Raw genomic sequence first — 71,914 nt, forward strand, 5'->3', positions numbered from 1 at the left:
GAATGATTGCGAATGATTGAGATACACATTTAGTGACTGAGACAAAGGTAGATGGCGTTTAGGTGTGTTTGTGTGCGCGAAGAGCAGCAACGAATAAGTGTGTGAGTTTGAGTTTATAAAGATTATGTGTGTTTGTGTGGCGAGGGTTTGTACCACAAATTCCAGGTGTATAGACACACCACCTCGCTGTATCCACATGCTTGGGGGCAATGACAAGTTTATTGTCTTCCACCAGACACCAGGCAACCGACAACTCGTCACACCATGTTGGTCAGCTCGTGAAATCTCTATTATAATTTAGTGTTTATAGTCCCTGCGTGTGAAGGTCTGTAAATAATAATAACAACAAATAATTAATTTTTAAAGCACATTTTCCCAAAGTTACAGTAAGCTCAGTGCGATATATATAAACATAAGATATTCAACTACAAAAATGCATAAAGCACATTGGTACACAGACCAAGCATGTCAGTAGAGAAGTACAGACATACTAACAGCCATGAGTGTGTCAGAGACCTAGACCAAGTACTACAGGACTGAACACGTGCGAGGGCGAAAGGGTGTGAATGATGGACGTTTCCGGAATGCGTGTCAGTTAGATATTTAAAAATAAAAAAAAGAAAACAAAGAGAGGTGTGATTGGAGAGAGAGTAAAGGGTGAGAGGAGGTAAGGTGATCAGACGTTTTGGGAGCGAAAGCGGGATGCGCGCCGATGATGGTGTCGTCACCGACAAACAACGCCGAAAAAGAAGGTGGTGGTGGTGGTGGGGAACATTTCCTCTGACTCTTCCAAGTAGTGAGGCTTTCAACGGCAGATCTGTCCATGCTACTACAGTATTCCATTTTAAAAAAGAAAAACGGTTTTTTAAAATTTAAATACAGAAGGCCGCTGGAGACAATGATTTATCGCGCATGAACAGTCGAGAGCAGGGGTGGGCAATTAATTTTCCCAAGGGGCCGCATGAGAAACTGGGAGGGTTTTAGAGGGCCGGACTAATATAGTTAACTCAGTTTTACCCAATACTGTATATATAGTACATATACTGGCGGGCTCCAATTGTCTCATTATTGTAAAGCTTTAAAGTTTATTTCTTGCTGTAGTCACTCATTTCTCTGTCTTTCTCTTTCTTATTTATTGATAATCAGATTTGTTAAACAAATAACTTGTGTGGAGGTGATCTCAATGCGCTGAGCACAAACAAATAAACAGCAATTAACCATAAAACAATCAAACAAATGTTGGTGTAAAGTTTATACCAGTCTCTTTGATAACGTTTTCAAAGGTCCACCTGAATTAAAATGTTGTTCAGTTTACTTAGTTAAGCTATTAAAATAATACTCAAGCTAATAACATGACCATTTTAACTATGTGCACAGACGCCACACTAAACAACTCATTCAAGGTGGCAGAGAAACTAAACAAAGGGACGTAAGACATAAAAAAGGTTTCGCTTGTTATCTCCCATTCTTCAGCGTTTTGTTTGTTACCTGATTAGTACTGAAAAAATTGTTTTCTCAAGATATATATAATCAGTCTTTAAAAGAAGATAGAAGAAATCAATGTTTACTCCCTTACTGAATTTTTTATATTTTAATCGGTCTGTTTTTGTTTTCTTTAGCAAGACAACCCCTATTCTACGGAGACGGTGCTCGCTATGTATACATATGTAACCTACTTGTAGTTAAACATCGTCTCGGTTGTTTTGGGCCCTCGTTTGTTTTACCTTTACCTGTCATCAGTTTTAGGCCTTGAGTTATTTTGCCTGTCACAATAAGCTTTATGCAGCCCTTCATAGTGTTTAAAAGTTGCTGAGTTAGCGCCAGAACAAGTTCATGGCTGGCAATGAGTGAAGAGGAGGGTTCCTCTGAACGTGGACTGTCAAGGTCGCTGACCTCACGCTTCCGAAGTTTTTCCCTTCACTGAGACCTTTACACACACACACAAAAAAATCTGCGTCCTGGAGTCCGTGGCGCCAGAACACCACACAGTTGATGATGTTAGACGGCAGGCCGACAGCGACTACGACAGGCTTGACGACACAGCTCAAGATGAAGGCCGCCAACAAGTAGTCTCTGTGAGAGAGTAGGTCGTTTGGATTGTCCCATGGTAGAAGGCTAGTCTTGACTTGACTTGTGTTGGTCATGGTCAGGACTACTGTCCTGAAAAAGATGGAAGTCTTGGTAGGACAAGTCAGTGCGAGACAGAGAGACAGCCGGCTAATGACTGCAGTTCTCTACTCATGGACTGACCCCACCTAACCACTCACTGGACCAAACTCAAACTCAGAACAATGGCGCTCGCAATGTGTTCCGTGCAATGTTATGCTCTTTCTCCGCGAGCTACACTGGCTGACAGTTCATACTCCTATTTGCAATAAATGTGGACACTTTTAATGAATTTGTTTAGAAAAACATCTTATTTTAGTTTTGACTGCGGAAATGAGAAATAAATAAAGTTAAGTATTGATACATTAGTGTGTCGTTTGAAAGTTGCAAAGCGTCTTACAGACAAATAGAAATCAGCATTTACCTGATATTATTCTCGCCATGTACAACAGTCTGCCATCATCGCACACTTGGTCATCCTTTTATAGCAGTTTGTTTCATGCATTCCTTTCATCTCTGTTCTTCTTCACAAGTTTTTAGTATCACACACACTCATGCACGCATAATCATAAGAGCAGATATGTACCCACCCACCTACATACCCCACACAAAACACAAAACATTCAGTCACCCACATACTTTTATTTATGTTTACAGGGAGTTAGGGAGGAATACTCCACCAAGATTACATGTTCTTCAGTTATGAGGCCCGGATAAATATACAAAGTACGGACACTGAACGACTCTTGTCTAAATTTACATTTGCGAAAGTTCATCGTTTTCAAAACATACAAACACACAGACGATGGCTGCTAAAATAAAAACAAAGTATGGCGAGAAACGTGTCGCAGCAATTTAACGATCGTTATAACAATCCTCTACAAAATCTCTATCGTAAATATCTTGTGCCCTTCGCGATGAAAATGATAAGTTTATTTCATCGCCTTTATTGAACATCGGATTCGATGGATTTTTTCCCTTCATAAATATACACGCCATCGAGAAAAAAAAAGAGTATATGTAATAGATATCTTTTTACCAAGTTTTTATTTGCTGATAATCAAATAAGTTTTTTGAACTGTCACAACTTGTTTTCTCTAGTTTTTAGTTTCTTGATAATTAAATATTCTTAAGACCTTTACAGCATGTAGCTTGTGTTTGACTCAAGGGTATGATTATTGTTTCTAGCAGCCCTCTCTGAAATCACTCTAGGATGAATCTTTAATGTGTAAATACCCACTCGCAGGTTATCTCTAGTCTTCATGGTGCTGTGTTGTTTTTTTCTGTTTAAGTTTTCTTATCAAGCGTCTTTATTTGACAGTGCAGGTGTATTCAAGCTTGAAAGTTCCATTCACTTGGATGAATGTGAGTGTGGAGGTGCATACCACACATCGCAGGTTTCTGTTGAATTATGAACTCTTGTCTTCGTTGTCTGCAAGGAGAATGAGAACCCAGTGGTTACAGTCCCTCTGCTAGAACCGGAAGGTGTATGCACTGTGGAGATGAAAGACACGAGTACATATTTACCACAGTCACATTTGAGAGTGTGTGGCCTGTGAAGAAATCATTACAATTATCGGACAATTAAAGACTAACAAAATTACTGTGGTAGTTTTCTTTATGTATCACACAAAGCTGCCTTTTTCTCAGAAATTCTAAAAACCATCATTAAATAATTTTTTAAAAGTTTGTATATGTTAATATAGGACAATTAGCATAAGTAAAATGATTAATGCATTAAAGTACAATGTTGGCTTCCTAAGTGACAAGAGAGGGTATGTAATATACTTTGTTCTTAGTCTTAACCACAGGTCGTGAGCAATTAGTGCATCCTAGCAATGCTTCTTTCTGTTTCATTGTTTCTAGTCCAAGCAGAGGATGTGATGTGTCCAGACTTTGATGTGGTTCAGAAGCTCGTGTGGACGGAGAAAGACAAAGAGTTAGTGTTCTCTTACAAAGATAGGTAAGTGTAAAAATCCATTTTAATAGGTTTGTTGTTTTCCTGTGCTTTTTCTTTTACAAATATATATCAAATGTTTGTGCAGAAATTTTGAGAGTTTTGAAACAAGAAACCTTTTTCCAGACCTGGAAAATAAAGTTTTGAATTTAGACATTTGCCATAAAGTCTGGAAAAGGTGTGGAATTTCGGTAAGACAATGCGATTTTATAAATCAGTATTAGCAATTCCAACGAATTAAAAAAATGTTCAATCTGTCATTTTTTCAACTTTTTTTTTATCAAAATGAGGGGCAAATTGTCGGACTGTTGGCACATAACCATACAATGCTCAAACGCGCCTATTAACCTTAACGAACGCCAACCAAACTCCAAAATTAATTTTTAAAGGTTTTCAAAGTACATGCTTTATTCTGCATGAACCATTTTCTTTTCTTTTTTTCAATCCGAACAAATATTTTTACACTACCGACAAATGAATTATAGAAAACCCTTTTAAAGTTGCATGGGGAAAAAATAAATAGAAGAATAGGGTAAATAGCACGGATATCATAATCTGGCAAAACAAACACAGTGTACACACACACGATGATAATTATATCTAAAGTAGTATTACCATTCTCGCTTATTATCGTGAAAATCAATGTTGAAATGGGGCAACCGACCGCATCTCTAACGGTGCAATGATGCTAATTCCGAACAGAAACAAAAATCGATTCGATACTTTAAGGGGAGAGAATTAATAATCCCTGAATGCTTCTATGCTTATTATAGGTTATCTCTTCTTGCACGGTGTGCAGTATTCAAACCATATAGAACAGTTTCATACATATGTAAGCGGAAAACATAAGCTATGGTAGATGGTTCACATCGTACATAATTATTTATGTAATTATATTTGCAGTGTCCTGAGTAGAAGCAGTAGCAGACGAATTATTGCCCAGTGGAGTGCTGTCCCTTAGTTGACATGGTGGAAGCCATGATTTCACGCTTCTGTAGTGACTGCGGCAATGTCGGTTTAGAAAAGGGACAAGCATGGGGAGTGTCAGCTAAACAACCGCACCAGCGTCTGAGGGCTCAGTGAAAATAGGGGTTGGCACAGTACGGGTAGGATAGAGTTATATACACTGACATGAGACTCCATCGAGGGTCCACATCACCGCACAGGTGGTGTTCTACCTGATGGATGTGCAGTGACTAGTGCAATGGCTGAGAGCAGATCGTAGAAATGGGGAAACCATAGACACCTCCGGCAGCCTGTAATGAGGGGAGAGAAGAATTGCCGCTTTTACGACTGAATGCGCCCACCCCGGGTGGCATGAGTGGTGCCGCCAAGTTTCTTCCAAATCCACGGGACTACAGGTAACATTGCAGCACCTAGTCGCCACCACTTTAAACTGTGTCTGTGAGCATTTGTGCTTTCGTCTCAGTTTCTTTTGCATCCGTTAACAAAATTGTCTTAAGGTATCGGAAAAGCGTGCGAGAGTTCGTAAGGATATTTCCGTAATTAAAGATGTTACAATGTAGAGAAACAACTGGATAATAGGTGTGCTGTGGTTGTCACTAATTGTGATCCCCCTCCACCTGACATTACCGAGTATGGTGGTCACGTTTGACTTGTGTTGTTGCTGACCAAGGCCAGACATCTAGGCCTGTTCTAGGGCATACTACTATGTGTGGTGCGGCTTATTGTTTAGTGACATTGACAGCAATGCCGAAGCTTCTCTGAGAGAAATCCGGAGGTTATGTTGTGTGTGTGGGTTAAAAACGCTTGAAGCTTGTTCTCAGATAAACAATGGAAACTGAATCTTTGCTTGACACTCATTGGACTCACGAACGGTTTCATATGAAAACTTCGGATAATAGGTAAAGCCTTATTGAGATGGTCATAATCTGTTGCGTTGGCTGAAACCGGAAATTAATTCCAAAAATGTAATACGAATACTTCAAAGGGCTGAAATCACAATCTGTAAATACTGTCATGAACGTGTATTCATAAAGTTCCTTTTGTGTTAATCGTTAGAGAGAGTAGTTTTATTTTACCGACAGCAAGAAATAAAAGGTTACAGTCTGTAAATCATTTTACTTTAAAGTTTTTGTGACAATCATCGAAACGTTTTCATCAGCATGCATCTTTTTATGTTGCTAGTGGATGTAGATGTCTGCAAAAATGTGAAGGAGGGTTTGAAATGTGTGGATTTTTTTTTTAACAATTAAGATACATCATTTTCTTAGTGGCTGTCTAAATGTTGAGTCGATAAAATTAAAATAGTCATTTTGAAAAGAAAACGTTGAAAATATAGTTAGAATATATATTATAAGCATTTACTTATTATTTAATTCCTTGGGAAATAAGTAACAGCCATGTAACGATATACAGAATAAAAAATATTCTGGAACAAAACAATCTAGCGGCTTCACGATTCTCAGTAAATCAGAAAAAACGAGGGAAAGCAAAGAAATTGACGATAAGATGTTTTTTTCGCTAGATAGCAAGTCAGTTACAATTTGAGATGATACTTTCGCCATCTGTGGTTGGCATTTTCACCACCTCGTCATCCCTTTCCTAAATTCACTCTGCTGTCGCACCACAGGAACTCTTGCTCGGGAGATTTTTCTAAATGTTGCTCAGTTCCTTACCAACAGCTCCTACCTCGTGTCTTCCTCCAAGCTTCCTTTGCAGCAACCACCGCACATGTTTGAAACATCTTTTCGAAAGCGCGTGGACCTGTTGAAGTACACGAAGAAGCCTACAGAACTATTGATATAAGGCAGGTGATAGACGGCAACAATGGATGTCCCATATAAATTATAGTATTGGCCCGCGAGAGAAAACTCTTGCACAGTCAAGGCGGCGAGGTAGAAGACGACCCAGGGTATGGTGGTCAGGATGTAGAAGCTGGACACCATCACCAACATCTTGGTCACAGCTGTGTGCTGACCTTGTCCTCCATCATTACAGGAACTCGTCGTCTTCCGCCATCTGACGGCGGCTCTCAGCTTGACCACAGTCAGGCCGGTGGACAAAGAAATAATAAAAAAGGTCGCTGTGGGTAGCACGCTCATCATCACAATGTTTTCAAAGACTGTGAAGAAAACTTGATTCTTCAGGTACAAGTCGGAGCTGACGACTCCCATCTTGGATGTGCTACTGTTACCGGCAGTTACTACAAACCGTGCGGGCATTGTGAAGAAAGCTACCTGGGAAAAACATCCAATAAAAACCATGACGACCGACATGTTGCGAGTGCTGATCAAAGAGGCCGCCTTCAAGGGAAACGTGACACACAGACAGCGTTCTACGGCTATCACCATGGTGATACATCCAGAAGCAGTGCGAAACCCCTGACTCACTCCGGAAAAGTACGCTTGAAAGTAAGCATAAAAACCATCGCAGGTGACGGGGTCAATTTTTTCTAGATAATAACTAATACTAAACAGTGCTGTCATAAAGATCAGACCGAGGTCCGCCACAGACAGCGCCAAGAGACAGACGTTCATGCGGTCCTGGAGTCCCTGGCGCCAGAACACCACACAGTTGATGATGTTAGACGGCAGGCCGACAGCCACGACGACAGGCTTGACGACACAGTTGAAGATGAGGACTGCCATCAGGTAGTCTTTGTGAGTGAGGAGGTCGTTTGGATTGTCCCACGGTAAAAAGTTAGTCTTGACTGCTTCATTACTTGTGTTGGTCATGGTCAGAACTTCTGACTGGAAAAAAACGCTAAATAAAGCGAGGATAAAATATTTATAATGGACATTTATTGTTGCTCTACGAGATGTACAGTAGTGTAGACTACTTCAAGTTCGCACCTTTATCAAACAGTCAGTGCGCGTGGCTTGCCGACTGGATCCAGTGATGTTCTGTGTTCAGTCAGCGTGGACTGAGCTCAGTGAAGGGTGCAGTACAGGGGCTGGGGGATGGTTACTCCGAACCAACAACTTAAACAGCTTCCTAGCGAAACAGCCGGCCTTGTATATATATATATGAGCTAGTATATGGAGAGAATAGTCTTGTATCAGCTGCTTAGTTCATTAATGCAGTTCTCAAAAGGTTTCTAAAGAATTTGTGAACACACCATTTAATACAGTTTACAGGACTGGTTCTAAAGCGAAGTTGTTTCCAAAGCTATTAAAGCTGGAAGTTTGTCAAAATTTTTCAGCAAACAAATCTCTTTTTAGTGATTGTAGAGATGAAAACTACAACATTAGTCATCTTCAGTAACTGCATTAACTGTAAGTGCCTCCTTTGAAAGTTGCAAAACAAAAGTTAATATTTACCTGATGATGTTCGCGTCGTATACAGAGGTACACTGGCCTCATCACACACCTTGTCAGACATTTATAGTAGCAAGAGCCAAGAGGTCGATCATGTTTCATTCATTTCTTTTGTCTCTATGGTCTTCTATTCGACCATCATCAGTATCACACACACACGCATTCACACACACACACACAGCCCAGAGGCGTAGAGCAGCATACACTCACCCACACACTTTTATTTACATGGGATGGAGGCGAATGAAGCATTAAAGCAGAATCTCCACAAAAGATAATTATCAGTCACACATATATGCAAAGCACAAACACTCAAAGCGAGCGACTAGCAGAACAAAATTATTTCCTCCCCTCAAACATACGCCCAGACAATAGTTTTTAAAGGTAAAACAAACAACGATGAAATGAACGCCAACAATTTCATAATCGTTAAAATAATTCTTTTCAACAGAAATTTCACTACAGTTATTAAAACACCGCCCTAACGATTCGGTATACAATATTATAAGTAATAAAAGTTTTCTTTTTCTTTGAAAAAATATGTTGCGAATCCTTCTAGCAAAGAAGAATCTAGACAAAATACCGACAGCACCCTCTTGCAAATCAGTTTCGTGCAGTTATTTTTTTAAGTTTGCTGATTGAAACGCTGGCATCGTGGATCTCAGGATCGTGCCATTCAGTTTCTGAGTACAGCGAGGGGTTAAGGGAGATGGTGGTTTATACCCAGCCAGCAACTACGGGTATATCATGGCCAGGCAGCCAGCCCTGTAAACAGATGTCACATGCAGATAAAGAACAGCGTGCCCAAAACGAGAGTTGAACCCAGGACAGCCAACCATCACAGTATTGGTGACAGGCGCTGTTAATTTATTTCTAAAAATAGATCTTTGTACTATTGCTCATGTAATAGCTTACCTTCTTCAAAAAGAATTTATGTACAATTTATTGCACAACAAACAATGATGACATTAAAACTATATCTTCTGCTGAAATACAAATTAACAGAATGATACAGAATGTTCCACAAGAATGGAAATATAATTTCAAAATTCAAACTTTAAGGACGATGATATTCTCTCACCTAATAAGAACTGTACACAAAGCAAAAGGTTTGCTTTACTAAAATTATATCTAAAGGAGTAGATAGGTGCTTCAAATGAAAAACATTTGAATTAAAGATGTTTTTATTAAAGATAAATCCCTGTTGTGATCAGTTTTCCTTTGCAGTAAAATAAAGCAAAAGGAGAGATTTGAAGAAAGTATAAATACATTTATGGAGTTTATATCACTCCCAAAAATCTTATTGTAGGCATACAATGTCAGAATCTCCATACAACATTGGAACATTATTCTGGAGGATATTAGACAACGTATTAGAAAAAAGTCTACCATACTACAAAGTTCTAAGTTTATGTGTTATCAAGAATAACATCACAAATGTCTGAAAGCAGCACTTTGCACAGTATCTCACGATTTTTTTTAATCGTTAGGGCATGTTTCTTTATTCCACACCTCTAAACTTCTCTGACTCCGAAAGTACATCCTCAGCTTTTTCCTCTTTCTCAGCATCAGCATCATTGCTGTTGTCATCATGTGATGAAGCACCATTGCAGACATCTTGTGCTGCGCTAGCAGCTTTGGCATTGAACCATGCAGTATTTTCTGATACAAAGATGACTGCAAGATTGTCATAGGGGCTGGGGTGTTCACTTGCATCTGCAAAAACACATACAGAGTGGTTAGTTGGTTTATTTAGTAGGAAAGTGCTTCAACCTTGCGGCGATTTCGCACTAGGGTGGTGGAGGAAACCAGAGTATCCGGAGACAACCCCCAACACCCAGACTGCATACAAGTGTTGCATACATAGAGTGTCCCGTGACGGGATCTGAACCCTGAGCCGCTCACTGCAGTGGTGACAAGCGAGTGGTTTAACCACTGCACTTCCAGATCACGTAAACTGCACTTGTACCCTAAAGTAACCCTGATTTAAAGGGTTATAGTGGTAACCTAATGGTTAGAAAAAAATTGTGCATCATCCAGTCCTTTACACTTGCTAAGCAATATAAACACACATGTACATACAGCAAAGATTACAACATACTGTCAAAAGGCTTTTCGTTTAAAAAGTCAGTCTGGTACTAAGATGAAAAAGAAAAGGATCAAAGGGCCAATGGAGGGAGAAATGAAGCTGATGCCAATAAAGTTTACTGAATCATACTCACAAGAGGAGCTCATCTCTTTGTAGGTGAAATAACTGGACAGGCTCGGCCATGCGCCCAATACTAAAGTATCAACTCCAGGTGTTAACCATGTGCCAGATAATGTTTTTAAATCTTTGGAACTTGAAAATGGCAGTATACCTCTACATTTTTTTCTGCAATTAACAAATGACTTTAAAAACTTTGCATTCTCGTATACCTCAGCAACTTATAAAAAACTGGCATAAAATTCTTTATTTGTTAATACATGTAGTTTATTTATAGTACTTAGCTTCCTTGTTGTTAACTTGTTATTTCAACAGAATTTTATTTAAAAATGATTAGCAGAAAATGTTTTTGGTTTTAAGGCTGTGTTCATGGTCAAATCAAGCTACCCTAAGGCTATGGATTAACTGTTGCTAGGCCAAGTAATAAACATTGGCTCATGCTCAGAAAGTCTTTTCAATGACTAAATCGTTAGAGACTAGTTTCACAGTCTGCAGAGCTGAGACATAATGAAATTTAATACCTAAATTCAGCGTATGGTGATGCATTGTTCTTTAAATATGTCTTCACTTCTTCTTCTGCAATGTTGTCTTTTCTCTGGAGAATAGTGAGTGAGAAAGACAAACGATCCTCTGCAGTAAAACAAACAAAAAAGGAATATTATTTTCCTGAAATGTATTATTCAAGTAATATGGTTAGAGGATTCTTGTAACATCATTTTCTTAGTTATAATTCAACACAAACATTTAGCATGCTACTATCTCCAGTCTTTTAAAATTGTGAAAGTTAATAACCATATTTTTTCCTTTCTTGTCCATACATTTGCCATCCCCTGTTCTGATCGCCAATAAGTGATTACTAGCCTGAGTATATTACATGAAATTGGACCATTGCATGGAGATGAGCTTAATGATGGTTTACATGCAAGTACATGTATGCACACAAGTCCATACATATATACAGAAAATAGGATGTAACAAAATAATATATGATAAATAAATAAAGGCATAAAACATGAGAAAAAGATGAAATAAAAGATCAGACTACCTGTAGGGTAATGCCACTTTCCAGGGGAAAGAACTGTGTCACAGTTGTTGAGCCAGGTAAGGTTTCTGCTAGCTAAACTGCTAAACCATTCCTCAGCTGTAGTCATTGCAGGGAATATAAGAACAGCTACTGCTGTCCTTTCAGGCCATACCCTGCTTGAAGATGCATGCTGTGTGATGACCTGATAAGGAAAGCTGACAAATCAACTGTGGAAAACTGCATATGAATTTTAAGAAGTTATAAAATGCAGAAGACAAGACAATAAGACACAACACTCCAAAAGTACTGTTCTCATTTATCATTGTGGTGTTGTCATTGAACTGTTAGTGTCTCCTGAACTGTGCTGAGTATTTTATTTAATCTACTCTCTTTTCCCCTACATTTTTAGAGCCACCATGACAAACAAGTAAAAACTGCTTTCAAACACCTTGGAGCAGTGATATGTGAACACTGACAGGCAGTATAAAATGCATCTCTGTTTTTGATAATGCAAAACAACATAAATATTACCTTCTACCCAAGTGGTTATACATTATGTATTACATACATTATATACATTATAGAGTAAGAGAAACCAAACAGCGCCCCTTTAACAGCTAAATCATCAAAAAATATCAACAGACCATTACTTTTTTAAAAACTAATGGAAAAAGCTTTAACTGAAATCTCGACAACATAAATGCATATGTGGATGCACGCAATCATGCCGGTGGTTTTTAGGTACAGAAAATCTGATGCCTGTAAGAACAAGACAACACTTTTCAGTGGACACACAAACATCAAAATGTCTAAATATACCTGTGGTGCTATGGCGACAACAGATGCATTATATTCTTCCAGGCAGTCATGTTCTTGCTGCAATAAGTTGCGGAAGTCTGCCAACAGCAGGTCAGGAAAACGCATCAAAAGAAATGCACAAGGGTCCATAGCTGGCTCTGGGAGAACAGGGCTGGCCTGGAGCAGAAGATATTAATGCTTCAGATGTGTGTGTGAAAGCATCAAAAGTATTACTAAAGATATGGTTACTGCAAATACGACAACTTATGTTGATAGTTTCTTGCCTTATAGTTTCATGATCCCCTTCAAATAACCACCACCATGGCAGTCCCAACGGAGGGAGGCTACTCAGCCAACGTTTGTTGGCTTTGCCATCAACTTCTAGCTTTATTGGCTGACCACGGACCACCTGATCCAAGATCTTCTTCTCTAGGAGGAGATAACTTAATAAAAATAATGGAAGTAGACAATTTGTACACAGCAGTCTATGAAAGCACCAGCACTTGAATGTCTCACTTGAATGTCTTCTTCTGGATAAGGAAGAATCTCCTCCCAGGACCATTCGTTAATCGCCTTCGGTCCAGCACCCAGCAGCACGTGGGCTAGGAGCACCGTTAGTCCCGTGACGTCAGCGCGGAGTACCCCCGCGTTACTCCAGACACCGACAAGGCCAGTGTGTACGGCCTTCGTGTGTATTTGTGTTAGTGGATTCTATCTGACTATGGCTACCTCACCTTCATAGGGCTAGCAGCTTGAGGGGTCCGAGCTTGTCCTTCTTGGTCCATCTTCAGCACATCCTCGTAAGTAGGAGGAGAAGCCAATGGCAAAGATGGGTTAAGCGGGTGTGCAGGTGCCATGGCTCCACCTGACACATGAATCTGCCCGTCTCTCTTGCTTTCCTTTGCTGCTTGCTGCTGTTTCTGTGGCTTGGTGCTTGGAGCTGCTGCTGCTGCTGCTGCTGCTTGTGGGAGTGTTGGAAGACCTAGGGAGCCCTCTGGGACGTAGGCACACATGGGTGTATATGGGAAGTTGACAAAGTTCTCGTGACTTTTTGTGCAAGGAGTTATTCCAAATTCACATCGCGTGTATGTTATGGTGTCTCGCGCATCCAGTTCTTTGAACAGAATTAAGAAGAGTTGTGTTTTAAAGATCTGTTCCTTTTATATTTACATAAACAAGGATGGTTATAGCCACGTGATTTTTTTTATTAACCTCGTATTCATCTCCAACAAGCATCTTTGTAGTTTTACATCAGTGTCAGGCTATAGACCACTGACACATTATTTACAAGTTCTAGTAGCTCTTAAATAAATATTAACTTCCATTAAAAATGTTAGCATGGTACCGAAGGCACTACTCTGTTGAGGGGCCTGCGTCGACTTTCTTCTTGGTATAGTACCAATGGCAATGGGAAGCCCCACATCCAGGTTGAAGCCCCAGGGTATTTGCACTGTCACCTAAAGAGTATACAAATTTTGTGAAAATTTTAAATACGGATAATTTTTAATGAATGGCATTCTAATGGTTGTTTTATTTACAACAAGCAAATGTTCTAATGCATCATTTGAACTAAAACTGAAAACATTTCAACGTATCTCAGACACTGCCTGATTGTTCACTGACTACTCTCGAATTACGAAAGACTGGAAGTAAATATTTCATTCAATTGACAAATGTATTTACAAATTATTCATTCTACTGGACTGCTTGTGACAGAAGTACTAACCTGCAGATGCCTTTACTAACACTAAAGCAGCCATTAAGAGAATGATGATAAAGTTTGAATAGACCTGCCTATCGTAAATAGCCTTAACTGTACATGTTAAACATATATTTATTGATTCTCAAGATGATTCCACAGATGAGTGGTTTCACTGTTTAGCTAAATGAGTGCTTTATCAAAGAAACAAGTTACTGATGATGTCTAAAGAATCACTGTAAATAAAGATTACCTTCACTACATTTGCAATTCAGGTAATGGATGAGACCTACCTTGATCATGTATGTAACACAGATGATGTGACAAGTGTTTTTGCGAGTAGAAGGAGGAACAGCAGGAATTTTGATTTGCAGAGCATCTAGTGTGATTGTCTGCCCCTAAAACAATTTCAGTTTCATAATTTTTTAAAACAGAGCAAAACTGTAAACACTAGCTAAAAATATTGATGCAGTAGCTAAAAATATACAGTTGCTTTAAAAAATTTATAACAGTAGCTAAAATAAAATTACCTGGAATAAAATCTCTGATATCAACCAGTTAAAGGCTTGTGACTCATGAACACAACAGAGTGAGGGGCTCAGATTTTGGTTGTTACATTGGCATAAACTAAGCTAGCACCTCCCTTCATCCTGGTGTTCTCTATTATATTTTGCACATGAGCGAGAGAGTGTGTGTGTGTGTGTGCGTGATTTGTAATGCATGTTTGTTTTGAAACATGAAGATTCAGTATGAAACAAAAAGAAATAAAATTAAACTAATGGTAATTATCTGGGCAGAACCTTTCCAACTGTCACTTCTGTTTCCATGGGTACAAGTCCAATGCTGGTTGTTTTTTGTTCATCATTGGCTTTGAAAGTAGTCTGCTGAACGAGGATAATGCTGATTTTCCCCAGGTCTTTAGTACTGTTATTTTTGGCCTCAACTGTAATAACAATTTATGTTTTATATTTTATATATGATAAACATTGGCATGGAGTCTTTAATAACTAAATGATGACTCAAAAGCTCTTATTGAATTCAATTTACAAGTTAAAATGTCATAACTGATTCCCACATTCTGTACAGAAATCTGCAGCAGCAATATTTTATTTGGTGGCCAGGACGAGTGGTGACTAAAATGTTTAAAGATTTTACAAAATAAGGTTATTTAGTCAGTTATAGCAAGCACATAAAAAATTCGTTTGAAAAAATAAAATTGTACTTGAGTTACTTTCTAAGAAAAAGGAGTGTACTATAAAATACTTACTGAAAAGACTAATGGCCTCCCCTGGACAGTACCCAAATTTGTCAGTCTTTGCTGTAAGACTGAGCTGCCAGCATTTCCTATGCCAAGATTCTTAGAGATCAATTTTTCTTTACTTTGTTTCATAGGAGCCTGTACAGAAACATAGCTTACCAATGAAACAACAACTGAAGAAGATAACCTTTCATAACAGAAATACTCAAGTCTTGTTCATTTAAATTCACGTTTAGTGTCTCTGCCTCAATTTATTCTACCTCAAAGAGAAAGGTGTAGTGTTGTATGGTTTGAAATTAATGTGGCCTGGTCATTAGCACTACTGATCAGCTCATGCCCAAATGGATTCTTTTTTAGTAAACTAAAGACATTTAATTTTTAAGCTGTTACAACAATAAATCCTGATCATTCAACGGTTGACACACTCTGTAATATTTGGTGTGGTATAGTCCTAGTTGCTGGCACGATGTAGCATTCAAACAACCAAGCCAGCTAATATCTTGACATAATTATTCAGTAGCAGCCTCCTATCAATGTTATACTGACCTGATAGACTGCTTCGTTGAGGTTGAGTTTACTGAGGACTGTGAACGCCTTGTACCACGTGTTGTTGAGAAATGGGAATGGCTTGTCCACCTCAACCTTTAACCACCAGCGCACTGCCCCATACTCGCCCTCAAATGACGAGGGCAGGTTACTTGCCAGGCAAACGAAAAGAAAACTTCCAACGGTGCACCCCGACGGTCAGTTGTACTGTTTCTTCTTTTCCTGAAACATGATCAAGAAAACTGGTGAAAAAAACTTGATGGACCAGAACGACTAAGTTATTCACAGCCTGCACCTTCTGTATTTGTGACAAAAACCAATTCTTTCTCTTTATCAAGTCCATGACATAAATATCCTCTTGCATCACGACATAGAGCTTGCATCTACCTTTATTCGCAGCTAGTGTGACCACGTGACCAAAGTACTTTTCGCTGCCTATGTTGTTCGAGTTCCAGTCTCGTGTAAATTCTCTGGACCACTTTGTCAGACTCTGGCCATAGCAGTAAATGCGAATACTTTTGGCTGTCACGGGCTCGAGGACATCGAGTACAACCACCCCGCTGACCAGCTCTCCCTCACGGTAAACTTCCTTCTGACCATGAAGTGAAATAGCACAGGACTTGATCTTGCCCATCTTTACTTGAGCTGTTGAAAGTGATTAAAGAATTAGCCAACCAACAGGTCACACAATAATCTTCCATTCTATAGCTATACAATTCATTCTATACTTACAGAATGCAATCTGTAGCTACAAAATAGAATTATATATATATAATGCATTGTATAGCTATAGAGAAAAAATTAGAGAAAATTTCCCTCTTGGCGCCCCATACCTAACGCCTATCTCCTCCTGATTTGGTTGGTTTATTAGTAGGAAAGTGCTTCAACCTTGCTGCGATTTCGCACTATGGAAGGAAACCTGAGTACCCGGAGAAAACTCCCCAACGCTCAGCCCTGTGTATAGGTGTCACACCATAGAGTGTCCCGAGATGAGATCTGAACCCTGGGCCGCTCACTGTAGTGGTGACAAGCGAGCGTTTTAACCACCACACTACCGAATACCTCGTTGCCTATCCCTTCCCACCTCCCCACCATCATCGGACAACCTAAAAAAAAAAAAAAATATTTAAAAAATCGATGGAGGTATGACCTTTACCTTTTTTACAAAACATAGTCCATGACCAAAATTTAAATGAAAGCAATATTCCTGCAACATTTGGCGAGGATACCTTAGGACAAACGGTGGATTGCTGCATGCCTGTCATAGTCTCCACAAACACACATCTCACCCTCCATTAAGAGAGATAACCGATTACTGATCGGTCCAGTCGGGGGGGGGGGGGACCCCCGAAGGTCAACGATATGATCGTGTGTCACATAAAGAAAGAACGTGCTCCGACTCTAACCTTACGCGACAAAGTGCTTTTGTTTTACCACATCGCCCTCGTCCTCTGGTTGGTCGACTTGCAGCACAATAATAATAACTACTACATGTAATGTTGTTTTCTCTTGTAGCTTAACTTTTAATTGTCATCTTATAGGAAACGCTTTTCCATCAAACATTTTAGTGTTGCGCAGTACACTGTTATTTTGAAACTTTTCGAGTTTGAAGGGAATGACGAGGGCAGATGGAAGAAAAGTGTGATAAGAGATAATAAAGGGAAAAAAATGACTATTATCTCCCCCTTGTCATACCTTGTCAGGGACACCAGTCCTCCCTTCCACCTACTGTTGCCGACGATGTTGTTTGGTCCGAAACTGGTCCGAAAGAGGCAGCTGAGCTAATTTTCCGTTTCTTTTCGATGTTTTATAGTTGAAAATGTTGCTCAAGTACTGAGTGGCTCGATCATCCACAATTGAGTCAGTCTCAATACAGGATGAGTGCAAAATATAGATTGTGCATCAGGGAACATGTCATATGTCACATGAACAAAAGCTATTTCACAACGCACTTTTATCATTGCACTCCAGTGGTAGGCGGACTTCGCGATATCAGCCACAGTGATCATCATCGACGGTGAGCTAACGTCACAGACATTCTAATAACACCGCGTATGGAATCCCAGAATGACTGAAGGAAGAGACTGCGGTTATAGTACACACCCTGTTTGAAACTAATTAAAGGCTTTCTATTAAAGACTAAATTTGTTTTGGTCAAGTTGGGATCTGCTCCGCCACCCTCACCGACAAACTAGAAGTTTGGTGTTCTGACAAGTGTCTCAGAGAGTTGATCAAAAGCCATTCGAAAGCAGCACTTTTCGGAAATATAAGCATGTAATCGATGTATCGACATAAATAAATAACTCAGTTTGTCAAACAAGAACAAACTATAGTACTTGAGTCTTTTCAATTTACTTCACATTTGTGAAAAAGGGGAAGCTACCATTAAATACTTACAGATAAGCTTGATGGTCTCCCCTGAACAATCCCCTGATTTGTCTAACGGTCGAGTGTCTTAGCAATAACTTCTACTTTGCTTTGTAACACAGGAACATGCTTAAAAAATAGCTTACCAGCAAAACAGCAATTGTAGAAGTTTTTTTTTATAATAGATACAAATAGTGACGTACTTAGTCTCTGGTCTGAGTCCGTCTGACTAATGTTTTTGCCTGCAGAGATCGCGCATATATTATTCGACTCGATCGAAACAGAAAGCTATATGTATGTTATTTGTTTGTTTTCCTGTACCTCGTATGCTGTCCATGTTTCGTTTTTTTTCTTAAGCGCTAAGAGCTTACTCCTAAGGAATGTGAGTATGCGCTTTACAAATTTGTATTTATTATTATACAAACAGTAATAATAATAAATATATTTATATATATAGGGCATTTTCTGCTATAGAGCAGACTCAATGTGCTGTACACAAATAAGAACAAATAAAGATGAAAAAATAGAGCACAAACAGATCGTATGTGCCCAACTCGCAGTTGAGGAAAATAATAATAATTAAAGTACACAGACAATTAATAAAACACACGGACACACGCAACACAACATGAAAACAGTATGTCTATAGACATTTAAATTTCTTGACTCTCTAACTCAAACACGGCCAGTGTTCTGTCATCTTAGCTGGCATATGTAAGACCTTACAGTTTCAAAAATTCCGCTGTGCTAATATTTTCTGTTATTTTAGTAACGTGTTAAAGTCGTCTTCGCCAGATCACGTGATGTGGGAGGTAACTCTGCACACATCCCCGGCCTAACAGGAAGTTGCTGCGTTGCTAGGAAACCAGGGACATCTTGAGCCCTTTCGTCGCTGAGCAGTTGGCATCTGTTGTTTGGAGGTCGATACAGCTGCTGACTGAATCTTTCGGCATACTTTCAATATAATTATGACGAAAGAATCGATGTCAGATGTAGAATTCCGCACTTTTCTTGCCAGGATACAGCAAGTACGATTTTCTAAGCCACGTTGTCTGGTCGCGCTGAGTAATCGTAATGATCTATACACACAGCACAAATGATGACAAGTGGTTTCTCCACAGACCTGCTATCTGTCGTACACACACACACACAGCAACAACAACAAGAGTAACCAGTAAGAGTGAGCATATGGACATGTTTTAAGATAAACGATTATGTATGAAGCATCTACTGTAAGACTAACGTGAAAGTTAATATTTTGGTCGAATTGTGTTTCAGGAAACCGATTCTCCTTACAGAAAACTTACTATACTGTATTCATCACGAGGATTTCTTAATGCACAACAGGTGAAAAGTAGATTTCCTTGTCTTCATGCCAAAAATCATCGAGGTCAAATCCACATACAAACCCTTAAACAGCAATGTTATTAGGATACCTAATACTTGAAAATTTTTAAAAATAACAAAATGAGCTATTTTTTTATCCTTACATTATTTTGTGTTTGATTGTTAAAATTTTTCACTTGAAAATTCCAAAGTAAAATTGCTCAGATTTGAATAATGTCGCAAAAATATTTTGGCCCATTTTCTTGTAGAGTATTTTTCAGTGCTCAAGATCTTTCTGTTACTTTCCAGTCAGGTGATTGTATCATCTAATTTGACTTTTTTGTTTAAAGATATTTTGAAATCTTTGCAGGCATCTCTTGTGCTGCATGCTTTTAGCCGCTCAGATGACAAAATCAAAGCCATCAGAATGTTGGAACCAGTCAGTTCTTAGCCGTTATAAGTATACTAAGTGTATAATCTATAGCCATGGAATGAAAACCCTAGAAAATTCATGTTTTTAGTTTCATCTTCCAGACTTTACGACTTGTTATGTCGTGATGGCATGTTTTTTTTTTCTGGTGATACTGAATGCTAATCATTTCTGGAATTATTGTCATATTTCATTGTGGTCTTTTGCTTAAATTGTGATAACTGCTTAACAGGTGTGTTTTGCTACACAAAGAACTGTGATACAATTGATATATTTACTAACCAGTCATTTGTAATAGTTTGTGAAATTCTTTTTGCAAAGAATGTTTTATTATTAAATAACTTTATATTTTTCATGACAGAGGTTATGTTGGATGACATGCCAGGATGCCCGTTTAATACTGCAAGCAATACCAATTCATCAGGATCGGCTCCGTGGTCTGGATTCTGTGAAAAGGTATTGTTATGCAGCGTTTGAAGCTCCAGGATATTAATTTGACATACCTGTTGATGTTACCACAACACTCCAACATTTTAATTTGTACAGTCACTTTTGCTGGCATCAAAACATTTTATTTGAATAAAGAGTGAAGAAATGATTCTGGCCATCTTTGGCGCATTGTTCCTTGCAGATCATTAACTGATGCTCAAACAGCTGTTGGGGAAGAGTTCATATTGAGTACATTCCCATATGAGGGAGACAAACGTAAAGCCTTAACCGTGCTTAAAACGGTAATTCTTTTCCTGTATATGTGTTTTTTATAACCTTATTCCACACTCTTGTTAGCTAAAAAGGTTAAATTGAAGACATAGCAGATTTTTTTAAACATTTGTATCTTAATGTCTATTGGAGAAATTCTCTATTGGAGAAAACAGTCGTATGGTATATTTACGTATTTTTTATCAGGACTTGTTTGCAACTTATATTTATGAGACAATCATGCATCTTTTGTTGTGCTTACTATCTCGAGAAAGCAGCAAATGAGAAGAAACAGTATTAACTTGGGGCAGACATTTTGCCATTGGCTGAGATGATTGTCGTGCTTACAGGTTCACTCCACTGTAGCAGATTTGATCCCAGCAGGTGGGCATCAGATGTATGCGCCTTTGGGAGGTGTCTTCTCACAGAGTCGACCCCTCAACCTCCATGTGTATGGCGATTTGTACACACAGAAAATGGATACACTGGTAGGAATAATCTTGCCTTGTGCTGATAAATATCCTTACGCAAAATCCATTGTACATTTTATTAAGACCATTATTTCTGGGGTCAAACTTATTAGTACTGTTTATACACAACTAAAATAGGGAATTTCCTAAACTGATGATAAAACTTTACCCATGCAGGGGCCAGGAAAGATTAACATTCCAGTAACTGCAAAGCAAGGTGTAGTTCCCTCCATCTACACCGGACACCCATCATATGCTTACCCAGTTGACAAAACATATGATGAAAGTCATCATTTTCCTGGCACCGTGGGGTTCCCAGCACGTGTTGAAGGGCCTTCTGTCTATCCGGGAGGCGCTCCACCTCTAGGTAGACACAGTGGAGTCCCAGCATCAACTGGTTTTCCAAAGCTTGATTCGGCAGGATTTGTATATTAAGCTTGTTTGATGTAACTGTTTCCTAGTAGACTGTAACAGCTTTAGTACAGATCTATTGGTCTATGGACAATTATGAATGCCATGTAACACTCCTGAACAACAGAGTTTAGAGCATTAAAAAAAGACGTAATACCTTTGCTTAGTCTTGAAAAGGAAAGCAACAGCAGACTGTGAAAAGGATACATATAATAAGGTATTCGCATATTTCTAAAAACTGCCAGAGTAGAAGTTAGCATCATTATTGCTATGATCTTCAAGTTTGTCAGACAGCTTGTAAAACCATGTAACATTTCTTGTATGTTTGATCTCTTTCCTTTGTATGGTACATTTTCTGTTGAGCAATATTAAATAAATCAGGAAAGACTCAGAGCAAATAAAAACTCAACCTGGTTTTTTTAATATATTTATTGTTTTACCTTCTCTGCATTTACAAACTTCATGCTGACAACAAACTTCTTCATCAACATATAGCAGGCATTTAGAGTCATTTACAATTACTGAAAATGGTTAACATGCAAAAGGCATAACTTACGGCTATTTGAGAATTGGTGTAATTTAACCTTCAAATTAATTTGCATACAGAGTATACACAAGAGTTGAACTTTTTTTGGTTTGCCTCCTGTCAACAGCTTGCAAGTGCAGTTATGATTCAGCAAACTGGCTTTATGCAGATTTGCTGCCTAGAGAAGCTAGTCACTTAAACAGGTGCATATCTGAATCATTTAAATGATAAATCGGAACTGTTGTTACACTACTGGCAAGCTGAAGAACCAATAACTTAAAGAATCAACCACGTTTTGTGCAAGTGCACAAATAAATGTAAATTTGCCTTTTGTGATTGGATACAAATTTCAAAAAGCCTTAAGAAGTGCCACGCTTTCAGACCTCTGTCTTTAAAATTTCAGTGTCGATCAAAGAACAAAACTTTTAATTTGTTCAGAAAAGACTGTATAAGAAAGTTTTGAATATGCATGATAGCAATACAGGGATTGCAATATGAATGGGGTGGGTGGGCTGAGGCTGGAACTAAGGCTATATCACGGCAAGGCAGCCGGCCTGCAAATAGAAGCCACTTGCAGAGAAAGAACAGCGTACCTGGGACAAGAAATGAACCCAGGACAGTCATCCCTCACTGTATTGGTAACAGGTGCTAACTGTTGTGCCATTGGACTGCCTACAATGCAGAGAGGAGAACAGAGGCATTTAAGACGAAATGCCAGAGTGAATTGCCTACATGGGGCAAAAACAAATAACTATGTATGAAGCAGAGTCACCACCATCACGGGACACCAAGAACCCCTTCTTACAACAGCGAAACAGTGCAAGTCTGGTTCTGTTTAGCACGACACTTTCTCTAAAACCATCCTTGGAAGGAGGTCAATACAGAAGTGGACAAAAGAAGAAGTTACTTGCAATCACAAAGGAGTGGACTGGATGTTCCATTCAGCACCTGCTCAGCATCATCACCCAAGACGAGCCTAACTGGTGAGCCTTGTCAACTGATGCACCTATCCAGCCATTCCGCTTGGAGGCCAGTACCAGTGGACCAGCATAACCGTTCATTAACTGGTACCAATCAAACGACTGAATGAATGAATACAGAGAGAAGATAAAGCTAAATAATGGGATTCAAAGTGTTTATTGTTGACATGCCAAGACTTTGGAGTCTATGAGTAGCCTTTAGTAAAGGGACAATGTACGTTGCAGTTTCTAAACTATGCTCCTGATATGATCATATTACTGAGTATGAAAGAAAATTCTCAGTACACGTTGCCACTTAAACATGTGACCAGCTACTCAAATAAAGTAAGAAATAAATATTTCACACATTATTTTATGCACATCACCTGCTCAATGTCGTAAATGATAATGTTAAGACAAAACACTTATTTACACAGTATCACTTTCAGGAATGTTTCTTCACACCGCTCATTATGAAATTGCTGTGTCACAAAGTACTAAAGCTTCTTCAAATGCACAACAGATGGCTGTTTCAGCCCAAAGGAACATGGTTCACATGCAATGTTGCATCACCAGCCTTTCTGATAAAACTTGAATGCAGATATATTTGCTGAAAAGTTTTACATGCATTGTGTACCATGTTATAAACGTATTATGAACCACAAAGATCCGGGCAGAAAGCCCAACTCTCATGCGTTTATACAAAAACAAACTGTTGTTGAACAGTTATACTAATCCAAAGACACGATTTTAAGAAAACAGGAGGAAAGAAGCTATGCAATTTTGAAACCACACAACAGAAGATGCACAAGTTACAGCCTCAGTTCAGTCTAGAAATATATAGTGATACAGGGCGACACATTTACGCATTAAAAGCACAAACTCCCTGATCTAACTGAACATGGATAATACAGTCATGCCAGAAAGACTGGCAAAGAAAAATGTGATGGTAGCTTAATAATCAAAAGTATCGCATTCTCACAGTAATTGATTAGATGGATTCAGCTACAGATTATAAAAAAAAATGTAACCGACTCCATTAAACACAGACGAAATGATGTGAGGTAAGCACGAGGCAGCAATTACCATAACTTGCATGTGCTTTTGCACAAAAATACTGTATAGTCCACAACTTTACAGGAGCATGTTAACCACTGCTTTTAAGGTCACTGCCTATAGTCACAACTTGCTGTATCAGCTGATTGGCTGATTCCCATTGCACTGTTTTATCACATACTTTCCATTTGTTTAAAAAAACAGATCATGGAATTTGTATACAAGTGTAGTGCACTGATATGAGTTGATTGATGGCAAACTAAAATCAACTGCACTACATTGTCACTGAGCAGTTTGGGTACTGTTAGGTCTCACTGAGCCCTTGGTGAGTAAGATATCAGTTTTTGTTCACACAAAGAGTCACATGATGATCTTAAGTGGTTTGGCTGGGTATTATCACAGCAGTCAATGCACTTACACGTACAAGGTTGTCTGTTGTCAAAGACATTTCAAATGTAATTAACTTTTGATTAAAAGGTTTGTAAAAGGGTATCAGCACTGTGTGTAGATCCAATTCTCTATGTATGGAAGTTTGCACTCACAACACCACACCACAAAGTTAAATGCTGAAGCCATCTTCTAACAATAACACACATACACACCTCCTCCCCCCTCCCCCCAAAATGAAAAAAAATCTCCTGCACACTGTGCAAGGACAGCTGTATCTAACGGAATTTTTATAAATTTTATGCAAGGGAAATTAATTTGTGCTTCATTAATTAAAAGAGTCATTATGTATTACAGCAATTACAACTACAATGAAGACTGGTGACAAGCAGAATGAGATCAAATGTGATACGTGTGCAGAAGCTGATTTGGAGGTCAGGTCATTCAATAATGCCTCTGTCCTGAAGTGCTCAGAATTCTGCCTGCTTACAGTAGGTTCATGCAAACAAGCACGCAGCTTTGACTTCTCTTGCACTACAGTCCTACAGCACTGTAACAATCCCGTCACAATGACTAGCTCAACTCAAGAAGAACATTAATGGGGTAATTACTGTGCTAACACTCAACAAGCCTCTTTAACTATACCGGAGAACTACATTTTTTTAATATCCATTTTTTTCTGAAAAGACGTTCTTTTGACTTCACAAGAAATTTACTACCAGTCAACATTAACACAATCTTGCATAAATAGCATTCTATTTTTCCTTACCAAGCTGCTGACATCCTGAAACATTTGACATGCTTTGTTTAAGCATTCATTCATTTGTGAATAAAATTAATATTTAATAAATTAATATTAGCATCTACATTATTCAGCATATGTGATTGGTTGTAATATTTATAGGAACATGTCATCAGTGGCATTCTGTGACCATAACACGATTATATTACATGTCATTAATAACCTAAATTTTTTATTCTAACTACATAGCTGTAGTTTGTCTTTTGATTCACATAAATTATAAGTCCAAATTTGACCAAACTGGTCAAAAGCAAAGTCACATGTACTTGTAATCAACACAGCTGTATATATTAATTTAATTTAATATTTACTTAATCAGTATAAGCCTACAACATTTCAAAATTATCTTTTACACATTATGGGACAAACTCATTTCTACTAAGATTACTCAATAAGTTACCCTGAGGTTACTAAGTGAATAAATTATCAGAAAATGTCACTAAACCCAAGCTTCTCCATAGCAAGCATATGCTAGTGACTATTTACTGACATAAAAAATATTTCTTTTAAATGCTTAAATAAGCAACAAAATCAAACGTATGATTCTTCAATGGCATTTACCTATCCTGTTAGCATCATTATTTGTTGTACTGTGAAAATTAGCAATTAGTAATTGAAGCTGTTGCTAATGATGCTGTATAGTCAAGGCTTTATGATGGACATGTTTCATTCTTAAATTTGCATTTGACTTTAGCCTTTCAACATATCTAGATAAAGATATTGTTAACATTTTGTCAACTTCAAATGGCAACATTATCAAAGTTCTGCTGGCACCAAAAAAGTACATGCACAACACATACACCCACCCACTTATCCCTCTCTCTTTACCCCAAGATTGTATAAGCTAACCCACTGAATATAGCAGCATTCCAATTAGTAATCATGTCTTCATTAATGAAAAGCAAACAATGATGTCATTTCTGCTAAACTATTTATGATGTTGAAAAAAAAAGGTTTCTATGAGCCACCAAATATGTACATGCATCTGCAAACATGACCAGGAAGGTCCTGGAAGTGAAGAAATCAGAGAATCGCTGCTTTCAAATTTTATATGCAGACGTACACAATGGTTGTGATTGTTTTCTCTTCTGTTTTATAATTCAGCAGTTCATAGAAATCTGAGCAATGTTCTTCCTTACCATTTAGTGTACACATCAAGTGATATGTTACCATAATGATTGAGAACAGGTATCATTAAAAAAGGCAGGAGCTACATTTCTACATTTCCTGCCAAAATTCTTACATGCAGAACCCCTCATAAGTGGCAGCAATGCTTTTTAAAACTTTGAAGCATTCTTTGAGCAGTTGGTTTACCTGAGAAAGATTCAGCTTTACATGCAGGTTTTTCTGGACTTATGTCCACTCAATATTTGGCTTTCAAAAGTGTGCAAAAAAAAAAAACAAAAAAAAAAAAAAAACAATCCCAAAAATAAATTAAAAAAAAAAAAAATAAAACCTTAGCACCAAAGGAAAATGCTGAAAGAATGGTTAAACTTTTACAGACCAAAATATTTGTTCTAAAATTCTGCCATAAGAGGGTGCAGTCAACTCTCCTCTGCCCTCAGGCATTGCTTTATTTAAATTCAGGGTTTTAAATTCTGACGTATCGATGTATGATGAAAGTAAGGAAAGCTAATCCCTAGCTTTCTTGATTCCTTTTCAAAATTCTGATGAATGCATTAAAATATCTCAACCTGCTACTTTAGAGAGGTAACTGCATTATTGGTGGGTGCTCTTCTGTACCTGAAGAACTAGTGACAGCGCCTGTAAAAGTCTGGTATTTTCCAGTTACTATCAAGATTTTTAAAGCATCTATTTTTTTCCTAGCAAAACCAAACACATAACAAAAATAAAACTAGCAGCAAGTCATAACAAAGATGGTAGAACAATTTAACAAATTCACAGCACTTCTACTATATTAGTATAAATTAATGAAACCAAACTTTCCTTACTGGTGTCTCAGCAGTAACTTTAGTTCGATGTACAGTTTAGACAGTCCATTGGCAGTACCTTTATAATTGTAGTAGATTGTATGATCACTTTTACCTGATAACAAATGCCTCTGATTAATATGTTGTCACTAATGTAATTGCATCAAACGAGCAACATTCTAGTTCCAGAGAATTTGGAGCAAATAAAATATGTGTGCCTACTCGGGCAACAAAAATCAGCGGACTTAAATCAGATGAATGAAAGTCCTAATGCAGGTGGTTTGGCGTTGCACGCAGAGAACACATCCAGTTGTAGGAATAAAACTGCACCATTCCATACCAAATATCAGAAAATGCACTTAAGAACAATACTTTTGTTTTCATTTGTTCATTTTCCTTAAAGATAGATGGCAGTTTGTGTCTCTCTTCTTTTCTCCATGCACTCTCCACTTTTTTTTCAGAAAAAAGTTTCCTTCTCGTGCAAAAAGCTTGCAGCAGAGCTCACATTGTGTTGTAATCTTGTTGTAAACCAAAGATCCATTTTTTGTATTCCTGTCTGCATTCACACACTTAATCTGGAGTGGGAAAACAAATGAATACTTTGTTTATGATAGTTTGTCTTCCTTTGTTTAAGCACTTGACATGGGAAAAAGTGTGAAACATTTATACACGACAAAAGGCTTCAACTTCCCTGATGCTAGTAAGACAAGGATGTTAGAGCCAAATTTTGTGCAGATGTGTCCATAGCTTCGTCCATATTATTTACAAGGCTGATAAAGACTCTTCCTTGTTTTGCTGAAGGAGTTTAGATTGGGTGAAAGGGGTCCTTCAACATGGGCTATTTTCCTTTTTGTTTGCTTGAGTTTTTGTCTTTTATGGCTGGTGTCGATTTTAACTAATCAAACTTAAAAATGAGTCTCTAGATGGGTGTCACCTAGATCAATGCCATCATCTTCACAGTCATGACCTTCAGCATGAGCTTGGCCCTCGTCTGCGTCCTCATCACATGCTTCAGAGGGATCATTGCTGTCCAACCACCGTTGCACACGAAACACTAACCCTTCCTGGTAGGAAGACTCGTCACAGATAATCTCTGCCTCGATCCCTTGCCGAGAACACATTTCGTGCATTTTAATTGGCTGAAAATGTTTTGGAGAGTTGGCAGGATGAATTAGCATGGAGCCATTTGATCCATGTGATTCTCCCACTTCCCCGTCTTGAGAGACCAAAACACTGTGATGGGAGGGTGGGTAAAACTTATGGGAGGAGGATGCAAGATAAGTGCTAGCCTTTTCACCATCACCTCCATCGTGAAGTTGAGGTGATGTGATGGGCTCATCATCACTCCCAGAAGCCCACGGGGGAGGGAAACTTAGAGAGTCCACCCATGCAGGCGGGAGGGATATGCTGCTGGGAAGAAGACTAGAGTCGCCATTTGGTGAAGCGCCATCTGCAGGAGGAAAGATGTCAAATATCGGGCGGTGTGAAGAAGCAGGCTGGTTAGCTGATATTGTGTTCTGCGGTGATATGTAAGGGGAACCGCTTTCTGTCAGATGGTTGTAGGCCAAGTTGTCTGCCCACGAGGGTGCTTGTGACATCAGAGGATGCTCATCATCAGGCATGCTAAGTGAGACAGACGAAGGCACAGGAGGAAGCTGTGTCTGTCGTCGCCAAGGTAGAACTCGTTCAACTTCTGTCTCCTCAGGTGGAAGGCTTTCTGGTTCTTCAGAATCTTAAAAAAGGTAGCATGGAATCATGGCACTCCATATCACTTGTGAAAAGAAAAGTAATCAAGCTAAATCCAACATTATGTGTATCTATTCAGCACTGATAAAGCCTCTTCCACTTGTCTGAGTTTATTTTCTTGGAAGTTAATTCCTAAAAATGAGGCAAAATAAAACTTTTCATGTCCCAAATCAGCTGCATGGAAATGCTTAGCAGAAATATGATGCAAGTGAGCATATGCTGTCTCACACCCAGAGACAAGTATTAGTAATGCGACATGTTTACTTGTGTGTTGTACTGGTTTCAAAGTGTGACCACTAGACAGCAAATGCACGTGGCAACTGACCTTTCTGGCTGTAGGCAGATCTGGTACTGGCAACAGAACCAGCATCATCTTCATTCTGTTGCTCTTGACAGTCAGACACTTCATCTGTTTTCAGAAAATGGGGATGGCGACTTTAAAACACATTAAGTCAAATGTTGTGAGCCTCCCCAGACACTCACACACAGGGGTATACACATCCATCTATATGTTTGTTCTTTCTTTCTCCATCTTTCACTTCCATGCACGCACATACAATTCTAAACAAATTAATTGAATGTTGCTTGCAGACACAAGAAATTGAATAAAAATTGTAAAATGCCTGTTTTCAAAAATACTAAAATTTTAAATGTCACATCCACTCATAACAGACAGTATGAAAGCCAAGTTGTTTTAAAAAAGTATTTTGATAAACATGTGTCTTACCTTTGTGCATCAGTTTTGTTTCATCTGTGGTGACTGCTGTATCACAGTTGACAGCTATCTGAGTTATTTTCATTTCATCTGTGGTCATGGCTGTGTCACAGATGGCAGTATTGTCTTTGGAGGTGGGTTTATCTTGGCTTTCATTGTGCAAGTGCTGTAGGCTGATCAGGCGATGAAGATGCGGATGCATCTGGTGATGAGAAGTCCGTTGTTGTGGTGCGTCTTCAACTGAATGTCTCCTCTCGATATGCTTGCAAGACAAGGCCAAAGAAGAATTTTTTTCAAAGTCATTCATGTGAAGATGTTTCTGGACATAGATACTTGTGTAACATGGAAATGACATCTAAATGTTGGAGACTATGTTCACCTAGTGTGCATGCCCACAAATACGCATCCACAGGCCCTTAAACATCCACAATATCACTGAAGCAACAGGCATTTTATCATCCCTGTTTTCACAAGCAAAATATCCAGAAAATTCTAGCAACACTAAGACTTCCAGCTCACAATCTCCTATATATTTTTATTTCTTAAACCCGGTTGTGAAGATTGGAACAGACCTATCCTCTAGCAAACCTGCTACACTGGTGATCACCTGATATAGCTGTAGTACGCTGTCAGTCCTTGATGTGTCAGATCTCTATAAATAATATACAATCTTGTCTTGTCTCTCCTCTTCCCAACATGTCCGTATGCCTAGCTCAATCAGTCTTGAGCTTTCAATGTAGGGCACAAACGTTTATCATCTCAAGATTCATTGATAAGACCACTTGTGCCAGTTAACCATGTCCTTGGGCATACTGCTATCATTTCTTTCCTTACCTTATTTGTCACTGCAAATGCACTCTATGCTAATTAGCTTCTCATTAGTAGAAATAAGTCATACATATACACATCTGTCAGAGATGAAGGCTGTTAATAGCTGATGGTTAACATTATTATAAAAAGTGTACTGCACTTTACCACAACATTGATGTCATGCTCTGAGTGCTAATCAAGAATATAAACAACTTAAACAGCTAACCCTAACCCAGAGATTGTACAATATATGAAAAAAGTGAAAGCTATATATGGATCTTCTGATGGGTCCTTTCAGCACTGTGGAGAGAGTAGCAAGCAGGTACTAAGACTGAGGAATGAGATTAATAGACTCACAATAAGTTAACATTCAGTTAAAGTTAGTTGGTTAAAGTGATAATCTGATTCTTGTTAAAACTGCTGAATCCATAAAATATAGTGCAGGTTATTTATGATGGTCATAGGCCATGCAGACAGTTCAAGCATCCTTGACTAAGCCTACCCAATCTCCACTTGATTCATGAGAACCCTGACAATGTTACATACTTCATGTCTCTGAAGACTAGATGATGCACTGAGCCACATTCTACTTTATCTTACATTTCCTGCCACATAACAAAACGCTCATGACTCACCATTTTGTGTGACCTAGTCATTGCATCTACAAGCACATGATGAATGTGGCTGTCTTCCACATCCTTTTTAGAAAAAACTGCTTCAACAGAGTGAATGTCATAGACTGCAGGTGCTGGTTTGTAGTAAACATCACCTGAAGGCCTGCAAACAACAGTTGTTAGCCTTGTTCATCAAGCAGTTCAGGGAAATACTCTTTTTAATCTCTTTTAGTTCCAGTTTAATATCTTTTTTTTAATACTTTTAAACAAAGAAATCAGGGTTTCATGATAAGATTCTGTAACAGTATCAAATAACCAAATCGTCAACAACTAACAAAATAAACGTCAAAATAAATTTTGAAAAAGATTACAAAATGCCCAGCAGAGTCTACTAACACTGCAACAGACAAAATTGATGGAATGGAATTCTGAACACTCACTCAATGCTGTTGGAAGACCCTTGCTTGTTCATTTTGTTGGTGATGGAAGAATCTTGGACAGAAAGAGGGTTGATGAATCCTCCGTGAGAACTGATGTGGTGCAAAGCATCCCGAACATTCAGCTTGGAGAACACACTGAGAATGTGGGTCTCTCTGGTCTGAGGCTTCTCACGCAGTAAAACAGGTTTCAGAAACTTCATGTTAAAGTGCTCAAATCTGTCACGTGAACAGAAATTAAAAAAAGCTTGAGTGAGATAAGAATGTCATCATAAATAAGCTGCAATATGAAGCAGTAAATTTACGAATAATGCTGCTTCAGGCAAAAGTCCTTGACCTTTTCTGGGGATATCAGTAGGTAAAATTACGAGAACATAAAACACGGATCGCTAAGTGCAATCTTCTGTCAGTGCTTCAAAGTAGCCTAGTCATATGACAAGAGAAACTCTCTTACTTGTACTTAGAAAGAAGTAAACTTTTTACCTTACTATTGTTGAACAGGTTAGTCTAGTCTACAATTATGAGACTTTACTATAAGTGCACCAAAAGTGCACAATCAGAGCAGACAATAAACACTAAATAAAATAATCTCACAAAAGGAATCCAAGTAAGCACTTCTAATAATGACAAAAGACATTTGTCTAGGGGAAATGTCTTGCCATAGCGCTTGCTTTTACTATGTTATGTTAAGTCCAGCATTTGAATTGTAAGTGCACAATCCTTCAATTTCTCTGAAATCTTCTGTTACAACACTACTGGAACTACAAAAGCTCAAAGAAAAGGTGCAATGAAGAGTAGGATAGACAGGGTTTCTAGTGATTCTTACCTATTCTTGATTGAATTATTGGTTGTTCTGCCAACAATATCCTCCATGCCTGCCATTATGTGGTCAATCAGCTGGAAGAAGAAAAAGAATCAAAGTTTCTTAATGTTGTAAAGACTACGCACAGCACTCCATTCAGCCCTGTGTTTCCAGTGACTAGAAACTAGCCTTGCTTTCTGTCTGTACAACCTACACTGGAAATATCAATCTCACCCAAATGATGTTAGGAAACTGGTTTAAACCAGTCCACACATGATTTACATAGGGGCATCAGTTTTTGCCCCACAAGAGGTTTAACCCATTTTCTCTTCAGTCTACACCTGCTTTTCCTTTTCAACAAGCAGCTCTTGTCCTGCAAGGAGATCTTTGGTAGGGTCAGCCATGGTAATACTTATTTACTCCTCTTCATACCTTAAGCGGTATATTAGCCATGGTAATGCTGTCATTCAAAAGACTGATGAAGCCCAACATAAAGACGTTGGCTAAAAAGTGTCAGTAGTCTATGATATAACAAACTATAAAAAAAAAAAGGAATAAGTGTGGGTGGGTGGGAGGAGAGTGGAGAGTGAAAAGGGTAGTGAGAAGTGCAGTGAAAGGGTTAAAATAACAGAAGGTAGAGACAGGGGTACAGGAAGATTTTACCTATATTCTATCTATATATTACACCTACAGCAAAGACAGCATCTTCCCATTAGAAACTCTGGTTACCAACTGTGTGAAATGTTCTCTTATAAATGCATGATGCATACACTTAGCAGCACATCTATGATGTAATCTGTATAATTATTCTTTCATTCATACACACTTTTAATTTGTCTTGTCAATTTACCATTTCTCTCTTTTAGTCAGTTTTCCCTAAATATTTGGCTGCTCCAGACAGGTCACAGGTGCACTTCATTCGTTTAGAATGTCAGTTGTTAAGTATATGAAAGTTTACCCAGACTCTTACAAAGTTGATGTTGGCTTTATAATGTGGTTCACTTGTCATGTCAAAATTGAGAGATGTTTATGCAAAAGCACAATCTATTTCTCTGTGACTATACATGCAATCACTGTACGTCACACAGCTGAAGCTTACACCTACTTGTACCTTGACTGAAAAGCTGCCGAAATACACATCTACACACACGGGGATAACAGGAAACACATTTTTAGTATGAAAAGAAAAGAGAAGAGGAAAGTCTAATACAGAAGTGTACTAGAATTTTCATAAATCTTATTAAACTAACAACCTTTAAAATAAAAAACTTAAAAACTGCAAGCCATGATGGCTGAACAGCAGTGCTTTAAACAAACTGTGCATAGAACAGATATTTGAGAGGAAAGCAATGCATGGTATGTTAAAGCAACCTACATTCAGCAGGCATGAAGCACTATTAAGCTGATAAAAGTTTGTCTAGGATTGCAGGTGCTCACAAAACTCAATTTTGTGCCATTTGATAAATCAAATCAAGCCATGTGTCCTAATATTAAAGCTCAATAAGACAGAGGTCTAAAATCCAAATAAATTAGCCTTCCCAATGTCCTCAAAAGACCCCCACATTGTCTGCAGTTCATAGTTACTTCATAGCTACTAACAATATTGGCATAAGCTAAAATTTACATGACAGCTCTCTGCGCATTTAATATATAAAAAAAGTTCATGAGTCTGTCAGTTCTGTAGACGCATTAAATAATAGACTCTAGCTAAAGCTCATAAATTTTTTTTTTAAACCACACAAAAAATCCTACAACAAAAATCCACTGCCCTCCCCCAATTTCTTATGCAAACAATTAGTTATTAGTTTCCAAAAGACAATATAAGTAAAGCTTCTTTCCCTGAATCACACCAAATCATGTTGGTCTCCTTGACAAGCTGAATCTTCAACTTTCAAGTTTAACTTGACAAGACAAACACTCTTTCCTCAACACACATTTGATTAAGTTCATCTATTCATGCCTATTAATGTTAAAGCAAATAAAGATATATATTTTTTTAAATCCCCTGACATCTTTAGAACCAGTGAATATGAGAACAATGAGATAATCATATATTATTTGTATGATTATTGTACATATTGTACGTTGTATATATTATCTCTCATTCGTAAATGCTTGAAAATGACCTCAACCGTGTCTATAAACAAAGATTTCTGTAAACAGTCAAAAGAAGCAAGCAGTAATGTACCCACACATCTACATACTAAAGAGTATCTCGTGTTTCTCAACCAGCATGGGAACCGGGATGAAAGTGCAGCATGTTAAACTGCCAGTGAATCTGACTTATAGTCTGTTAAAACAAACTCTTAACATGGGGACATGTTTATGTGAGAAGACACAACAATTAAGGCTTCAGTCTAGATGGTACCTATTTTAAGTCATAAATGTTATAATTTCATGAAGTGCACTGGTTTTGTGTTGTTTTGTTATTCTCAGTGCAGACAGAACCGATGTATTAAGATATTAAGAGAGGACCGAGTTGGATTTTTTTGGTTTTGTTTCAGGCTCCTCTTTCTCTTAGAGCAGTGGATGTAATGATGTAATGTGTGTCAGGAATGCTTCCGTTCTTAAATGCAGGTAAATCACATTTTTCTATGACTCCACCAGCCTATACTACCAATGACTTAAGGAGAAAAACCAAAGATGCAACTATTCAAAATCCTCCTTAGTTTTACAGAAATAATTTTTAAATACAGACCCATACATCTTTTCTAAAAATGGAGAATTGAGGCATACATTATAAAGAAGACTTTTTTCTTTCTCGTTGCTCTCATCATGCAGATATTTAAAAAAAAAAATAATAAAAAATGCGTGTGGAATACACATACTATGCTAGGACACAGTAAAATCTAGAGAAAGCATAGTGTGCTGACTGCAAGTGGGGTGGAGCGGAGATATATATATATAAGCACCATATGCACAGATGGGCAAATCAGCAAATAGAGAATTCTCTTCTCTTGTGTGGGCTGACTCACCCTTTCATTTATCATTTCATTCATTGCAGGATCTTTTTCTTGTGCCCTTTTAACTTTGAGAGCATTGACCACTGGTTTGATAGTGATTCCCTGCAATACAAATGACAGCATCACTACAACAGCACACCAAGACCATTTGCCTCAAGGTTTGCTGTCGTTGATTTTTGCCCTCGATCAGAATTTGATGTCATATTTGTTCAGAAGTGGACAACAGCATGCATCTGATTTTCTTGTTGATACATTCATTTCTTTAATCCTGTGTCCAACGTTCATCCATTACTTAGTTTAAGTCTTGTGAATGGGTAAAAGGTAAATGTGCTCAATTTGTTTCAAATGTCAATGAAATCCATGCCCAGGCATGTGAGTGTCAATGATTAGCCCATGCATGTGAATGAAAAAGTTCCCCACTGTCCATCCAGCACATAAATCTATAATAAATTAGTGAAAGTAAACGACAGCAGAAGGAAAGCACTGGGTTCTGCATGCCGTGTTCTAGTAGTAAAACATTTACATTTTACTGCCCAGAAGTTCCCTAGGTTATGCCACCTTTAAATTTGTTTGTTTTGCCTTGTCAAGATGATCTTAGGTACTGCTGGATTTCACCACATGGGGCTAACATGTGAGCAGTAAGTCAAAAAGGACTGCATTCTTACCTATCACAAGACAAGTGTAAAGATATTTCCTGGTGAAAAGAACCATATTCTCACCTGAACAAATACAGTGAAGAAGACAACCAAGATGGTGGTGGTGACAAAAATTTTTTTCTCTGGTACAAGCTCCTCGTTAATAAGTAGGGAGAGGCAGAATGCAATACCTCCACGTAGTCCTCCATAGGACATAATGAACTGATCAATTCCTGTCAGCCGAATTAAACGTCGCCTGTTCAGTAGAAAGACTAGACCCACAATGCCTGGAACACAAAAAAGTAAAGAAATCTATCAATAATTACAACACTGTTTTAAATGCTTTTTCCATTAAGTTAAGGAAAAACGAGTATCAGCAAATTCTTTTGAAAAATATGGCTTTAGAGGAAAAAAAATCAACCCCACCCCATCAACCCTTAAAAAAAATAAGTTGGGGGAGGGAGACTGAAAAAAATTCTTCCCCTATATTTTTCTCTCCCTTTCCATAGGATTCGCTGTCCTAATCTTGCTATAAAAAGTGCAGTAAATGTTAGCAAATTTTGCAGAATACCACACAGAAGTATCCTCCATTCCCTGAAATGTTTCATTAGGTAGTAAGCTATTTTAATCCAGCAAAACACACAACACATCATTCTGATGCCCCAGGGTGCACAAGTATCTCTGATCTTACCAATAACACGATAGATGATGCAAAAGATGATGGAAAAGAAGATGAAGTCCCACTGCCACTCGAGAGTGTCAACAACAGTCGAAAGGCCCAAAAACATGAACATGACAGTCTCGCTGACATTGGCCATCATCTTCATGGTGTATTTAACAGCTGTGATTGACTTCTCTGACATGTTGGCTTCCGCATAATGCCGCATTGTGATCCCGCCAAAAGTCAGACTGGAAAACAAAGGATCATCTTTCAAGATATTGAAATGCTCTTCTAAATCGCTTGTATTATTTATGTTAATATATGACAATGAACAGCTAAAAATAAATGTTCCTTCATGCTGTCTCCTGACCTCTTTAATACCAAACCTCATAATATTTGTAATTATTTATGACTGCTCTGCACTAACAAGATTCCATTAAGGAAAAAAGTCTTTTTTCAAACGAATATTTTTTCTTATTATCATAAATTCATTAAATTTCAACCCAAACTTACGCAAGGATTCCAGACAGATGCATCATCTCTGCTGTAAGATACGCAAGATAACCGAGAATGAAGACAAAAAGAGGTTCGATGATTTGAACATGGTCTGTATACTTTGTGATGAAGCCTCCGACCATCCCATAGATGACACCAATGACTGTGCCACCAAGAGCAATGATAAAGAAAGATCCCACTCCAGCCACATAATCAACAGGCTGGATGTTGCCTTCACCAATCTCTGTGTAGCCTTCCATCATGTGATACAAAACCTATGAACAGGACAGCCTTCTGTCAGCTACATCTTCACCAGAATACAATAAATGAGTCAAACAAAGGACATTAAAATCACTAAAATGCAGAACACCAGACTTAAAACGGAGAGTCGCTCTTTCCCATGAAACACTCAAGACTGTTTAACAGTACCCAACCCTCTTCTGATCACTTTACTCTGTGCAGAACTATTTATAAAATCTTTTTCTAAGCTTCACATTTTCTTGCATTTCCTCTTGCTCCTGGATTCAACAACTGTGTTCAAGGCACAAGCAAGAATATTTTTTTTGTAAGCGATCAGGAGCATTACAAGAGGACAATATCATTTTAAACTTTGAAACAATGTATTAAATATGCTTATAAACAGCACATGAAATGTTTTAGTAAACTGAAGAGCACACTTTCAGCTGCCATGATATACTTGTAGTAGAACTATAATTCACCACAGTAACACCCTCACTGAGCAGGGATTCCCGAAACACAATGTACTTGTAGTCTAAAGAACTATAACTCACCACAGTGACACCATCATTGAGCAAGGATTCTCCAAACACAATGATGTACAGCATCTCATTGACATGCACATCCTCAAAAACTGCAAGCACAGCTACGGGATCCACAGCTGAGATCAGGGCGCTGAATATGAAGCAGTGTAAAATTGAGATCTTGCGAGCAATCCACCCAGCACAGCTTGCTGCCCACAGCGAAGCACCAATGGCCACCTGTGCAATGGTGAGGACAATGTTAACAATGTGATGAGGTGACTAATGTTTATTTAACAATTTCATTTTAAGCTAGGGTTTAGGGTTAGTGAAGAAAAATTATCTGCAAATTATAAATATCCTAAAATGTTTGAAGATTCTGTCAAACTATGCTCTAAAGTTTCACCCCATCTTTCCTGTGAAGCCACGTTTATTGCTTATGTCATGTCAGTCTAAAAAATCTTCAGGTACACTTTGGAATCAGAAAATCTATGCATGCATATTAAGCGAAGCTTTGTTCTTAATGTTTAATTACTAACAGTACGCTGCACGAGCTGTAAAGTGTGAAGGACTGAATTAAACTCATTGTTTAACTTCTGACAAATGGCTGTGAACAAATTTATGTCTTTACTGTCTTTACTTCTTGCTGCTATTATATGAACATTCTGATATCCCGCTTCAACCTTTCTGAAAGTGTCTTTCGTTTTGTGGTTTGATGCAGATTCACTTGGCTACTGAATGAAACATGAAAAACCCATAAATTGGATGATGGAGCACCAATAGAAGAGCAATGACAGGACAGCATTAAAAGAAGTGCACGATCAGAAATGATCACAGGTCAATCTGATCACTGCCCACAGTCGATTCACCGATTCAGCTTTTGTCATTTTGACCACCAGTTAGGTACTATTCAAATTATTTGTCTGCAGACATGTGCATGCACAAACAAATGATTAAAAAATAAAAACAGAGAAGGTCGCACAGACCTTAATATCACCACACAATATTCTTTTAAATTCAGGCTCGCATGACACAGAGAGAGAAATGCAGACCATCCAAAGGTATCACAATTCTTAAGTATCATGGCTCTTTTAAATTAAGGCTTGCATCCAACGCTATTGGTGTCACGATGCGCTTCAGGCTTTGTTCTGGTCAAAACAAGGGCACACTTGCAAACAAAACAAGATATTTACATAAAACAGGCAATTAAATTTTTTTCTAAACTCAGCCATCAAAAAAGTGGACTGTGGTTGAATCAATATGCTGAGGTAGAATAACTGGTGGTGTGGTGGTTGAATCAATGACCAATATACCCACCCACCACCCTAGCATGAGGTATCATGTTTCACCATTGTCTTCAGCACTAAAAATCAGCTTACAGTGTTCCAGAGAGTGTTGACAATGGCAAGTAGAAGAATGGTGCCCAAGTTGTTAAAGAAGGCACGAAGTGGCATGTGGTATCCAGCGTCGTAGATAATAGGAGGTAAAACGAAGAGGAAGAAGGTGTTGGCATTGAGCACATACTGTGAGGCTGTGGCCGCATGGGAAAAGTGAAGCACTGCACCTACTGCAATGCCCATCACAATCAGGAGACAAGATTCTGGGAAGATGGAGGACAGCCTGTCATAGAGATGAAACCCTGTGAAAAAAAGCAAAACTACTTCAGTTTCATGAGAATCATAGTTCCAAAGAAACACCATGAACAAGAAATAATAATACAATCAATTTTGATCTGAAATCACTGTCATAACTTTTTAAAAATATAGTACTTAAATGTAGTGCAGTGTGTGTTCTGTTGTTCTGCTACTAATGTGCACTCCTTTTGGCATATGAGAAAACCTGAAAAGTTGTTACTACCAGCACGCTCATCATTATAATTATCATTAATGCACTTCTCTAGCTCCAGGACTTGAGGGCAATGTGGGTAAGTTCACCCTTCAAATAGGCTCCTATTAGCTGCCACTATCATTATTCTTTTCTTGTTGTTGCTAATATCCCATCAACAGCTTTACCAACATTATGAGGGCAGTCCATCATGAGCTGCACTCATTTCTGTTTCTGTCAAATAAAGGTCCATGAACAAAGTTTCATGATCATGTTCTTTCAGATGCATTGGGAAAACAGAACCAAGATCGTGAGCATCACAGATTGTGGGTTTAGACCTGGTCTCCCCGATGCCAAATAAATTCTCTCATATAGGATCAGTTACAGGGGCTGCACTAGTTTACTGTAACAAAACCCTTAGATGCTGACTTTTGATCAAACATAATCAGCAAAACTACCTTCCCAACTATACTGCCAGTGTTGTTTTCACTTCTTACATTATTCAACAGAAGCTGCCTACTGAATGGGGCTTTATGATAAACTATGTCTCACAGTGCCAGAATCACTTATTGATTAACTTTCATTTTACTTTTTTTCTGCCAATGTCTGAAGGTGAAGGACTATGTGGCGCCCAGTCAATGCTGCAGCTAGCCTAGCACAGCTGATCATTGGGATGTTTATCTTGCCTCTACCACTTTTGTTGTTGCCGAACAAAATAATTTTACTCTTACCATTTAATGTCTTAAAAAAAAAATACTTAGAACTACTGTTAGTCTAATATTGCACTATATAAGTATATTATGTATGGTGTATCCTCAATCTGTATATCAAGTGTTTTTTTCATTTTTTCATTACAGCCACAGCTGTACTTTACACTTCAATTACTGTCTGATCAACACACATACTTCCTGTGAGTTACAGCTCACTACAAGTGTTTCTATTTCGCAATAACTGTCACCACTCCCTCCCTGCTAGGTGACAGGTACACACTCATCACCACTTCCTGCTTTGCTGAAGGTTTGGTGTATAATCATTGCAACACCAAAGTAGAGTGGTGCTAAATCATTATACTGTAGCCAGCATGTAAGGTAAAAGCAGAGTTTAAGTCACTCGTGGGGAGTGAGGTGTTAAAGACCCACTTTAACTTTGTGAAGCATGCACTTGTTTGTCACTGCTGCAGTGAAAACTAAAATGTCCTAGGTTCAAATCTTGACTCTGGATACCCGATTGCTTGGTTGGATGTTGGTTCCCCCAGGAACTCTTTCCTCTAGATCATTCCTCACTTTCTTACAAAATCACTTCTAGATGGAAGGGTTTGGCTGCCAAATGAACTAACCACAGTTTGCTGTGCTATACAGCTGATTTATGTTAAACGGATTTAATGATTGCCATTCCCAAAATATCTAATTACAGCAAAGATATCCCCATTGACTACAATAACTATCATATCTGTAAATGTGAAAATTTACACATGGTCTGCACAGAGGGTGGGGCTTGGCTAATTCCACCTGTTAGTGATTCTGCAATTAGGGATGACGGGAATAAGGAGATTAAACTAGAGAAAAGTAACAACTAGCCTTGTAAACAGATGCAGCATGAAAAATAGAATATGTGCCATAAGATGAAATCTCCACTGAAAAAAATGAACATCCCTCCACTCACCAATCTCCTCAGCTTTTATACCCTAGCCCCTTCTCTACTAGTTGTTTATCCAGACACAAAGGTCTCACTTAAATAAGCATTTCTACAAGCATCTACCATTTCCCAATTCCTGCCTACAAACCAGCCACAATCTGCCCCACACTCCATCGATCGACTCTGTACAATAGGGTTATAGTTAGTTTCACTACAGTACGATGAAAACATTATGCCATTTCAGTCTAAAATTTCATTTTAGAGGCAAGGTCTCTGAATTTTCATTCACAAAATAAAAAACAGCAAAGTATTTTGTAAAATTGTAGAGTTCTCAGGTTACCTCTACCCTTCCCCCTCCTCAGTATACATCCCTTACACAACTCAGTCACACCTCCACACTCCAAAGGTATTCTGATTCAACTCTCATCTCTTGCAACTGGTTCAAGAAATTCTTTTTTTGGCAAATGTTTGGGGAAAAAATAGCTCCACAGCCTTTTTCTGACTGGCTCTACACCTGTCCCAAAAAGAAGGCAGTAGCTTTTGCTTTTCCAATAAATCCATGACCTTCTGCTCATGACCCAGCATCTTCATTGGTCTGATAGCTATAGTCAGTGTTTGCAAGTATTGTCTGTGGCCTCCATCCTTGACAAGCTGCGGCGCCAAATTGGCCTTCTTCCAAAAGACAGGTGATGACTCTGAATGCAAGATAAGACACCTCCTTACAGGGTTCCCCTGCATCCTCCTGTGCATGGGTGTAACTTGAACGAATCTTGGGGGGAAAACAATTTCACCTTGCTTTCTGTTGGCCTGAATGGGTTCCAGGCAATAGGGCAGCCTCTTACTGCTGATAGAAACTCTGGGTCCCAGCCTCATCTTTGCACTCTACAGCATCAATCAGTTTACAGATGACTGTGTTTCTGCTTCTTTCATGAAATAATCTCCTGTTTGCTGCATTTATGCCAGTAATGGAAGAAATATGGATGTCATGAATATGATTTTCAGAACCATCTGTTCTCTTCATCTTTATTCTGACAATCTTCCTGCTTTAGTTCTGCAGTCTGCTAACTACTGTCTTCATAAAAAAAACTCTCTGATTCTAGTTTCTTCCAATGTATGAAAATGAAGACCACACCATTTTATCTTGATTACAATGCCATTTGAGTTAAGAAAATGGTATGCTGGCTGTGATAGTGATAACCATCAAAACATTAATAGTGCACATACAGTTGGTTCCCAAATGGGACCGAATAAATTTCCCTTTGTTGTCTTATCGTCTGCCCTCAATGCCCCATGCTCAAGCAACAGTCTTTGAAGCCAAGTACCTTCACCCAGTAACCTTTGATACCTGCCATATAATATCTATCATGTGATACTTTCAGCCTTTTCTCATGATTCAATTAACGTACTAATGTTCTAAACAGACTCTCAACAGTGTGGGGTAACTAATGATACATAAAAATATCAAAGTGGCTACATCAAAAGTTTTCAAGAAAAAGTGCCATATCCTATGACAGTGTTATCATCAAAGCGTGATGAATCATATGACTGAGGTAACAAATATCTCAGTGACTTTATCTTCTGTGTTGCCCTGAACCTGGTTCATGCAGTATGTTTATTGTACATAACAGAAAAATATATATTCTATGAAGTGAAACTGAACCACTTTTTAAATGTTGGTTAAACGATGTTTTCTTCCACAAACCAAACCAAAGACCTGCTTAAGTCCAGCATACAGTATGTTTCTTTCATTTACTTCCCCAAAAGATCATGCTTCATGTGTGACTTAAGGTAAACAGCTTTCTCCAATCTACAAGCCACTGACTACAGATGTCTGGCTATCAGCCTGTTTTTTTCACACCGAACACTCCATCTACATGACAAAACTCCCAGTCCAGCCTGTATGTTTCATGGTCACAATAACCTGAAATGATGATCAAGGTCTTCTCTGTCTTCTGAAGGCATATAACATGTTGTATGAGTTGCACCAGACAAAGAAAACAGCATGATTTTTCATGCCCCTTTTACAACTTACATAATTCATGAATTCCCTACAACCAAACTTTTTCATACTTAAAAAAGACCATCACAGGAATAATAAGAATGCCACAGAAATGCATGAAAACATCACAGCCAGCAAACACACAATCTTCTTCAGTTTTTAAAGACTCTTAAATTGTTTCAAGTTCAGTTTCACAGGGCCTATCACCTGCTCTGCTGCTTTCCCATCTGTTGTGCTCCAGTGACCTGGGACTGGCTTGTGAAAGTTACCACTGACCTTTTCCATCAGACCTGATCTTGCCATAAAACCCAGGACAGGATTCAGGGTTGTCATGAATGTTGCATGCTCCTCATCATCAAAGTATCACCAGCTAAATATGGGAAGAGGTTTTAATCTGTTTTCTCTTTGGCTGCACAAGCCGCACTGAACTAAAAAATGACTTCCCACATCCTGATGCAGAGAATGCTTTCATTATAATTCTTGAAACAATAATTTACACTATAAAATAATTAGTAGAACAGTTGCTTTTAAATACCTTACACAATAAATCAGTTACTTTAATGATACAAAAACCATTATTTATCTCTGCATATTTGTTATATTTTATTTCAAACCTTTTGCAGAACCCTTATAAAGACTTGCTAATGCAGTCCCACAAATATTTTTATGAGCATTACTCCTTACACCAATCAATATATTTGTCAATAGTTGTGATTATAGTGAATTGACTAGTCTGCCTGTTTATCTTCTCTGCAGATTTATGACACTCTCCATCCTTACTGTCTGTTCCCCGATTCCTCTTTGTGTCCTCTATGATTGTCTTTTATTACTTGTCTGCATAGTTGTTTTTCCATGTCTCTTATGTGAGCGTGATTATATAAATCACATGTTTAGTATTATTAATTGCATGAGCTATGAACTAAATCTTGCGCTAACAGGCTGTAATATTGAATTTTCTCTGTGCATCTCCTGTGCTCAGAGAAATACAGAAACCTAAAAAAATGTCTGACACACAACAGATAGGCTTTAATTTTGAATAAGAGATTAGGATTTACAAGTAACCATTTTTATGATTAACTTTCCTCTTCCTTGTCTCTCTGTATGTGTGTGGTGTAAGACAGAGAGGGACAAGGGGAGCCAGGAGAACAATTTCTGCAAGCTGTGTAGTAAAAAGGCTTTTCTGTGCACTTCTTTTTTTTTCAAAAGAGCCTCATGACCTGGGAGATCACACTTAGATAAACCGATAGGGGCAAGTACACTAAAGGTCAACCTCGCCAGGAAAGTCCACTTGGCTGGGAGTGGGTGTTTGGTGACTCACTGTTGCTTGTTAGTCAATCAGACTTAAGTTATTAAGAGATCCTTCCTTGCCAAGTAAAAGCACATTAGTGGCAAATTTTTTGGGATTCATTTTTTTCAAGAAAACACACGTTACACTGTATTTGTATTGATACTTGATTCTACGCAACAGACTGAAGTGGGGCAGAAAGTAATTTTACAGCATCTGATTGTGAAAAAGAATTGTTTGTAACATACCTTATTAAAATAGTTAACAAATAGTTACACGTGGTCTAACATATAACAAATGAAAAACTAAAATATCTGGTGGCTATTGCAGAAGGTGCATGGAAAAAGTCTAGCTCAGCAGCTGCATACATTTGTTACAGCTACAGAGGAACAGCATCCATGCACCACTGAAATAATCTATTTTATGACACTTTTATAAATGTTTCTTTTATTGCATTTTACATATACGTTATATTTCAGAGATGATTATATATTTGTTATGTTTCAGAGAGGATATATGATAACAGAATTTGGGGGTGTGTCACGGTCATTACGAATAATGTAATTAAGTTTTTCATATTTCTGCTGCTGGAAAAACCAAACATTGCCTAGACTATCCCTCATCTACTTGCCCACCCACAGAGCATGTACAGGAACATCCCTGTTGCCCTGTAGATTTGTCATTTGGATGCAGTCTACCTAGGACACTGGAAAGGAAAGACAAACTGGGTCATTTACCACAACACTGAACTGCATCAGGTCTCTTTCATCAAGAACATATGTAGGTGCTGACAGATAAAAATCGAAAACAGGTTCAGGTCCAGAGTAATGCAGAGTTATAATGAAGTGTTTGTTGTCAAGAAGTTACCCAGTCTGTCTCTTTGCTGTCACCGTTTGATGGGGTGTCTTCAGTTTCCATAACTGTATCTTTTCACAAGAATGAATTGTTAGTCTATTACCCAACCCCTGTAACCTGGAGGACTGTGAGACCACTCAGTCTGATCTCTACCCCTTGATCTGTCCGACATGGGTGACTGACAGGAAATAGTGCTCCCGTTGGTGTAGTTCTAAGTGACATCAAGACACACAAGTCCCCCATGTTGGTGATGCAAAGGACATACATTTTACCATTTTTTAAAACAAATTTTACCTAGCTTTGCTAAAGAGGATCAAGGAAAAGCATGATAGTTATTTTTCAGAAATGTTTCAGTCCTTGTCATTTGGCTCAGCTAAATATGATAGACATGATGCTGATAGTGTTAGTATTTATTAGTATTATATTAGTATTTGTGATTTTAAACCACAAAATTATTACTAACAGAGGATTACCAAGTGTAAACCAAGCAGTTATTCTGGAAGTTATTCAGATGAACATAACCAGAGCACGTGGAGTAATGCTGTCCTCTTGAGGCTTTACCTGACAACCCTAGTAACCACATTTGGCTAGCAGATACTGACTGTACTGGGGCAGTAAGGCAATGTGGTAGAATGCCCGTACTCGTGAAAATAATTATCTTAGTACAGAAACTGGGACAAGTCATACTTCTTTCTTCTTCATCACTATCACTGTATCAGCATCAAAGTTTCTAAGCAATTTCATCTCAGGACACGTGTAAAATTTTCCAGCATGTTTAATTATCTATATAATGCTTGCTGGAAACTGTAATAATGTGTTGAATGTGCCGATGTGAACACATGGATTAGAAGATTTGTGGATAGTAACATTCATGACTGTCTTTAATAAATGAAATAACATTATGCCTTATGTCTGATCTCTGATAACTGCATCAATGTGAAATACAAAGATGCCCCAGTACAACACAACACAGCAACACAGTTGCTTTGTCTGCCTCACCGTCTCAAGTTCAGCAACACCCTGGAAACACTTTCAAAAAAAAAGAAAAAAGAGTGATCGCTTTTCTGGCCATCGCCACTAAGTCTCCCGCTAGTAGGTCTTACCGGAAACTTGTATCCGACTTTCAACACATTACTGGGTTAAAAAAAAATGTATGTATTGGGATGTACTGAAGACAACGATTTAAAAATAAAAGAAAAGATTTTAATGTGGAAGCAGTGGCTCCTGCGTGCAGGTCGCGGTCTAATTTTAGCGACAAGGCGCCGGGTTGCTTTGTTCTGCCATCGCCTGGTGGGAATGAAAGGACAGCACACTCACCTATTTTCGCCAGACTTGCTAGAAGAATCCACAGGCATATTACATACGGCACTTCCACATGTTGGAAATCCCACACAACTAATTGATATCGTTCCGACTCGTTGCTGGTTTTTTCTGTTTTCTCTACGGCAGCTGCCACAGTTTCAATGGAGGCCGCGAGCACGAACACAGCTAGCAGACAACCGGTCCTCCCCGCCAGCCCTGGCCTCCACAAACACTCCATCTCTAGCAATCAACGTATACAGTCCACAAGCCAGTTCATGATTTTCCACCTCCTCTCGTCCGTGAGTGCGACGAGAGACATTTAAACACCTGGTGGAGGCGTTTCACCTCTCCCTCTACATTTCAAACGACTTCTCGTCTGCTACTGACCCCAGGCAACGTGGGGGTGAAAGAGTACGGCGCATGCGCAGTGGGGTCATCGTCTGCCGCCAGGACACGCGCACTGCCGACTTCCCCTTCGCCCCACGCTATCGATCGCGCGCCCAGTGACGTCACAACTGTGTCACAGCTGGAGCAGTGGGAGGGCCGCGCATGCGCGTGCACTGACAGTTGCAATGCGCGGCAGCAGACGGCAGATAATGGCCGCCGACATTAATAGACTCAAACTCTTTGTGATTTGTGCCACGTGGGTGTACCGTTCACTCGCTATTTTTTTATATTTAATCTACGTACGCACGACGGCAAACGCAGGAAAAGATAGCAACAGGAGTTTTGTTTTTGTTTTGTTTTTTTTTAGCTCGAGCGAGAGCAGATCTAGTCATCTTCGTCACTCTGCTGCTTCCACCGTCAAGAATGAATGGTCTCCATAACAACCGTGTTTTTTTAACTGGCCAGAGGAAGGAGAAAGAAGTGAAAACAAAAACCGCCATAAAATATAATATTTGAATATGTTTGAAAGTCAATGAGGATGGAGCTTATCGATAACACCACGTGCGTCTTCACGCGCTGTCTACACTGTGTGTGACGCAGGCTGCACTGAGTGACCGGTATGTCGCCTGTCTCACTACGAGGGTATCCGTGTACCCCTGTACTTTATGAACATGATTTGTGTGTGGGATGGAGACAGCTCCTGCAGGCCTGTCTAACCAACAAAACATGCATGTGACGTGCGATGTGGTGGCTGATGTATGGGAGGCTGCACACCGCATCCCCCGGGGACGTGACGTAGACAGCTGCAGGTCTGTGCTTCAAGACTTGCTGTGTACATGGCGGCGCCAACCACCACCAAGCAGACGGAGAAATGAATGTCTACAGCCTCAACAGAGGAATTGAAGACTCGGTCTGGTGGTCCGCAGGTTCGAGGCTTCGCTGGTCTACTTAGCGGGACTGTTTGTTATGGAAGGCGAAAGGCAGCGAAGGAGAGGGTTATGGTCGGCCGTCCACATACCATGCTGTAGATACAGTGAACCACTTACAGCTCCCTACCACTAGGCTATAAGAACCGTTACTTTCACTACCACACATAAGAGCTGGAAGCTTTCTTCACTCACAAAAAGAAGAAAAGGTAACGTGTGTTGTCTGCGGACATGATTTTTTTTTTTTTTTTTGTTTTTTGTAAAGCTGATAGCTATGTTCACTGTAGGTAGATCATGTAGTTGTCATAAATGTGGACTTGTGTGTGGGAAGTCTCCTAACCATACAGGTAACAAGACAAAAGGAATTATATATTATACCCTCGTCCCTTCCTTTGCCCGAACTCTCTAGAGCCGCCACCACGTGACTTGAGAGAAAGCTCGACACACAAAGCCATGCACGGGGTGCGAGAGAAACAAATGTTGCAGACCAGCGCGAGAAGCGAGTCAAGCAGGGGCACGCACCTCTGTCGACGGGTTCAAACAAAGATCCACAGTAGCCACGCACAAGGTGCGCCTTCTCCACTGACCTTTCACTCCCGACAGCCGAGGTCAAAGCATGCAACCAACTACTCCAGTCGCCGTCGTCGTCACAGCGTATTTACAAGAGTACACCCCAGCCCACTTATCGTATTTTTCCCCTTCTGATCTCCTCACCCCTCTTATCAGCGACATCGACATCCACCCCCTCGCCACCTACATTACCATGACCTCTGGTGTCTGGTGAGGGTAATTCCTCAACGATAATCTTTCTTCCGTCGTGACTGGACTTCACAAACACGATGTGCGTTCCTACAAATACAGACCCTGTCTTGTGATGTTGTGGTGTAGTTCTTCTGTTTATCATCGTTTGAAGGATTTTTTGTTTTTTATTTTGGTCAGCAGCGCCGTTGGCGGCGATGACGTCACACGCCAGGCGCGGGGCTTGGGAAAACCCGAGTAACGGTTTCCGCAGGCAGAAAGTGATTTTTCTAGTTCTGCACCTTCTCACGGTTGTCACATATAAACGTTGAATTGCTCTACTTTATTTACTCACGATTGTAATAATAATTATAAGAAGAAACACTTACATTATTTCCCTTTGGGAAAGTGAGTTCAGCCGCCTGAACAAAGAAGTTGCTCGAGAAATATTATGAAGATGTTTAATACAGTTTGTAAACTAGAAAGGAACAAAGGGATGAAGAGAGGGAGGGAGAAGTGGCGGGGAAGAGAGTGAGACAACCACCTACAGGAGGTGTTTACCAAAGATGACATCAACACTTGAAATGTTCTAGTTTATCACTGAACAGTAAACACTGGTTTACTGACTTTTCCAATAGCTCCTATCAACGGTGTATATATATATGTTAACAATTTGGGAAGCCCATCTACACACACACACGTGCCGTGAGAGAGAGAAGGAGAGTAAGAGAGAGACTCGTTGCTGGCAATGACTAGTCAGGGTGACAACTGATACCTGACACCTGATACCCTTGTCTGTGGCTGTCGCATCATTTCTAAATTTAAGATCACCTGCGCAGTAAGTGCTTACAAGATATTGATTGAAAGGTTGTCCACGTCATCGTCCTCAGCTTTGTTTTCGCCATGTGTACCACGTGACTGCGCAGTGCACTCGGCGGCCACACAGGTGTCCGTCCACACAACACACACAGCGCTCGCCACCACGAGGCTCGAACTGTCTAACACACGAAACAAATTTGATCACATGACTAAGTTTATTGTGATCTGAACTCGTGTCATCTTTTTATTCACATAAACGTCTCTCCGTAAAGTTTTATGATGAAATATAAACTTTCATATGTCACGTGATCTTTTTTTACTTCTTTTACGTCTCAGAGCCAAATCGTTCACATTTTATTTTTTCAGACTATCAACTGGATTAAAAAAAATATTCTTTGAACTTTCTTAGCGCACTCACTGACTACACATCCACACATTCCCTGACAACCAGTTAAGTCGACGAGGAAGTCGGTCACGTGGGCAAGGAAAACTAACCGTAGTCGTGACAGACATGCGCAGTCAAGGGACAGTAGGACTAGTCATGGTGACAGCCTGTCTTTGTAGCTCGGAGCGCGAGGTTTGTCAACCAAGTGCGTCAACCACAAACCTTTGTTGCAACCGCTGTTTATATTCGTGAAATACGGAATATTGCACTCGTGAGTTTAGTGACGTCATAGAGTTAACGGTAAAAGGTAGCAGTGGCACCCGGTGAGTCAAAGTTATAACGGACATCTCCTCTTACATACATAGATAGTCCATCATTCATTCCTTTATTCATCCATTTTTTAATACAAGTTGAGGAGCGGGTGCAGGTCGTCAGGGGGACAGGTGGAGACACCAGCGGTTGACCAGACTGGCCAGTTAGGCCTGCTTGTGGTGGTGGAGGTGGAGGTGGTGGTGGTGGTGGTGATGGTGGTGGTGGTGGTGGTGATGGTGGAGCAACCAGTCCATGTTAGCATCGTTCTTCTTCTGTCGACCTCTCCTTCCTCCTTTTCTCCAAAGTAACTTGAAGGACTGGTTTATGTCGTGCCGGGTCACGTGACCCATCCAGACCAAGCTTGACTGTTGCGAGGGTGGGCTAATGGTGTCCGACGACTGTGGCGACCATTCTCAGTGGGAGTCTCTGGTTTGTTATGTATCCTGTACGAGAATGACGAGCTGTCTCGCGGGATCCCATGTAGTCTCCTCGGATTTGTTCTCAATGTCTGGATTGCTTCTCTGTGTCCACCAGCAGTCCACGCGGGACATCCGTAGAGAACTGTGTAGGGACAGAGACAGCCTACAGAGCTGTGTGTAGAGATTGTATGTGGTAGCAAACCTCATTTTACTCTCACTCTCTCGCACACACACACTTTCTCTCTCTCACACATACTTCCTCACACTCTCAGCTGGTTGTCTCGTGCTCCGCGAGACCGGATGTCACTAAAAATAGATCATGACGTCTTGCAAAGCTTGAGCTATGGACTCTCACGACCAAGCCACCATTTTAAACGCAAATAAAAGGCAACAAAACTATTTGCTAAGCTAGCCTCTTCATCATCAAGAAAGATGATGGGAGGAAACCTGACAGCGTGTCATGTTCACTGCTCGTCCCACCGGATGTGACGTACGCCCCAGATGACGCCCACAGCCCCAGCGTGTCCTTGGAGCTGGGCGAGCATGATGGCGACAGCAGCTTGTCGTGTGATACCTGTCCTCCCTGCGGCTTCTCAGCAAGAAATAACTCGAGACATAAAAATCTCATAAAATGGAGACACCAGACCATCCATCACGTTTGTGCGGTGACCTCAATACAACATCAAACTTTTGGACGACAACACCCCATCTCCACCTCACCCCTCACCCCCCCCCCACACATATATCAGCGAGACACGGGGGTGAGGGAGGGAGCACGTGAAGCGAGGGATGGGGTTGGGTGGGTGGGTGACCACTCGTGCACCGGGTAACCCTGTGCAGACCACGTGCACGTTGATTTGACACTTGCCTCAGCGGACGTAGTGCACGTGCTGGGTGTGACAAGGCGGTGGGAGGAGGGTTGAGGGGGGTTAATGATGGTGTGTGAAAGGTGGGGTGGGGGAGGTCAATAATAGAGATGTGACGAGGATGGTTTCCTCACCAGAAGGACTGTTAACACAGAGCAAGAGCTCTACAGGGTGAGCAGAGGTTTGTTTGCCAGTCAGGTTTTTTAAAGCCCCGGAATCCCCAGCAGCGACGGCAGCAACCTCCCACGGCCGCTGTCAGGCTTTGCTGGCTTCTCTGTAGAGTTCATTCTTCAGACAATGGCGACTTACTGCACTATTCTGACCTGTGACCTGACACTCAGCTCGTTGAGTGACCACAGATCACAGGATAACAACAGTGGCACGCGGACCTCGGTGTTAACGGCCCTCACCTCAGGTTGCTGGAGAGACCCTGTAACAAGGTTTGGCCCCCAGTAACACAATTTGCTGAAGCCATCAGGCGGCCATGTTTCCACTCGTTATATAAACCACCAGGGAACACCACCAGGTCCCTGTCCTCCTCCCGTCTCCAATCAAAGTCCTAAAAAAGACAAAGTTGGCGGCTGTTGAGAAATGTAGAGGCCGGCCATCCACAGACACATTACCTTCGTGCTGTATGGCGGCGAGTGAACTAGGAGTCAGCTAGGATCTCGCCGTTGGTTCCACGTCGACGGTTAGCAATCGTTTGAGATGAGTCAGCAGACGAACATCCTCCACACACTAACTTACCTGTGCAGCCCACTCACTTCACACAATTTATTGTCACGTGTACAAAAGAACATTAACAGAACTCCGCCCCGGACCTGGCGAGGGAAGAAATTATTTTTAATAATGTCGCGTCTCGTTCGTCATGGCGCCTGACGTGTCACGTGATTAGGACACGTAGACATTCAGAGAACAAAGGTGTGTGTGTGTGGTTTGAGGCTAGCCAGCTTAGAACCAACATAGGTCTATAGACATTCTTGTGATTTCGATAGAGTCCTCTTGTTGACTGAACACACTGAGCTAGTAACGGAAAAAACATCTGTTCACACTCGCGGTGGACTTTAGCGATCCACGACCCCACGACGACAGACTGCGGCGGAGAGAAGGCGTGCCGGAGTTCCACGTACTTGTCACGTGTCGCCTGACGACCGTGACCTTAACTGCTAGAAAATAAAAAGTATTTCCCCCTCCCTTCCTCATACCCCTATGACGTCAGCATCGTCTGCTGTCTTTGAACTGTTAGCTGGCTACGGCGACCACCCAAAGCAAGGCGTGCTGTTCACGTCCGTCGTATTGTCGCTGGTGGTGCTGCTGTCGTGTCTGTCTAGGAACTGTTATAAGATGAACGTCAGTCAGTCAGTCGTCAGTCAGTCGTCCCTGGACTGGTACCGGCCGTTGGGGGAAGCACATGGATACCCGCGGCAGCTGACAGGGCCTCCACTCACCTGTTCCGGGAAATGGCAGGTCCGCCAGGTGAGGCGACAGTTTCTTACAGAACCGTTGGTCTTGTGCCACCTGCACGAGGTCGGAGACTACAGTCCACGTGACAGCCGCACAGCAGGGTGGGTAGTACCAGGTACCCGGACACCTTGGACGTTGTAGTCAGTCTGATGTGGTGGCTGCGCCAGACCCTGTCCACCCGACCCACTGTCTCTTGCTCTTGCGATCCTGACACGGGTATGTGTCGTGGGGTGGAGCTGCCGTCTGTGGAGAGGGTGGCTCGCAGGTACTTCTCTAGGTAGCACTCAGTTCATGAAGATACTTCGTTGCCAGTGGCCTGATGTTGTTGTTGCTGGTGCTGGTCTCCATGTTGCAACTGTAATTCTGTTGGTGAGGTCTTGCAGTTACCCGATAATACTTATCAGACGATGTTATCAGACGATGTTATCAGACGATGTTATCAGACGATGTTATCCGTTGGATGTCGGCGAAAGCGGAGGCTGCAAACCTTCCACCGATGGAAACAGACGTGCGGTGGTCGTCGAGGGTTTTGCGCAAGAGGTTCTCCACAAAAGATGTTAAAAACACAGGTCACAGAGGTCACCCTGTCTCGGGTGTGCCTTTCCTTTCTCTCCTTTGGTCACAGCGACCTAGGATTCGTGACCCAGGGTTGTTTCTTTTTCCTTTGACACCCAGCACCTCACTGCACCAGGAACAACCCAACCGCCCAGATAATTATAACCCATCGCAGAGAACATCGAAAAAAGCAAATAACAAAGACAGATAGAGAGAGAGAGAGGAGAGAGTGAGAGAAGGAAAGAGACAAGGGTGGAGGTGGGTGGGTGGAAAGTTAAGTACAAAAAAAGTAAGTGCTCGGGTCACGAGATCCGAAGCACGAGACATTTCGGCACCCTGGTGTTGTGTGTCAGTGAGAGGCAGTCCACCCGACATAACAGCACCCTGTACCATCTCAACTACTCGGGTGGCTTCTGCCTCGGTCCGTGTCTCCTCTCCCTTGTGTCTTGTTTCCTGTACAGCAGCGACATCCCGTGTGTGGGACTCGACTCCGTACAAAACCGTTAAACGTCTGCAAGCAGCGGGAGCAGCAGGTGCTCACTGCCAGACTCAGCTTCAGTCAAAGGTCAGAGTCCGCAACTCACTGCCAGACCGAGGCTCAGCCAAAGGTCACAGTCCGCAAAGATGGCGGCTGAGGCTGATGAAGTCCCTGCAACTGAAACCAAATGTTTGTGCGAACGTTTGGCCACGTGTTCGTACAACCGCCATACAAAAACTTTGCCACACTTGGTCAAAGATTTGTCGATCTGTGTCCGGGTAATAACGGCCTTTACAACCAGTAGATCATCGCGATTTCAAGACTTTTGAGCAAAAGTCAGACTCATGGGAGATAACACACAGACAGACGAAAGTCCAGGATGTTTCAGTGAGTTTTTTGGTTGTTTGGGGTTTGGCATCGATTACAACGAGTGTCCGGGGTAGGCAGCCAACAGTGAGTGACGTCACACGACCTGCAGCTCCGCCTAGTCCTTCTGTAACGGCCATCGACTGTTACTCGATATCAAAGCTGCACAGACGAAATTTTAACCTCAGTAAATCTTGACTAACGGAAAGTTAACGTCCCCCGGACTCGTATGGCTGCCTTCGGCGAGCAGACGAACGAGAGATGAGAGGGTGGAGGTCCGATGACAGCTGTGCTGCACGTGCAGCTTGATACCCGCGTGCTGCCTGCGTGCTGGGTGGGTGGATGCGCGACACTCAGTGGCACAGCACGTTCCTTATTTTGAAACTCGTTCAGGCCTCAATAATACACGATGATCAGTTTTAGAGAAACACTGCACAACACAAACTAATTTACAGTAAAATCGTTTATTTCTATTTATCATTAACATAAAACTTCCTAGGCCAGACCTTCGTTCCCGTCAGCACGTGTATCGTATGCACGTGCGATGCTTCTGAATGGCACAGGAGCCGATGTTGAAGGAAGAAAAGTAATCACGTAGAAATGACTTGTAGCTAAAAATAGAAACAAATTACCCAGAGGGTAAGCAAACGGTCGGGGTCGTGTTTGTTGTGACTGGCACTGGATGACGCAACACACAAGTCGACTGTAGACAGCTGGCCGGCCTTAGCAACAGCTGGAACCCACTAGTTACCCTCCTGGTGTTAATTAATGAATGAACGGTTAAACTGGAACGTCACTCGGGGTTACTGGAGTCTGACCCCAGGGGAAGCTTGGGGTAACCGCTTTTACATCAAATTCCGAGTTGCAGTAAAGCTCGGTCAACGTCCGGAGGTTGAAGAAAGCACCTTTTTCTCAAAGCGATCGGTTGAACTCAAAGGTAGATAATGTTTTCAAAGGTCACGGTGAGTGACGTTCCTTTTGTTCTCGAGATAAAGGTAAGGTAAAGGTCTTGCTGTCAACCCTTCCCTTTTGTGGGTCGTTGGGGAGGGGCAGGGGAGGTGCTGCACAGTGCCTACATCCCCCTTCCTCTCGTCTCCCCTCGACCCTCCACAAAGGAGGGGGAGAAGTAGGTCACGAATGTAGATCAGGCTAAAAATAAACCGAATGTAAATTTGCGGCATCCGTTGATTTCGCCCTCGTTCTTTGCCGGGTGACGTTTGTGGGAAAGAATGCGACATCCGATCGTGGTTTGTGTAATGGCGTGTGTAATGGTGTGTGTAAAGGTACCTGTACCCCAGTCTCTAGAGACACGCGGCGGTTACATCGGGTGGACTGCTAGAGACATGAACACCAGGAACATGTTGGGGGGAGCAAAGGACAGCTCCAGTGTGTCTGTTTGTGCTCCCTCCTTTCTCCTAACTATGTGTGTGTTACCTCCTCCAGAAAGTCAGCTTTTTTCTCGTGTCTGTTGTGTCCACAATTAGTCCACAGGGGGAAACATTTAAAAACCCAAAGAAAGCAAAATGTGAGAGAGTGAGCGGCAGAGCTGGAATAGACGGAAAGTGAGAGTTGAAGAAGAAGGAATAGGAGAGGAGACGAGGGAAGCTGACGTGCCAGTGAAGGATGCTGTTTGGGAGACTGAGATGTAGAGCTTATGGCTGGTGTGCGAAGGTCTGAGGCAGACACGCAGACCTAAGGGTCACTAAGGGTCACAAACGGTCTTCTCGCTGCTCCGCCAGGTGCGCTTTCAAAGCCGCCGCATGTAGACTTAGTGACGTCACTGCCAAGGGCTTTAACTCGTGTTTGTCTACCTGCTTTGAGGACTTGACTACACTTGAAGGGTCTGCTTGCTCCACACCTTTGTGTCCGAGTCTCCAGGTACAGAGGAGGGTCGGGGGCACAGCTGCGCATGCGCATCCTCGGGGAAATGGCTGCCGGGAGGAAAACATTGAGCTACGCCTGATGGCTGCCGGGTGTTGTGCGCAGGCAAACACAGAGGTGGACCTCGCTCATCTACCAGCAATCTTGGGATGGATGTTGTTGACCTTGCCGATCGGCGAGACCCAGTGGAGGAAATGAAGTTGATTGGCTGGCGGACACTGGTCACGTGGGGGGCGATGGCGAGGGAGGTGATGGTGAGGCGCTGGGTCACGTGCAAAGCCGTTGCGATGGCGGAAGGTCAACACCACAGGACATCGGGTCTGTAGCTGGGTGTCGGTCACTGCTAAACATAGCGAAACACCCCTAACTCAAGTTTGTTGTTGTTGTTGTTGTTGTTGTCTCGAACATCCAGAGCAGCAGACTGTCGAAGACACAGGTTGAGGACTGAGCGTCCAAAGAGATGACCGACGATGAAGACGACCATGAAAATGGAGGATGAGGGCAATCAGTCTGTCATACGGGGGTATGAGTCATACCCTCCTCCTATACCCGTATGCATTTGTGATCTCATACAAGAGCACTGGAGCCTGGAAACCACAAAGGTCGAGCCCTTGATTGACCCTGCAGGGTCCTGTCACGTGGCCTAAAGGGTTCTCTCACCTGGACACCTGACAAGACTCCAACAAAGTGCAGTTTGGCTCTTGTTTGCTCCCTGTTCCTCGTTTACAATCCGTGCTAAATGTTTGTGTTGCTTTTCAGTTTCTCGGCCTCGGCCCCAGGGTCTCGTACTGCAAGGAATGCTGGGTGAAATTCTGGGATGGTGCGGCTATAGCTTATCTTTGTCTGTAACACTTCCTTCAGCAGGATTCACCTGAGAAGTTGTCACCACACGTCGTGCAGCAGACGATGTAATCAGACAATCTGCTGAACTGAAGGACTGACTTGCTCTGAGATGATTGTATGGCAAGAACACTGAACACTGCCAGCAGCCACAGACTGACACTGAGCGCTGCTCACTCCCTAGTCTACGAGCAGACACAGCAGACGAACAACAGAAAAGACAGACTGGACTGTTAGGGTCTGTTAGAATGTTTACTATGTACACCTACTATACTAGTGTAGCGGCAGGTCTTCACTCTAGGTCACAGAAACAGATGGACAGTTTATTTTCCCAAATAAAACTAGAAATAACGATATGAGCGAGCACAACATCACAAATAAACTGTGATGCTTTGATATCAATGAGAGTATTGTATGACAGACAGTATATTATTATAACAGTATTGTGTGACAGACAGTGTGATAGTATTGTGTGATGGTGCAGTGTATTATTATAACAATATTGTGTCAAATACTCTACAAATGTGACTGTTACCCTACAGTTACGGCTGTTACATACCCGCCTCACCTTGCGACATACTTGTGTGGTGTACATGTCAGACCCTGAGCAAGTGATGCCAAGTCCTCCAGCCGTTGTCTGGTCGACGATGGATGAACGGGTGTGTACACGGGTGGGCTATCTCCTGTCACCTGTAACATGGGGACAAGGAAGATAACTTCACACTGGTTATCACGCAGTAACGACATTTACTGGCAGTTAGCCACTGAGTGCAGTCTAGTCAGCATGCACAAACACACCTACTACACACATACACACACACATACACACATACACACCCTACACGCACAGACAGACATTCTACACACGCGCGCGTGTATCCCCTTCACCACCGTTAATATATCCACGGCATGTTTGTGTTCTTGTAATTGTGATCTTGTTGTTTATCTGTTTCGTAAGACAATAAGAACAGTTATGTAACGGCCGAACTTTCCAAGTGATCACAAGTTGAATAATTATCACAGACCGACTTCTGAATGTTTCCTGGAAACAAATGCAAGTCACTTGTCTTGTATCGGAGCCTCAGTTTACATCTTCTTGACTTTGTTTTAATCTTGGAAATTTGTTGTTGTTCCCCACCTCCCCGAGCAACAGCACCCAGGTGGAACTCTGTCTTGTCAGACCCACGGCAGGGGTGACCTTTGACCCCGACCTCGCCATGTCTGTGCACCTGTCCCAACTGATGCTCGACTGTTGTGACGATGACGCGGTGGCTGTAACTGGAGCAGGACTGCACTCGTCTGGTTTCTCGACTTTTCTCTGTTTTCTGGTCTCTTGGTCAGACGCGAGGCGTGAACTTTCACCCCACACACTGTAATCAGGTTTGTTGTTTGTTTGTCGCTGTGTTTACTCCGCGCGTGACGCGCACATCTAGTCTCCAACACGTGTTTACCTTTTTGTTTTTAACGACTGCTGTGACGTGGGTGACCCTGCAGTAGATAATAATAACAGATAAACAAAATAATAATGAAAGGCCCGGATGTTTGATGGCGACAGGTGTGATGAAAGGATTGATAATTGAGATGGTAGGTGGAGATTGACACGACTGGTCTGAGACCACAGCGCTGACACCTCATCACACCTGACAGGTGCATCACGTGCTCAGTCACTTGTGGCTCTCGCTCGGTCTTTGGCAACTTTTGCTTTTATGCACTCGAGCACCAACCTCGATCTGGGAATGGAGTGGAGCATGGAGTCTGTGGAGTGGACATGAGGGCCTGAGGTCAGTCCTTCATTCTTCACGGGCCAGCATCACGCATGCATCTCTACATACATCTACATACATCTCTACATACATCTACACACATCTCAACATACATCTCTACACACATCTACACACATCTACACACATCTACACACATCTCTACATTTATCTATAAGCTGAAAATAGAATGACACACACACAAACACACAAAATCACACACACACAAACACACACACAAAAGGACGATAAACAGTTTTGTTGTTAGACTCTATGATCGTGAGGTGTAGGGTAAACAGTGAGACACCCGTAGTTTACATTTTAAACCTCAAGGCACAAATATTTTGTTTATTATTCTTTATTTAGACTGGGTCGTTATTGGACTCTGTGTGTGTGAGAGAGACAGAGAGAGAGAGAGAGAGAGAGATTTATAATATTTTTTTTTTGACTGTATACCTCTTTCTTCATCTTTATTTTCCAGGGTGCCTGCGTGTCCAAAATGTCTTTTTATATGTAATTTATTTCACGAGTCACAACTTGTGTGTGTGTGTTTCTCTGTGTGTCTGTGTGCGTGGTTGTCTGTTTGTCTGTGTGTCAGTGTGTCTGTGCGTCTGTGTTATTCCTTCCAAGTCCACGTGCGTCACAAGGCGGCCCCCAGTTTTCGTTACATTTTAATGATCTCTGGCTTGTTCACAGAGCTCACCCCGGGTACACGTGACATTCACGGGGTCATTCGTCGTCAGGGTGTGACAAGTGCAGCAGTGAAAGTCGCAACATTGTGGGTGGAAGGGTCGCAGTCGTCTGGCCTCTCGACAGGAGCAGACGATAACGAGGGGTTAGGGGGGCAGTGAGGCCGTTCGGACAGTTGGAGAAAAACACAGTCGGGTGGAGGTAGAAACATGGACAAACATGTTCCCAGCAATGACTACAGGTAATGACCCTGGTTAGGTATGCAGTATGCAGCAACTACTGACTGTAGAACCCTTGTCCACCTCACACCGAGTTTATAGTCTGTGGTAGCAACGCGGCACTTCGCCATGGGTCTCGGGTGGGGTGAGGTGTGTGAGGGGAAAGAAGACGGGTAGAAGAAAAGGGAAAGTTGGTGTGTGTGGGTGGGAGGGTGGAGGGTTAGGGCCAATTTGACCTCTGACCCAGGAGGGCCACTCCACAATCACCAGCAGCTGATTAGGACGGTGATGTCAGCCAAAGCTCAACACCCACAGGTGGTCGGATGGCTGGGGCGACATGGTCATGCTGGGACGATTTGACTCAGGCCAGCCTCCCCCACTCCGCCCAATCACAGGAACATGTGTTTACCCTGGGTAAACACCCGTGTATCGATGATTAACTTATCTATTTCTCCGTCACTCTACATCCTCTGACCATCCTACAGTCGAGGGCCTGGCCTGGCGTCGCTGCCAGAAATAATTATCGAGGGTTTCTCATCCAGTGCCCCACTTGGGTCAGGGGGGAGCCACACTCAATATTTACTTACTCGTCGTCAAATGATTTTTTGTCCAAACACCAAGTTCATGCCAAGCTCCCAGACACAAAGAAGTGAACCAGGCAGCTCATGATCGGGACCATGGGCAGGTGAGGGGCTGGTAGTCAGGGGGTGAGGGTGAGGGTGAGTGGCTGGTAGCCAGGGGGGTGAGGGATGGCGGGGCTCGATCTGCTCACCCACGAGGGTATCAGGCGGGCACAAGTGACGGTGGCAGTGATGATGGTGGTGATGCATCCAACACACACGACCCTCGTCTTTCATTTTTATCAAGATGTCAAGGAGAGATGAGCGAGTTACCTTCAGTTTTTTTGTCTTTTTTTTTTCTTACTTTTCACTGGTGGAACGTGAAGCGTGCGCGCTAACCTGCGGATTGCCTCGTGAACTGCGAGTGATGACGTCAGAAAGATCGCAACTGCCGCACCGTTACACGCACCAAGCGTTCCACACACACACAAGTATGTGTGTATATATATGTGTGTGTATATATCTCCACTGTGTCTATATAAATATATCCACTGTGTGTATATATATCTCCACTCACGCGCACTGACGTATGTGGGTCGGGTTGACTGCACTTTCTGGCACCGGAGGGCGAGATCGAGTTCTGTACCTGAAAGTGGGCGCGTGCCAGCCCTCCTCCCTCCTGGCACACCATTTAGCCTCATGATCAGCCCTCCACTTTGTGGAGCTTCATTAGCACGGGAACACGAACACGTGCAAATCAAGGAATGTGTTGAGTGATTGATTGATTGGTTGAGTGAGTGAATATAAAGTGCAGTGTGCATCTTCATGTGTATGTTTAAAGGTGAATCTTGAATGGGAAAAAACACACATAAATAAATAAATAAATACACACCCATGCACATCAGATACGAAGATTTATATAGAGAGCGAACAGAAACCTGTTTATACAGAAGTTTTTACAGTGAACAGAAACTGTTGATACAGAAGTTCCGACACTGATTGACTAACATCAGATGTTTGCCAGGTGTCTGGCTGTCAATGTCGAGTGTCTCCGATGTTTACAAACTCTAAACTCAAATTGTTGCTCACATAAAGTGCTGTCAGTTTATAAAATAGTGCTCAGGAAGTCTGTGTGCACTGTGAAGCTCTGTGGTAACAACTAGGAGACGGGCCGGTCACACATCCACCCACACCGACATGGTGGCTGCCCTCCACAGTCGACAGGTGCTTGTAGTCAGAGGGTCAGGTCGCCATCACAATGTAATCACGTGATCGAAGTCTTTCTTCTCTCTCTCTCATACTCTTCTCTCTCTCTCGTGCACCTGCACGTGCGCACCCATGACTACACAGTGCAGCATAGTAACCACACGTTGACATCAATCACACGTAACCGCCGTGTCAACTGAATGTAACTCAGCCTGATCATGGCTGCATCAACAGGTGAGAGGTGACACTGAGTAATCGATGTTTACTTCTGATGGACGCCATCAAGACACCTGCACCACTACCTGTCTTGTTTGTCCTCCTGATGTTTATTCCTTCCTAGTAAAGTCCTCCCAGACACTGGTCAGACCGCTGGCGTCCTAACTGACAGGCCGTCGTTCGATACCCGAGTAGTCAAGGCACCTGGCGAGCATGGGTACCTGACTCCAGAGGGTTGGGGTAGGTAAGGCAGGGTGGGGGAGGAGAAGGGCACCGCCCTCGTGTACAGCTAACCCCGAGAAAAGCGAGGGCTTATATTGTTATTGTCACCACCGACCACACAACACGTGGAACGTCTTCACCAGGCAGACGACAGATAATCTGTCCATTGCCATGCAACATGTAAACATGTTCTACAGCTTCCTGTGTGGGGGACAGGGCTGGGTGGGTAGGAGGGTGGGTAGGAGGGTGGGTAGCAGGCAGGCGGACCCAGGAAGCCGATGACCGACAGATACATCACGTGAACTCCCGGATGACACCAGCGATGACATCCTCGTTTGCCTTTGTCAAACAGACCAACGTTTCCGGACAAGGAAACAACACACAAGCCATTACTTAGAATGAGGAATGAAGCAGCCACCAGGAAGGCCATCATTTCCTCCTGGCCCTGACCCCGGGCTTGACCTGCTCATGCGAGTGGAACCCACAGACCACGCCTCCGCCAGACTACAGGAATGTTGACTTGACACTTGTTTTGACGAGAGAGAGAGAAGGAGAGAGGGAAAGAGAGAGAGGGAGAGAGGGAAAGAGAGAGAGGGAGAGAGGGAAGGGTGGGTAGCAGGCAGGAGGCAGAGTGACAAACACATCCACACACATCCAATGCCAGTCACCTGCCTGATGGATGCCCAGGAGTCTCTGCTCGCTCACCGTCAGGAGACAAAAGCTGAAATAGTTCGGTGGTATCGTCCGACTAGAGAGCTAGATGAGGGCTAGATGTGAGTTAGATGAGGGTTAGATGTGAGTTAGATGAAGGTTAGATGTGAGTAGATGAGGGTGTATGGGTGTGGTGTGTGTGTGATGTGTGTATGTGTGTATGTGTGTGATGTGTGTATGTGTGTGAGGTGTGTGTATTTTGCAGGCACGCAGTTCCCTCCCGTCTCACGCCCATTGTGAGTTCCCCTCCTGTCCCCAGTAACGCCCTTTCTGCACTAAGCTGACCCAGTCACTGACCTCCACAGGAAATGGCGGAACATCCATTTCATCGACTCGTTTCTGTTTCTTGTTTCCAGTCGTGAGAACAGGAAGAAAAACTCTGTGTGTGTGTTTGGAACAGACTGTGAGGCACCTGGTCAAGGGGCTGGTTACTAATCCTCGATATTCTCTCCATTTCCGCCTCAAATAAGTTTATCCTCTCATCTGTCTTCCGTGTCCTTTCCACGAAAGTTGTCCACCGACGACAGACTGCGAGGGCCGCCTGCTGTTTCTGAGATTTAAATGATCTTTGATGGTTCTTGGAACCATTGTTCTTGTATCAAGTGCACATGCACACAGAGAGAGACTTCCAGATGTTTAATGTTCCGCATTATTTCGAGAAATGTCAGAACAATGTATTACAAGAGGATGAACTGTGGACACCATCGCAGGGTAAACAAATACAACTTTCACAAGTTTATTGGGTGAGAGCTGGTCAGAACTAATTGTTGAACTGCTTCCTCAGTTCCATTGTTTTATATTGTGAGCTAGAAACATCCTGTCGGACTCTTTCATGTTTCGAGTGTTGACTATGATTTTTGAGAAAAACAAACTTTTAGTTTCCTTCATGTGATTTAAAGGGAAACAACTCTCAGCCACAGGCTCTTCGCAGTTTTTCATCTCTTGACATGAACTGAGTGTCCGACAATGAAAACATAGATAACAAACCTCGTCTCCCTGTCGTTGCCACCGCGCTCCTCGCTCTGTGTGCTGATGGTCACACATGCACGCACTACACGAACACACATGCACACACACACACACACACACACACATGCACACACACTTATCTACATCAGGTCTCAGGGTAGGGGCATCTGTCGGAGGCATAAGTGACCTCAGGAGTGAGCAGCCTCAAGCAGTTTGTCTGACTGTCCATAACAGCTTATCAGTGAGTCAAACAGTCTGCACCATCACCGAACAGTTACAAACTATCATCAACGATCAACGTCGCCGACAACGAGCACATTGTGTGTGTGTGTGAGTGTGTGTGAGTGTGTATGTGAGAGTGTGTGTGTATGAGTGTGTGTGTGAATGTGTGTGTGAGAATATGTGAGAGAGAGAGAGGGAAGAAGTATCAACTGAAAGCTGAGGGAGGAAAACACAAGTCAGTGGCTCTTCACATGGAGGCTGAGATGTAAATTATTTGCAGTAAAGACAAAGGATTTCCCTCCACCAAATGTGTTTTTAATGTTTAAGACATTGTGTCAGTATTGCCGACTCGTTTGTAAGTGGGAGCAGTTAATGTCTGTAAGTGAATGAACCACTTCTGGGTTTTTGCCCTTAAATAATTATCCTGCATGTTTCCGCTTTTTGTTCATGACATCGGGTTTTGTTTGTTTTCACTAATATTTAGCTGAGCTCCATGTCCTGTTTGTGTGATGAATGCAGGGTGAGATCCAAAGAGTTCCTGTTGTTTTTCCCCATTCATACAAGAGCCGCGGGGGGAGAGGGTAGAAGGAGAGGGGCGTTGGACTCATTGACACGATGAACCACTTACAGTCCACCTCCCATGCCACCACGGGATTGTAGGTCACCTGACCATTTGACTTGTTAAAAAGTTGCACATTGATTAATCGCTCTCTATAAGCAGACATTTGTATTCTGAGTATTTGAGATAACAACACTTGCAGTCATCTTCATCCACCCACCCACGTGAAACCGCTTCACCACCCACAGATGCCTCACTCCCTCGCCGTCTGCCTGGCAGCTTATCGGGTGGTTTGTAAATAACCGGGTGTGAAGCCAGCCAGGCGGCCCCAAGTGCTTCCCAAGTCAGCAGCAGGCGGCACCTTCACTCACCCTGACGAGATGAAGGTGTTCGAGCCCCGGGGTGTCGGTGACTCACTCCACTGAGTGCTCGCTGTCCCTGGCGGAGTCAGCAGCAGTTGAAAGGGGTGGGGAAGGGGTGAACGAAGTACAGACTGGAGTTGAGTGCAGGTTGAAAGTTGACAAAGTGTTTGAATGACGAGCCTCTCTTTCGTGGCAGCACGTGTTACGTATCCACACGTTTCAGTAAATATTAAAGCAAGAGGCGACCACGTGACCAGGTCTCAACAGTACTGGGTGGATGTGTTGCTGGGTGGATGTACAGGTGTTGCTGGGTGGATGTACAGGTGTTGCTGGGTGGATGTACACGTGTTGCTGGGTGGATGTGAACATCAGCGACTGGACTGGGGGACGGGGCAGTGCATGAAATGTATCTTCTTTCCTTTGTGTTGAATAATCATGGTGTCGCCCACGTATTAGCTTCACCAGACTACATCCCATAATACACAGGCCGTTGAGTAGCAGACCTGCAGGCACATTATGGGATGGAATGAGTGATTCACAGAGGTATGACTGAGGAAATAATTGTTTAGCACGTGAAAGTCAAAGGTTAAATTGATTTTATGTGACAAACACTTGTCTATGTCCACTTCGGTATATCGGACAGTCTTGGGACTAGGGTTCACTCGGGTACATCGCTCGGACTAAACACCGTGAGCCCCCTTCGCTGTGTGGGGTAGACGGGGAACTGCCGAGTACTAGTGAGAAAATAGTGCTCGGACTCGGGTATGTGCTGTAGACACAAGTGTGAAGTGAAAGGAGTCAGAAGAAGGTGAACCCATCACTCATGTTCACTCATTCACACTGACAAGCTGAAAGGTGTTCAGCCATGCCGAAATGGCACGTAAAGCACCTGGCAAGACACGAGTGCACGTGCATTGCGGTGTGTGACGTCATACATAATTAAGGGGGGACAAGACATCCGGGTCACAAGGACAACGCACCTGCGCATTGCGGGGAGTAGCGGCGTTCGTCATGGCGCTGATCAAACAGGTTTTTATCTTTAATCTGACGTCTGCAGATGGAAGAAGGTCGCTCACATCATCATCATCATCGCAGAACTGAGACACCAACAGTTGCCGGCCGACGCCAGCTGACAGCAGGGCGTACGTCACAGTAACGATCGGCGCTAACGTCACCGCGATGCACGTCGATGCACACGTACAGTCCTCCAGGTGCGAAGGTAGTCGTTAAAGTGACGGTGGGTCGCGGGGCGGGTGGGAATGAGACAGGAGGAGTGCAGGAGGAAGAGTGGAATGGATGCCATCGTCTAATTATCGGCTGTCGTTTCCTTTCTTTGTCGATGGCAGACTTGAGTTTTAGGCGTGAGTCGAAAGGAGAATAGTTTTTGAGTCGAAAAGTAGTTTTTGTGAACGATAGAGAGATATTGTGCAGCCAAAGCCTGTGCACTGCGCGTGGGCGCACACCACACACATGAGTGCGTCACATACGTCACAGCCAGCGGGTGCAAGTGGCGTAACAGCATGGCAGTACTGAGAGCGACCTGGCAACGACGACACCGAGTCTCATCCAAGTCCTCACCAAGTTACTATTTATAGAAGTGCACCTTGAGAGCACCGTCGTCATGGCTGACGTGACAGTCGATGTTGACTTTGTGATGTTTGTGTTGTGTCTGCATGTACCCCGGGGGCTTCGGCCAACACCCGAGACCCTCGTCAATACCCGATGGGTGAGGTGCACGGAGCTGCACGGTGAGAATAAATGACTGTCTCGCCATCGCCTTCAAATAAGTCAACAAGAAGTCGTTGCTTCCTTGTGATGTCAAACGGCAACAGCGATTGTTTGTTGTGCAAATAAATCATTAAGTGATGTCATCGAGACTGACAACACGCGCGACATTTTCCAGGCATACCCGCTTACGTTCATCAATAAGAGTCGATGCTATATTTAAATCATGACTTATCTCTTTTCTCTATCTTCTGCTCTTTCTTCCCTGCCAAATCTCTTACCAGCCCTCCAACTTCAATCACGATTAACGGACGGTTTCCATGGCAACAAAGGATGTTTTACGAGTATTTAAGGTCGACCCCAGACGAGTGTCGCTCGAGTAATTTTCGACGAGAGTTTGAAGCAGAAGACTGATACAGGACTGAAGGAAGTGGTTATCTTGTAGAAAGCGTAAAGTCACGTGACAGCTTCCTCAAGCTTCGACAGAGATGAAAAGAAAGAAGTGATGGAAATGGAGGCCTAGTCCTTCATTAAAGCTTTTGAAGGCGAGCAGCGGACTAAAGATGATCCATTTACTCGTCTGCTCCACCTTCTGGAACTGCGGTCAGCCAGCAGCGCCATTTGATGTCCCCCCAAAGACCCTCCACAGAACAGAAGTCAATCGTCTGTCACAGATCATTACAGGGAACAAGTGTGGGGCGCAATTTATTTCATTATGAATTATTTGATTATTTATTTGATTCATTTCCCTCGGGTGGGCTGCGGGTTCATCGGGGCCGCGCATTATTCGATGCAAATTGTAAGAAGCACAAACCGATAGAATTTTGTTCCATCATTGCTTCAGTTATTTTTGTTTTCCTCTGATCTGTTTACTTATAAGTCCTGAGGGGAAAGTTCAATAAAAAATCCAAGTTCATAATCGCAGCAATGTGTCCTAGTTTGGATGTACCCGGGGTAGCAGGTCTCCATGTACACTGCTGCTAACGGTGGCTGCCCTCAAGGAGCGAGAAGGCAAGACGTGACGTCAGATCCTGTTCGCGCATGCGCTGTCTGAAGCAGGAACTTGTGAGCCATCGTTGGCGAGGGAAGAAAGTGTGGGAGATGAAAACGATCGGAAGTCAAAAGATAAGGTTGATGTCATCTTGGCCGTCTTCTTGCTGGCGTTTGATAAAGATAGCAGCTTGAGCACAGACACAAACACACAAACACACAAACAAGCACACACACACACAAACACAAACAAGCACACACACACACATATACAACCACAGACACACAAACTGTTCCTTTAGTTTTGCAAATTCAGCTGACTGCTGTGAGTGTGAAACCTGTTGCGATGCAGGCTGTTGTCATACAGAGATCGCACGCGCCACGTCAGCATTTGTGAAGAAAAACACAAAAGTGAGGAAAGTGCAGTAAACAACCTACTGCGCCTTTCTGCCCTTCAACTTCACGCACCGAGAAGTCAAGGCCGTACTCAGGTCAGAGTTCACTTTAGGAGTGTTCATGGCCATCCAGCGATGATGCAACCGAGTCACAGAACTAAGGATGTTTTGATGGGAGGGGACGAGGGGTTAGGGTTGACGTTGGTGTTGACGTAGAGATGGTATTGGTGGAGAACACTACGGGGTGAGATCGACGTCAAATCCACTCGACCATCACAATCCACTCTTCACAAACGCATGCAGCATATCACAAGAGAGTTTTTTTTTTTAAATAGTAACAAAGAAAACTTGCCTTTTGACAGTTTTCGGAATATTAGTTGACTGTTTTCTTCTCTGTGTGTGTGCGCGCGCGTGCTTGTGTGCGTATCGAGTAAACGTCGAGCCAGTGCACATCAGTTATTCACCAGCTGCCGACCCAGGGATGGGGAGGAGGAGAAGAGAGGAACTGGGGGAAGGGGAGTCGTCAGGAAGGTCATGATGATGTGTGCATGGTCTCACTGTGCTCTGTAAACAAATTTGTTTTTTTAAATTAGTATTTTTCCTCCCAACCCACGTGTGCGCATGTTGTCCCGTCGCCCCCGCGCGCACAGGGGCTGTCTTCACTGTTGTGGATTGGGTTGGTGGTCACAGGTCGGCGCTGACACAAGATGCAGCAGTGCTTTCTCTATCAAATCATTTGTCCTGTCTCCTTCCCCCACCTCCTCCTACCCCCCTATGGGCCTCCACCTCTCTTTTCGTCACATGGAGGCAGCGAGCGCGAGGCCAGTAAAGTGGTCAGTAATGCCCAGTAATGTGGTCAGTAATGGCCAGCAATGTGGTCAGTAATGGCCAGTAATGTGGTCAGTAATGGCCCGCATGCTTCGCGGAGCTCGCAGTTCGATAATTCACTCGTCTGCGTCAAACCTCGTCGTGTTCGTCAGTGGAGCCTACAAACAAATCCTATCAACATTTTCAGCATCATCATTGTCATCGCCATAAGCAGCAGCAGCAGCAGCTGCAGCGTTACCCACATTCTTCCCATCCCTGGCGGTATTTGAAGACATGGCCGTGCATTCTTGATGGTAAACTTGTTTACAAAGTCGTGATCTCGAGATGTCGGCGTGTTATCCTCATCTATCTGCACTCAGCCTCCTGCACTGTGGTGTGCTGGACCTTTGCTCTTGTTACAATTATCGCACCCTTGCACCCTCTATGGACAAAGAAAAATAAAGAGGGATAGAGAAGAAAGAAGAGAATAAAAAGGAAAGGAAATGAGAAAGAAAGCGGGATGCACGCTCTCCAACAGCAAGACAGAGATTTGAATGGTTCGCAGTCACGTCAGGCACTTCAAGGGTTAACTGAAGTCGGGAAATTATAAAAGAGTAAAAAAAAGAAGCTAGTAGCAACCTCACTGATTAAATCTCTAAGACGGGGAGACGAGTAATCGCCGCTTGAAATTTGAGATGGCGTCTTTCTAGAAGAGCAAGGAAAGGCGATGATGAAGAGAGAAAACTTTGTTTGAGTTGTCAATCACAACATCATTAATTCACAGCTTCAGAGAATGAATGAATAAATTAACAAATGAGTGCGAGCTTTACCAGAAACAATAGAGTATAACCCTTAACCTTTATCTTTCCATTAACTACAGTAACTTGCTAACTCCAACACAAGTCCCAAAAGATAACATGCGTCTGACATACCATGATTAAGAAATATCGATATCGATTAGACTCAACAATATACATTCTGCTTCATAAACAATAAGACAGTCGGGCCATGTGCGCCACGCAACACAAAACACAAAACCCGTTATAACCGGCGTTGTAACGGATGCAAGCGCGGCGTGGTGACGTCAAGCTCGCAGGTGAGCTGTGTTTTTACACTCAGACATTTGCATCTGGGTGTTTGGGGGAAGGATGCATGAATAAAATTTGTATTTAAGTGAAAGTGCAGCCCAGTACAGGGTGGAGATCGGTTAATTTTGTCATCTTGTTATTCCGAACAGTCGTCTGAGGCAGGAGGCGGTGTCAGGGGACAGGAGACAGGAGATGGTTGCAGCATCTGGTTCTGCGCTCATCTGTCCAAGTTGTCAACTTTTGGGCGTGCGTTTCCTTCAAGTGACATATGTCTTACATTATTACCATAAAGTCGGAAATCTGATCTACAAATTTAGGCAACATTTTACAATTACAAATTATACCAAAAATCACATTATTATCAGCATTTGGAAAGCTGAGTGTATATATATATATCACAATGAATGGCATATATACGCATACATATATCATTAATGCAAGATATATATATCCACTATCATAAGAGACGGTTGGTTTACGCTTTTGTCTTGATAATGATCTGGTAATTTTCTTTGAATGTGTTTGAGAGCATTTTAGCTGGCAAGGAAATCGTCTGTGAATATATTTCTGGACTTCGTTGTCTGTCAACGATTTAGGTTTAACTTATTTTGTGGAGGAACGTATTACCAGATACATTTCTCGCGTGTAAGGATGACATTTTTATTGGGTCAGCATGACTGTTTTACCATCTCCTTTTTAGTTGTGTGTGTGCAAAGTCTTTCACATTTATATACAACCTTTCTGATTAAATCATAATCCAGGAAAGATGGAGATGGCTAAAGCGTGTGGCAGAATTAAATCAAAGGCATCACATAAAAGAGACATTCACTTGACATTGATGACAAGAGGAAACTTGGTCAAAAGAAACATGAAGAAACTGACCTGCAACAGCATTAGTTTGACGCTGACAGACAACAACGGAGTCTGTAGTAGATGGCTTGTACATCAAAGAAGACTAAGACGGCGTTGTGGTTACCATTACATGCTCAAGTCATCTGAGTGTTTGTTAGTCTTCAGTGTTGCTTTCTGCACAAATATTGCACTAGAAATGCCTTGCATTTAGTATTTGGCGTAATAACGACGTGCTTATGCAAACTGTCTTAAGATCATTGCTATGGTTTACCAGTTCCTGCTTTACTTTTTGTGCAGATATGCAGAGGCAGAATAAGACGCTCGGCTTTTTTGGGGGCGAACTCCATGCTGACAGTAAACGACGTTCACATTCAGTTTTTTTTTAAGGTGGTGGCTGACGATAGCTTCATGTAGTATTGGAGACAACTCCGTCAAGCTTATAATTTCAAGATGGTAAGAGTTCTTTCCCCTGAACTGTTCTTTACCTTTTGTGCAGATATGCAGTGGCAGAATAAGACGCTCGGCTTTTGGGGGGCGAACTCCATGCTGACAGTAAACGACGTTCACATTCTTGTCCCCTCAGTTTTTTTAAGGTGGTAGCTGCTCTCTCCAACACCCCTCCCCCCCACCTGGTTCCTACGCCACTGACATAAGAAGACGTAGATAGGTAATGAGTTTTATGAAAGCCGATATTTGTTGTTTATGTTGAAACTTTATTGCACTTTTCTAAAACACATTTTCCCTCAATATGTTTGACAAGAAAATCTACAAATCCTCCCCAAAATAAGCAGATTTTGGCAGACGATAGCTTAATGTAGTATTGGAGACAACTCCGTCAAGCTTATAATTTCAAGATGGTAAGAGTTCTTTCCCCTGCACTCTTCTTGACGCCAGGATGTCTTCAAATTCCCATCAGAATGTGATTTCAATTGGTTTTTGGTATCTTTGTGAAATAGAATGAAACTTTTGGGATATTGCTGTTAACTTTAAAAAGTGTATTTTAAATAACCGAACTACCATAAGTAAATACTGTATTTGGGATCATTTTTTTGGCCGTATGTCTTTTCCTGCCCGACAGTCATTAACAAAGGTGCGATTAACCTAAATATATGATCACTATAGTGTAGTGGTAAAAACGCTCGCCTGACAAAC

At 41.8% G+C, this 71,914-nt stretch overlaps 3 protein-coding genes across 6 annotated transcripts; 1 reads left to right on the forward strand and 2 right to left on the reverse strand.

Moving 5' to 3' along the window:
• Window positions 1-8,546: 8,546 nt before the first annotated feature.
• LOC112553272 lies at window positions 8,547-17,849 on the reverse strand. 2 transcript variants are annotated; one of them, XM_025220378.1, is made up of 14 exons: window positions 17,570-17,849; window positions 16,262-16,519; window positions 15,875-16,096; window positions 15,338-15,466; window positions 14,871-15,013; window positions 14,364-14,468; window positions 13,717-13,828; window positions 13,106-13,485; window positions 12,393-12,548; window positions 11,595-11,775; window positions 11,071-11,179; window positions 10,566-10,717; window positions 9,856-10,059; window positions 8,547-9,108 (listed from the first exon to the last, which is right to left on the reverse strand). In XM_025220378.1, exons 5-14 carry the CDS (start codon window positions 14,895-14,897, stop codon window positions 9,089-9,091), a joined length of 1,446 nt encoding a protein of 481 aa, XP_025076163.1. In that variant the 5' UTR covers window positions 14,898-15,013; window positions 15,338-15,466; window positions 15,875-16,096; window positions 16,262-16,519; window positions 17,570-17,849; the 3' UTR covers window positions 8,547-9,088. The 2 variants fall into 2 exon arrangements, with proteins under 2 accessions (XP_025076163.1, XP_025076164.1); XM_025220379.1 differs by lacking the exon at window positions 17,570-17,849 and adding an exon at window positions 17,031-17,169.
• Window positions 17,850-19,105: 1,256 nt separating this feature from the next.
• LOC112576617 lies at window positions 19,106-21,991 on the forward strand. The gene is made up of 7 exons (XM_025259209.1): window positions 19,106-19,269; window positions 19,520-19,588; window positions 19,938-20,006; window positions 20,359-20,453; window positions 20,629-20,728; window positions 21,047-21,184; window positions 21,344-21,991. Exons 1-7 carry the CDS (start codon window positions 19,210-19,212, stop codon window positions 21,599-21,601), a joined length of 789 nt encoding a protein of 262 aa, XP_025114994.1. The 5' UTR covers window positions 19,106-19,209; the 3' UTR covers window positions 21,602-21,991.
• On the reverse strand, window positions 21,992-57,886 carry LOC112576616 (probable Na(+)/H(+) antiporter nhx-9). 3 transcript variants are annotated; one of them, XM_025259208.1, is made up of 13 exons: window positions 57,779-57,886; window positions 39,254-39,513; window positions 37,908-38,114; window positions 37,135-37,391; window positions 36,652-36,869; window positions 36,045-36,247; window positions 35,338-35,427; window positions 32,387-32,457; window positions 31,564-31,779; window positions 31,145-31,286; window positions 29,712-29,961; window positions 29,310-29,393; window positions 21,992-28,970 (listed from the first exon to the last, which is right to left on the reverse strand). In XM_025259208.1, the coding sequence occupies exons 1-13, from the start codon at window positions 57,786-57,788 to the stop codon at window positions 28,144-28,146; spliced, it is 2,835 nt and encodes a 944-aa protein (XP_025114993.1). In that variant the 5' UTR covers window positions 57,789-57,886; the 3' UTR covers window positions 21,992-28,143. The 3 variants fall into 3 exon arrangements, with proteins under 3 accessions (XP_025114993.1, XP_025114991.1, XP_025114992.1); XM_025259206.1 differs by lacking the exon at window positions 57,779-57,886 and adding an exon at window positions 46,790-47,168; XM_025259207.1 differs by lacking the exons at window positions 35,338-35,427; window positions 57,779-57,886 and adding an exon at window positions 46,790-47,167.
• Window positions 57,887-71,914: the final 14,028 nt, after the last annotated feature.

This window comes from Pomacea canaliculata, linkage group LG12 (genome assembly GCF_003073045.1).
Source record: "Pomacea canaliculata isolate SZHN2017 linkage group LG12, ASM307304v1, whole genome shotgun sequence".
Taxonomy (NCBI): domain Eukaryota; kingdom Metazoa; phylum Mollusca; class Gastropoda; order Architaenioglossa; family Ampullariidae; genus Pomacea; species Pomacea canaliculata.

Excerpts from the sequence above, each read along its gene's own strand:
- LOC112576616 (XM_025259206.1), bottom strand. The coding sequence starts at position 47,012 with ATGGAGTGTTTGTGGAGGCCAGGGCTGGCGGGGAGGACCGGTTGTCTG. Across the intron at positions 29,962-31,144 it reads TGACTAGGTCACACAAAATG|CATATCGAGAGGAGACATTC; the intron begins GTGAGTCATGAG and ends TTGTCTTGCAAG. Across the intron at positions 29,394-29,711 it reads AACAAAACTGATGCACAAAG|ATGAAGTGTCTGACTGTCAA; the intron begins GTAAGACACATG and ends TTCTGAAAACAG.
- LOC112553272 (XM_025220378.1), bottom strand. The coding sequence starts at position 14,897 with ATGGAAACAGAAGTGACAGTTGGAAAG. Across the intron at positions 13,829-14,363 it reads GTGTTACATACATGATCAAG|GTGACAGTGCAAATACCCTG; the intron begins GTAGGTCTCATC and ends TATACTCTTTAG. Across the intron at positions 10,060-10,565 it reads CAAAGAGATGAGCTCCTCTT|ATGCAAGTGAACACCCCAGC; the intron begins GTGAGTATGATT and ends GTGTTTTTGCAG.
- LOC112576617 (XM_025259209.1), top strand. The coding sequence starts at position 19,210 with ATGACGAAAGAATCGATGTCAGATGTAGAATTCCGCACTTTTCTTGCC. Across the intron at positions 19,589-19,937 it reads GATTTCTTAATGCACAACAG|GCATCTCTTGTGCTGCATGC; the intron begins GTGAAAAGTAGA and ends AAATCTTTGCAG. Across the intron at positions 20,007-20,358 it reads CCATCAGAATGTTGGAACCA|AGGTTATGTTGGATGACATG; the intron begins GTCAGTTCTTAG and ends TTTTCATGACAG.